Source organism: Cryptomeria japonica, chromosome 7 (assembly GCF_030272615.1).
Source record: "Cryptomeria japonica chromosome 7, Sugi_1.0, whole genome shotgun sequence".
In the NCBI taxonomy this organism is placed as follows: Eukaryota; Viridiplantae; Streptophyta; class Pinopsida; order Cupressales; family Cupressaceae; genus Cryptomeria; species Cryptomeria japonica.
The window spans coordinates 725,035,224-725,107,312 of NC_081411.1; positions in this window are offsets into that span (position 1 = coordinate 725,035,224).

The following is a 72,089-nucleotide window of genomic DNA, read 5'->3' on the forward strand; positions in this document are numbered from 1 at the left end:
CTCAAGCTCCTTTCTGAGCTTTATTATTTCTGCTTCTAGCTCTTGATGCTCCTTTTCTTTCTTTATCAAGTCAAGGGTTGTAGCTTCACTGATCCTCTTAGTTTCTTCTAGATGTAGCTTTAAGTCATATATGATTTGGCCGGATTCTTCTAGCGACTACTTCAAGAGATCTTGTTCATCTACTACAATAAGATTGACTCTCTTAAGTTCTCTTCTTGTTTTACTTTGTTCTTCAAGTGCACTGATAAGTTCACTTTCCAAATCCACTTCAGCCTCAACATCGTCTTCTTCCTCATCTTTAATAGCAGGTCTATCAAATGCCATGAAAAGATTTACTCTTCTGTGGTTCTCATGGTTATCATCTTCTGATGTATCCTCATCATCTGTTGTGTCATCCGCAATGGTATATAAACTATTTTGGTTCTAGTAGTCTCTTCTTCCCTGCTGATGGTCATTTCTTTCTTTGTCTTTGTCGATAGATCTTCTGAACTCTCTTGACTCATCTCCATCGGTTTCTTTGTGAGGGCATCTTGCAGTGAAGTGTCCTGCCTTCCCACAGTTGAAACACTTAAGTGGCAGCTTTCCTTTGTACTAGCTTGATCCCCTTCTGAGCTTCCTGACAAATTTTCCTACTTCAACATCAGAGTCTTCACTTGATTCTTTAAGAGTAACAACTTCCTTCCCCTTTTTGGTGGTATTGAAAGCAACTTCTTTTCTTGAGGAAGTCTCGCCAGTTGTTCTCATCTCATAGGTTGTCAAGGAACCAAATAGTTCATCTATAGTAAAAGTCTTCAAATCCTTGGCTTCTTCTATGGCTGACACTTTAGTATCATATTTGGGAGTAAGAGATCTAAGTATCTTTTTGACAAGAATTTCATCTATGATATCTTCACCAAGTCCTATAATAGCATTCACAATCTCATCAAATCTATGAAGGTATTCTATGATTTTTTCATCATCTTTCATTTTAATGCTTTCATGTTGGCTCCTTAGAGTTTGCAGCTTGGCCTCCTTGACCTTGGCATCTCCCTCAAATAATCTTTGCAACTTTTCCCATGTTTCCTTTGCTGAAACACAATTCATAACCTTGAGGAATTGATTATCAGACAGTCCACTCAATATGGCATGTTTAGCCTTTGCATTATTTTCATACTCCTTCTTTGCATCTGGATCAGTGGGAGGAGTATTAGGAACAACATACCCATTCTTGACTGACATCCATACATCAAAGCCAAGAGATGAAATGTATGTCTCCATTGTTTTGCTCCACAAGGCATAGTTAGATCCATCAAACAAAGGGGCTTTTGAGGATGCAGACTCACTTCTTGCCATTGTGCTCAAAGTCTAGAATCTACCCAAGGTTTAAAGATAACTGAGAACTTAGGCTCTAATACCAATTGTTGAACACAAAGTACCACTAAGAGGGGGGGTGAATCAGTGGTTCTTAGGTCTATTCTTTTTCTGATCTAACCTAAGAATATCAATTATGTACTTAATCACATAGACAGTCAAACCGGTAATATAAGAGCGAAATGCAAAGTGACCATGCACACACAACCAACTCACAACACCAGATTTATGAGGAAAACCCAATATGGGGAAAACCTTGGTGAGAAAAGCTACTAAAGTCTATTGCTCCAATCCAGCCTCATAGTAAAACAAAGTTACAAAGTTTAGGGAACCAACCCCTTCACTTTTAGGGAACCAACCCAAGGAGCACCAACCCCTACACCAAGCTCCAATTTGGGAATGTATATTGAAATACTATTTGAGTATAATTTTGGCTTCTTATTGCAAATGAATTCTACATCTCTTGAATCAATTAACTTTCTATTATCTTTCTCTCCTTCTCACACACAGTATCTCAATACACTATGTCACACTGGGATGTTGCCTACTCTACCACGCCTTACTGATAAGGCTCAATTGCTTGAATACAAAACTACCTGTAGAGTCCTTAGACTGGTCTACCTACTTACTCACACTATAACTTGATCAAAACCTCTTCTCAAGTTTTTCTTCTTCCAACTCCTCTCAACACTACTTTCTTTACTGCAACATCATAATTTTCTATTCATTGCTTCAATTTCTTATAAGATGATTTCCAGCCAAAACAATTCAAAATCCAGGTAGTTAGGGTTTCTTCACCATCCTCGAGGCAAATCAAATCTAGTCAGATCTTGCAGGATCTGATCTCTTTGAAGTCCATTGGTTCATCTCTATCATTTCCATGCTTTTTAAGACATGTTTTCCAGACAGGGGAAACATGATCCTTTATATAGATTTACATTTGTCAAATTGCTATTAATGCTTCTGCTATTTCCTTCTTGAGGTATTATTTCAATATGATCTTCTTGCTTTGAACTAGGCACCAACAACTCCCCTGATCTTCCTCTGTCATTTATTCTTCCTCAAGCTGCAATCAGTCTGATGCAATCTCTTGATTTGCGGTTCCTTCATTAATGGTGAATATCTATTTCATCGACCTTGTGGATGAAGCTTCACCAACCACACCCTACTTGCCACCTCAGATTCACACTAATAAAGACATGACTTTCCAATGTTCAGTCCGTTCAACAAACACATATCAGTAAAACCCTTTGCCAGTAGAATGTTCTTCACCTGTTGACCGGTATAGCATCCTGTACCAGTTGTACATCTTAACATTTTGCCTCTTCATCATTATCCTGGCAGCCATCTACCATGCCCAATCTCCACCAGTTGACATCAATGATAACTAAGTGCCAAAATTCCAACATGATGTGGATTGTTCTCAAAGATACACAACAAGATGAGGATGATTGAGGGATGGATGATGAATTAAGTATGGCTAAATTTTGGCATAATAAGGGTGTGATGGATTATTTCTTGGCTCAACTTGACATAATAAAAATATGAATAAGATGAATGAATTGTGAAAAGAGGAGACTCCAATTTATAGATTTGATGGGATTAGAATGGATGGTCATGATTGAAAGGAGATGGAGGGATAGGATTGAATGAAGGTGAGGTAGATTAGAGAGGACAAGTGGGAGATCCAAGATATCTTAACATAAAGACATTTCTTGTGTCCACACTTCTCAAGTATATGGGAAATAGATCCAGAAGTACACTACAAAGAGGAGAGAGGAATTAAAAATTCCTTGAGAAGGACAAAGGGACTTAAAAATTCATAGAAAAGGAGGAGCATTGGAAGAATAAAGGATAAAAGGAATTAAAAATTCCTTGGGAAGAGAGGGCATGGGGAGACTCAAGGAATTTAAAATTCCTTGGATAGATAAAAGTGGGTGGCATTTAAGGTTGGGAGATGAGATGAGAAAGCCATTTATGACAAGAATTTGACCATCTCCTAATCATGGTGATTAGGAGTGTGTAAATGATTAGTGAAAGGATAAGGTGGGATAATGAGGGATTTCAGAGATAAAGTAGGTGAGTTAGGAGGATTGGACATGAGGTGAGAGAATGAATAGATGGATATAAAATTGAGGAAAATGATGATCATAATTAGGCCTGATTAATTAGGCTAAATGATGATGATTAGGAAGAAGATTTGTAGTAATTAGAATATTAGTTAATTAATTAAGATTAATTAACTAATTAATCATGTTTAGAAGGGAATATTGACTATAGTTGAGAATTGAATGAACTTTGGAAGAACTGGATATAATTAATTTAAGAAATTAATTATATGGCTATAGTGACAAAATTAATTAAAACATACTTCAATTAATTTTGAGAAGAATGAGGATTAACACATATGATTAATTATGCAATATTAATTTAATTAATTTTAGATGTCTACATTTTGACCCTCTTTTATATGGTGGAAAGGACTGATGATGGGTAAAAGAAGAAAAGGGATGCCCCAACATGGAAATGCAGGTAAGGGATGCCCTCTTGAGAATTTAATTGAGAAATTTGAAATTTGCAAGAAAATTATTGAAAAAGAAGAAACAAGGGGAAAAGTAGGGAAAAAAGAGGAAAAAAAAGTAGAATAAGAGAAATCGATGGAGAAAGTGGGGAAAGACATGGAGAATGAGTGATGTAAGGGTGAAAGAAGGGCATATATAGGCCACACAGGGACCATAAAAGGGTGATTTTTACACACCCATCTTTAGAGGATCCCACCAATAGAGTGAGAAAAGATGGTGCAGATCCCATGATATGAGAGACACAATGAGTGAGTCTATCTGTACCAATGATTGTTCAGGCCACCACTATGTACCCATGTGCCACTTTTGATTTTATTAGGTAGGCATTAATTAGGGTTATTAATTAGGTATAAACATGTTGGGGTGTACACACTAATCGCTTGTTCGATGTCTACACCTAGAGATGGATGTCTTCACGATGGGGCATCGTCCGTAGAGACGGTGGGGCACATGCACTGGGGGCTGATTACGAATTAGTATTGTATTATGTAATGAAAGGGGAAGGGGTAAAAGACTGGGAAATGCTATCCATACCCTATAAAACAATGTAGGTGGCATAGATTCAACATCTTTGCTAGGGGAAACACTATCTCCGTGGGAAGGGGCATGAATGAGAAAAATGATGGGTGAAAAAGGACAAGGGGAATCTGGGGGGTGCCCAAGCCATTCAAAGGGGGAAATGGTGTTTTCTTGAAGGTAGGCATATGTTTCTTGATACCAAGGAGAATTGGGACCAACAAGGACACATACCATGTTGGACTTAGGGACAACGTATGTTGGGACCAGAATGTGCTCAACTAGGAACTCACATTTTCTGGCATATGTAAGAGAGAACCTATAGTAGCCATGACATCAATAGATTTGTTGTTTCTGCGGGAGATCTGCTCGAACTGAATGGAAGAGAATTTTTTTTTAAGTTATCTCACCATGCGATGATAAGGAAATAACTTGTCATCTTTTATTTCATACTCATCATTGACTTGTTTAATGATAAGCTGGGAGTCTCCATATACATGCAAGTTAGTGATCTTCCATTGAATAGCTAGGATGAGAACAATAATGAGTGATTTGTACTTTGCAATGTTATTTGTGCACGTGAAGGCTACCTTGTAATACTTGGGTATGCAATCTCCTTGTGGAGTGACTAACAAAATGCATGCCCTTGATCCATGTCGCATGTAAGAGCCATCAACATAGAGCTACCACTTGGTAGAATGGGTGATTTTCATGATATCATTGTTGGTATTTTGGTATGGTTTTGTCATTGATGTCAACACCTACTATCACTTATCAACTCTGGCACTTTGAAGAATTGGCAATGTTCACTGGCAAGCAAGTGACTTATGCACAGTCACCGGTATCTGGTACATCAGCAGGATATAATGTTCACCAGCACCTAGAATGGCATGGAAAACACCTAGTTATGTCGAAGACATCATTTGGACACTTTGTCTTGAAGATTTGTTCATTGGCATATTCGTATTTGCATATTTGCTGTTACCAACAAATAGGTCCAGATCATTCACTGACAGGCTTATCTATTCCAGATTAGCACGACACACTATGGAGATGTTTTATTAATGTTGTAATTGCATTGAGCCAACATGTTGAATCTATTATTGCATCGAATATTGTTTTATTTGTAAAATGATTTTATTGTAATGCCCTTTAGAGCCGACCTGCTAAAATTGGTCTTAGGTTATGATATAAATGTAAGATCTTATTTGTAAGATCAGTGTGGAATGCAAAAAAGGAATTGTGTGAAGGTATATGCAAGAATAAGCAGAGCTATACATGCAGACATCATTTGAAGGTTGAAGAAAGGTTTTGTGAAGACAATCCAAATTACACCAGTACTGAATCTAGCATAGTAAGATGCTATTTTGAGCAGTACATCCTTATTGGATTTAACCATCCAATTGTAGTCAGTGTGACTCCTATTGTGTTTGAGCAGTGAGCTCTAGGTGCTTGGCCTTTTTGCATGTGTAGACCCCATCTGTATACACATACTATCTGCAGTAGTATCATCTGATTGTGAGTAAGGTTTCCCACAGTGGTTTTTTCCCTTATAGGGTTTCCACATACAAAAATTTGTGTTATGTGTTGTGGATGTTATTGTCTTTCTATTTCATGTATTAATCTTTACCGGTACTATAATTAACTAATAAAACTGTCTACTAGCATACAAGTTTGGTTCATCGGTATTAAACATTAAAGTTAGTTAAGTTGTTTTGGTTTTAATTTATTTGACAACTGATTCATCCCCCCCCTCTCAGTTGTCCCTGGGACCTAACAGGAACCATCTATGAATTTGGCAATAAATGGGTAGTCACCTTGTAGAGGGGCATCAACTAGTTGATTAGTGATGACTTTTCCTTTTATTGCTTTCTGACCTACATACTTAATTTAGAATTCACTTAGCAACACAACCCATTTAGCAGTCCTTCCTGTAAGAGCGGATTTTGAGAGGAGGCACTTGGGAGGGTCAATCATTGCAATGAGCTTAGTCTTGTGACTAAGCATGTAGTGGTAGAGTTTTTGAGTACTAAAGACCACCACAAGACATGCTCATTCAATTGGAGTATAATTAAGCTCATACCTGATTAGTCTATGACTGATATAGTATATAGCACACTCTTTCCCTTGTTCATCAACTTGCACTAATAATTCCCCTAGGTCCATAGATGTAGAATAAATGTACAAGAGAAGGGGATATCCTAGAATAAGAGGCAATAACATAGGTGGGGAAGCTAAGTATTTGTTGGTTCCTTCAAAGTTTTCTAGAAACTTAGGGATAGTGGAGAAAATTAAAATTGTGTCTTGATAAGAATTTGAATACCCTTTGTCGGGCATGTTATTTTTCACAAGTGACCTTTCCTCTTGGTCACCCATAGCTTAAATTGTCGATTTGTGGGTTCTACTTCATTCCAAAATTGACCTCATGAAGTCCTAAATAGGTTATTACCTAGTAATTTGTTTCTTTCCATGGCCTAACCTTGTCCCATTGCATCCAAAAAAGTGCATGACACCATAATGCTTACTTTGTGGTCAAAACTATGTTTTATGTGCCATGTCAATTCTCTCATGATGATTCTCATCCTCTTTAACATTGTTATGTGGGTATCTAGAAGAAAAGGAACATATAATATAGTGATCCCATAGTCCCTTGAAGTAACAACTCATTGACATGAGCACTTTGTGAGTAGTCGAGAGAGGAGATAGAAGAAGTGGCCAAAAGAATATGCGACCCTGCATTACCATGATGATTATGCAAGGTTAGCCAAATACTTTGGAAGTGAATGTGGTTAACTATGAGATAAAGTATGGGTGGTCCCCATTAGGGGATGTGCTATTAGACATCATGCACCACTGAGAGGGGGGTGAATCAATGGCTCTCAAACTTTTCCCTTTAACTATCCTATGTGAGTATACCGGTTAACAGATCTAACTGAATGCAGAATTATTGGCTAGATGGGAGAATAATACAAATGCACTCACACATAAAGGGGACATCACATAACACTAGCATATATAAGGAAAACCCAAGATGGGAAAAACCTCAGTGAGAAATGCTGCTAGAGACTACTACTTCAATCCAACCTCACAATGAATCTCTGATTACAATGTTTAGGGAACCAACCCAAGGAGCACCAAACCCTAATTTAGAGCACCAACCCAATGAGCTACAACCCCTGATTTAGGGCACCAACCCAAGGAGTACCAACCCCTAATTTTAGGGCCCCAACCCAAGGAGATACAACCCTTGCACTGAGCTGCAACTCAGTGAATACAAAATTATGTTTTTAAAACAAAGTTATCTTCATGTTACAAATGGATTTTGTAACTCTTCTCCCAATCTCTCTACTGAATCTTCTATCTAGTTCATTTTTGGTTCTCTGCTAACCCTCACACTATTGCAACCTTACTCTCTATTGCACTCTTGCCGGTTCAACCTCTTTTCCTTCTCTATCGGTTCTGCTATCTACCGGTTCTACACTTTACCAGTTCTCTCTTCTCTCTGCTACACCACTGCTCTCCACCGGTACTACACTCTGTTAGTTCTATGCCTTCCTTCTCTGTAGTCATCTACACTTCTTCTCTGCTAGTCTAGAATCTATCGATTCACTCCTCTATCAGACTCAATGGCTGACTACTGGTTGCTTCATTGATGCCGATTGAACGCTTCAACTTTGTTCTTACTCACACTCAGTCTCTTCTTCTTCTTCTTGATGAGCTCTTGACTGATTTCACTCCTTTAGAAACAATACTCCCTCATCCAGTGGCAACCTTCAATGATTTTGGCTTGCATATTTATAACTTGGTTTTCCTATCAAAAGCCAACTCAAATTTTAGGCGGTTATGGTTTCCTCATCAACCTCAAGACAAACCAAATCCAATAAGATCTCATCCGATCTGATCACCTAGATTGATGAACTATAACTCATCAATCAACCCCACCATCTTTGTTCTTTCTAGCACATGACTTCTATTTTTAGCATCCTTCCCTTAACCTGTTAATTAATTTCCTAGTTGACCACCAAGAATGGTTTTGCGATTTCCTTCTCCTTCCTCAATCTACACAACCTGTCTGTGTTGAATCTCTGTTGTCTGTTTGACCTTGATCTGTAAACCTCTTCTTTACATCCTGGGAATCTCTCAGTCGACATAAATGTCACCTTGTCACCATCTACCTTGCCACCTGACACTTCATCAACTCAACACACTGACCTGTACATGCATGCCACTTCATCTCCATGTTGAAACTGTTTCGGAATCCACCTTTTCTTAAACATTTGTGTTGGTATGGATTGGATCACTGATGAACTCCATTATCGGGTTCCTCTACAAGGTTACTATCCATGTCAGTTAAACCATTAACTGTTCTATCATTATCCTTGCACCTTTCTTCTCTTCCAGTGGAACACTCAACCGATCAACACCCTTTCTAACCTACCTTATGCATACCTTCATCAGATGGGAGTATTCTACATCTGCACCTTATCCATATTACCGATGGTCATACATACCAGTAAAGTATTATGAATTGACTATATGTAATCCATGTTTTAAAACTGAACTTAAGAAATCATGTTTGAACTTTGTTGGTTAATTCCTACAGCCATGCCAATTTATTCCTGCAGCCAAATGATTTGTCCCTGTGATATGCGGATTATTTAGGATAAGGTCATATGTGAGTTAATGAATGTATTAATTGAGTAAGATACATATGCATGTCCTTGTATGTTGTTTTTGTTTTAGTGTAGATAATAATTGATGCTGTGGTGGATGATTTTCTTTTGCGCCTAAAGACTAGAGAATCATGTTCAAATAACTAGAAGTCAAATTGAAGGGGATTCAAGCAAGCACAATGTATGGAATAATCGAAGAAGTTATACTTCACCATGGGAGTTTAACTCTGGTGCATATTGAATTCACAAAATATCGCTTTGGCATGCAAAGACTATTCTTTAGATTTAGACCCATGGTTCCTGCAGCCAAGCTCTCAGTTATCTCCTTCATCTGACAATTATCTGCCTCTTCTTCTGGGCGTAACTTGAGTTGTCCATTGTAGTTGATCTTTTCTTTATAATAAGCTCTTCCTTCTTTCTTAGAGTTAGACAAGATGAAAAGGAATTGAGTAGAGTTTTGACAAGAATTCTGAATTTTCTCTTTTAGAATATGTAATCATTTTCAGGAAGAAATGAATAAGAATATGTTGTTCTGATCTATTAATAGTACTTTTCTGGGAGTTTGATATCACTCATCCAAGGGGGCCCACTTAGTGAGTGATCCTATGTTTATGATCATTGAAGTTAGTTTTTACTTAGTTGTAGTATAAGTTCATGATTGGATTGTTCCTGTAGCCACTGGAAATAGATCCATTGACTATTCCTGCAACCAAGACAGAACGGTGTGATTTCTGTTATTTTCATTAGATCATTTCAGCAGTGTTTTGTGAAGCTTTCATGTAGCCTTTTATGATTTCCATTGCTGCCTTTCCTTTCTGCATAATGTTAGTTACTGTAGTAATGCAGAATAATCATTTAAGCAGCATAGTGGATATATATTGCAGACCCATTTCAAGTTTTACATTCCTGGATTGATAACTAAATGAACACTAGCCATGAAAATAGTAAACTCTCCCATATGAATGTCCAAACTTTGGATTGAGATTTCAATTAGAGGTATTATTATTATCATTATAGTTGGGGTAGAAATTTTTGGTACCGTTGCCGGGGATGGTGTCAAGCTAAGAACCTTATATGAATATTTTAGTTTCTAGTTAATTATTTGAAATTTCATGAATCTGCATGCATAATAGAAGAAGAGATGCCATAGGTAGTTTTCTGCCCACTCATACTACTCATGTAGAAGATAATTTTGCAGATATAGACCCTTTTGCTGAATTGTATCAAGTCCCATAGAATTTGAATCACCTTGAGTCTGAATTTCTAGAAGGTAGTCTTCAGTTCCTTTTTGGTCCACAAGAAGAAGAATTTCCTATAGTAACAACCCCCACAAGTCCAGTGCAAGGGAACCCACCTCTTGTTGGGAATAATCCACCACCACCACCTGGTCCAACATTTGAGTTTCCCATCTCTAACCAGCATGATAATGCTAACCTCAAGAACATTCCAACATCTTCACTTCCTAAATTTTATGGGTTGGTGACAAAGGATCGAGATACATTTTTGTTTGAGTTTGATGTTCTCTGTAGGAGTTTTGACTATACTACAGATGCCTATAGACTCAAATTTTTTCCAACCACTTTAAAGGGGTCATCCTTGAGATGGTTTATGAGCTTGGGTAGTATCACAATCAACACATGGGATGACATGAAATGATTGTTTCTTGCAAAATAAAAAGATTATTGTAGAGGTATTGATCGTCATGGGGATGATATCTTTAGAATGACACAAATTGAAGATGAGAGCCTTGAGGATTATCTGGAAAGGTTTTTGTTTAGTGTCAAGAAGTCCAAGCATAGTACTCTGAATGAAGATTCCCTCAAATTGATATTCTTGAGGGGTATTAGTGATGAATGCACCAATTCCTTAGATCTTATGGGAGGAGGTGACATTACACAATCTACTTGGGCTGAAATAGGACAAATTTGCAAGAAGTATTCCAGATCTACTTCTAAGAAGAATAGGAGATTTAAGCCAGGGGCATCATCATCAGCATCTGGAACTGGAGTTTCTAGATTGGAACTTAGCCATCTATTAAAAGATTTCAAGGAGGACATTATAAACAATATGGCTACTCAGTTGGATGCATTGGCAGCTAAGAAGAAGCATGATGAAGCTGATGCATTTCTTGTAGAATTCTGTCACCATTGTAAGCAGCGGAAGAAAGATTGCAGATGTAAGATGGTTGCAAATGTTGAAGTACCTAATTTCAAACCAATTCAAGGTGATGATGAACAAGTCTTCTATGTTTCTCAAAGAAGACCAAATTTTCAAAGACAAGGTATGCCACCTGATCCACTTTCCTTTTCTGGTTATAGTGGTAATTCTTATGCACCAAATAACCAATGGTAACTACAATATTCTCAAAATTTTGGTAACTATCCACATTGGTATGGATCACAAGGCCAAGGATAGCAATTTACTAATCAATTTCCCCAATGGCAATAGCCACAGGGAAACTGGTATCCACCTCAGGGTCTAGGGAACCAACTTCAAGGGAATTGGCAACCTACCTCTCAATGGAGGTGAAACCCATCATGGTCATCCCAATCTTCTGGATATCAGCCCCCTACTTAGTAGCCACAACCTCCTACTTTAATGCCTCCTCTTGTAGCTACAGCTACACCTCCTAAGCCAACGCAGCTGCCTACTCAACCGTTGCCTAATCCAAATATCAAATCTCAGCAACAACAACAAGCTTATTCAGCTGATGCTAATCAATACCCAGCCTATTCTTTATCACTAGATGATATTCACCTTCGATCTGGGATAACTCTACCCAATCCCTCTCATCCAGTTATTACTGAGGTACAAGAAGAGTAGCCAATCTCTGATCCTAAAGATGTAATACCTTAGAATCAAATATTACCACCATTTCCCCATAGACTAGAAGACAAAGAAGTTTCCACTGAACAACAGCAAAGCTTTGATATTCTTGATCAACTGAAGAACATTTGTGTTAAAATTCCATTGTTGCAAGCAATAAAGGATGTTCCTATATATGGTAAGGCATTGAGAGAAGCATGCCTAAAGAAGCCTAGTAGAAATAAAAAAGGATCCACAAACAGTTCATGTTATGGGTCAATCGGCTGATATTATGCTAGGAAAAATTGCTATTCCAAAGTATTCTGGTCTAGGTAGTCCTGTTGTGAGTATAGTCATTAATGCCAGTCAAATAAAAAATGTTTTAGGTGATCTAGGGGCAGCCATTAATGTAATGACAAGGGAAGTAATGAAACATCTAGAGATAGATAGTTTAAGGGCTACACCCACAGTTCTCCAACTTACTGATGGCTTTGCAGTAAGACCTGATGGTATCATAGAAGATATAGTAGTTATTCTAGATTCCTAGGAATATCCTGCAAACTTTATGATTTTATCTCCAAAAGCAACATTGGGGGGATATCCAGTCATTTTGGGAAGACCATGGCTTAAAACAGCTCATGCATATATTGGGTGTAGATCAAGGGACATGACTATTTCAGATGGTAGTTCCACAAAAATATTAGCCTTGTATTGCCCAGTACAACCTCAGCTTGAGTAGCAGTAGGCTATTTGGCCTATTTTGGGAGAGGAATCTGAAGAAATTGACTCTATTAATCACATTATGATGATTAATTGAGTGCCACTCATGCAGTTATATGATGAAGAATCAATTCTTTATAAGGTCCTGATAAATGAATTAATAAAAGACCAAGAATTGTAGAAATTAGTTTTGAATATTGCAGGTTTGGACTTTCCTGTAGCTACTGATATCTTGCATACCTTATTGCCATAGGAATTGTCTTATTCTCATTTTTCTAATATAAATTAGATTGATCTTACTATCAAGATAGAGGTGGAATTGAATAAATATTTGAACATCAATAAGAATATAATAGACACTCAAAAGAATAGCCTAGTAGACTTGCTGAAACTCCATAGAAATGCTTTTGCATGGGATTACAAGGATATGAATGGAATTGATCCAGCGATTTGTACTCATCACATTTACATAAAGGATGAGTGTTGCCCCCTCAAACAACCTCAAAGAAGAGTCAACCCTACCTTGAAGGAGATAGTTAAAGAAGAATTGCAAAAATTGTTTAAAGCTGGGTTTATCTATCCTATCTCTGACAGTCAATGGGTATCACCTTTGGTGATAGTTCCTAAAAAGGGAGGCAAATGGAGAGTATGTGTTGATTATAGAGCCTTGAACTTAACCACAAGGAAGGATCATTTTCCACTGCCATTTGTGGATCAGGTATTGGATTCTCTTGCTAGTAAGAGATATTTTTCATTCCTGGATGGATTTAGTGGCTATAATCAGATACAAATAGCTCCTAAGGATCAGGAGAAAACAACATTTACTTGCGCATGGGGCACTTATGCATATTATGTTCTTCCTTTTGGGTTGTGTAATGCTCCAGCCACTTTTCAAAGGGCAGTGATTAGTATTTTTTATGATATTTCTCAAGATGTTAGGGAAATTTACATGGATGAATTTACAACTTATGGCTCTGAATTTGATCAAGTATTAGGTAATTTGAAGAAAGTTTTGTAGTGGTGTGAAGACTACAACTTATCTCTAAACAGTGAGAAGTGTTTCATTATGATGGAAGAAGGAATAGTCCTTGGTCATCATATAACTGTACAAGGCATACAAGTGGATCCAGCAAAGATTGATGTTATTTAGCATATTAATGACCCTGTGTAGTAGAAAGATGTGAGAAGTTTTCTTGGCCATGCTGGATACTATAGAAGGTTTATCAAAGATTTTAGCAAAATTGCAAGTCCCTTATATTCACTGCTTACTAAAGATGCAGAATTTAAATGGACCTCAGCATGCAATGAAGCTTTTTTAAAGCTTAAGCATGATTTGACTCAAGCCCTAGTTCTAAAAGGACCTAATTGGTCTCTACCATTCCAAATCCATACTAATGCATCTGATTATGCCATAGGAGTAGTGCTAGGACAAAAAGTTGACAAGTTGGAAAATGCAATATATTATATCAGCAAGAATTTGCAGGGACCTGAATTGAATTATACAGTTACTGAAAAGGAAATGCTAGTTGTCATATATTCCCTTAACAAGTTTAGACACTATATTATAGGGTATCCCATATTTGTGAATATAGATCATACTTCAATTAGATATCTCATGAATAAGCCATCAATCACTGGTAGACTGGCTCACTGGTTATTGTTGATGCAAGAATTTGATATCATAGTTTTTGATAAGCCAGAGAAGTCTAATGTTGTTGCAGATTATCTTTCACGTCTTCAATTGCAGGAAGATTCTACAATGATAGATGACACTTTTCCAGATGAGAATTTGTTTCTCATACAGGCTCATACTCCATGGTATGCTGATATTGCCAACTATTTAGTTGCAGCTAAGATGCCAATTTCTTTTTCTCATAAGGAAAGAACGTTGCTAGTTGAATTTTTTTTTAACTTTTCATGGATTGCTGATTGTCTATTTTATACTGGACCTGGCCAAGTCATGCAAAGATGTGTTAGAGAAGATGAAACATATGACATCCTACATGCATGTCATGATGAGCCATGTGGAGGTCATTTTGGTGCCAAAAAGACAGCATTGAAAATACTCAATACCGGATACTATTGGCCTACATTACACAAGGGTGCAACTCAGTACACAAGGAAATGTGACAGATGTCAGTGAATGAGTAGACCTACAAAATTTGATGAGATGCCACTATATCCTCAAATATCTGTTACACCATTTGACAAGTGGGGATTAGATTTTGTTGGCCCCATTGATCCACCTTCTAATGGAAAATCTTATATCTTGGTATGTACAGACTATGTGACAAAATGGGTGGAAGCTAGAGCTATGCAACATGCAAGAGATAATAACGTGGCTGAGTTTCTCTATGAAGAAATATTTACAAGGTATGGAGTACCAAGGGAAATTGTCCCAGATCAGGGACCTCAATTTACATCAACATTGATAAAAGCTTTGGTCAATGAATATAATATAAGACACAATAAATCTACTCCATATTATCCATAGTTTAATGGACAAGTAGAAGTTACCAATAGAGAGCTTGAGGCCATTCTTACAAAAACAGTGTCTATCCACAATAAAGATTGGTCTCATTGACTTTCAGAGGCAATTTGGGCATATAGAACAACATGGAAAACACCAATTGGATTCACACCTTTTGAGATGGTTTATGGCAAAATAGAAATGATGCCTATTGAATTTGAGCATAAAACCTTGAGAACAACTCTACAACTAAATATGAGATTGTCTGAAGCATAGAAGGAATGCATTCAGTAGTTAAATGCTCTTGATGAATGGAGGAAGATAGTTGTTCAACAGATATAATTGATTCAAAACCAAAGAGCAAGATGGCATGATAAATATATCAGAGAAAAGAAATTCAAAGTTGGTGACTGGGCACTCCTGTATGATTCCAGATATAAGGATGCTATGGGAAAACTCCAAACAAGGTGGTTAGGTCCTTATGAGGTAGAAGAAGTTTTTCAGAATGGAGCAATCCATTTGTCCACAATAGATCTTGTTCGATTTAAACTCTTAGTGAATGGACACCGACTATGACTTTATCACAAGCCAACTACTAGAGAAGAGTTCCTACAACTGTTTGCTCCCCAAAGTGAAATAAAAGTTCCTACAGCAAATGGCAAGGTTCCTGCAGCAACTGCCAATGATTCGGTATCAATTCATGAACTTCCTGTTGCACTTGAGCATATTGATAAAAATGATGTTCCTGCAGCCTCTACAGTGAACATATTCACCATATCATAATAAAATATTTCCATGGGAATATTGTTCTCTATACATAAAGTTCCATCCACTACATTCCATTCCACTTTCTTACCTATCACTTCATTTCATTTCGCCATCATTTTCGCCCAATTGCAGGTATGTGTATATTGTACTTTATTTTAATTATACATTTATTAGTTCATTATGATTTTTATCCTATTTAAATCCACTCCAAACCTAAAATCTTGTCAGCCTATGTGGACACGTGCTAGGTTAAGTTTGGGGGGGTACTTTATGGTCCTTTTTCCAATAAGATTTATTATCAATTTTTTGATATCCTGAATTGATTTCCTAACTGACATTACTTATGATGATTATTATTTCACGCAAGTGAATAATAAGGTCTACTACCAAAATTAAGATATGTAGATTTTACTTTTTTGTGAAACTGTCAAACATTTTGGTGAAGTTGCAGAAGTATTAGAGTAAAAGATGGGTGGTGATCTAATTTGCCATGAGCCAATGGTCCATGAAGGGTTGCTGCAGGATGTTGTCTGTGAGCATTATTTCCAAAACCACGGCTGGTTGGATTATTTCTTGAAAATCAGGGATTACAATGATGAAATAGCTACAGAATTTATGCATTCCTTTGATGAAGGAGAAGCTATAGTTAAAGGGTTGAGGGTAATTTCTACGGAGCAGTGAATTGCAGAGGTCACGGGGTTGTTGTAGGAAGCAGAATGGTGCAGGACACCTAGGCATGATTTTTCCATTTAAGTTTTCTTAGTTTGCATGATGTAATAAGGATGATAGTCCTTCATCCATAGGTGTGTTTTTATCCTCTTTGTGTGGTCAAGGAACTCTAAGGTCATTCTATAAATCTTGAGTTAACCTTAGTCAACTAGGATCCTTCTAGGTCCAATAGGACATTTTCTCATATTGATGAGTTTTGGCATTAGGAGGTAGATTTATGATGTTTTGTATTCATTTTAGACATTTTGGAACCATTTAGAAGTTTGAAATCATTTAGGAGTCCTAGAATGCAAAAATGCAAAAAAAATGCAAAAGTTGCACTTGACAACTTTTTGCAACTTTGACAACTTTTTCAAAAAATGGTTAAATGTTAGTTCCAACGGTTCCCAACCACCTTGGTTCAGTTGAAACTATTAGGAGAATCCTATTTAGGCTTTGATTTTGACTTCCAAAGGGTTGGAAGGTGAATTGGATGCAAAATTTCATCAAAATTTTGATAAAAATACAGTTTTATGAGCAATCACGTGTTTGTATGGATTTGTACAAATTGGAAAGTCAAATATAGGGCCATGATTGAATATTCATGTGAAGTAAATTTCATTTGAATCTAATTTGAGTGAATTTGGTATTGTATTGAGAGAGTTATTGATTTTTTTCTAAAAACCACTGTAAAACCTAGGGTTTTAGGGTTTTTCTACTAAATGGACAATATCTTGCAATTCCAGAGGTAATAATTCAAGCCCCTTTGGAATTTGCAAGGTATAATGATTTATTTTAATATCCCAAATGCTCTGGATATGGTGAATTCATTTTTATGGTGTGGGTGCAAGCCATAGGCTAAATATCTTCATGTATTTAGCCTGCCAATTGGGGTATGAAGTGTGCAGATCGGTAGAAGGACCAAGGGGTTGGTGAAAACTAATAAAAAAGAATGAAATAAAGTTGAATAGACCTCTCAAGACTCTTTCCTAGCCCTGTGTACCCATCACCAAGCGTTTGTTTGTGTTCCAAGCCTAAATTGGCCAATTAGGCCTATGAACTGAGTAAGGGTTTGGTCGTGCAAGAGTGGGGTGAGGCTCTGCCCTCTTGGGGGTTGTTCAACCTTAGGAAGAAGGTTCCAAATCAATAAAAATAGTACCACATCCTTTGTGGAATTTTTTTTGTATTAACCAGTTCCTTGCTGACAGGCCTAATAGCCTAGTAGGTCTAAAAGGTGAAGTTGGCATTGTAAGGTTTGGGGAAGCAAACTAGTGATTGATTCTTAGTTGTTTAGGGTCCTTGAAGGTGTCCCTATTGCTATTTTGGATCAGAGGATAGATTTGTGTCAATTGCCCTATTTGAGTCTCATTAGGGGATTGAGTCTCTGAAGCAACTTTTGTGTCTAAGTTGATTAACCCATAAGGGATTGGGTTTGGCTTTGTATAGGTCTGAGGGTTGTGTGAGGGTGGTCCTTCAAATTCTTATCAATAGTGGATTAGGTTGACTAGGTTGGAAGAGTCACCTTTTGAGTCTAGTAGACTGTGAGCTGATTGTGATACTTCTTGCAGTGCTCTCTGCATAAAGTGGTATCAGAGTGCTACTAAGATCCCTGGAGGTGGAAAGATGTCAAAAAATGAAGGTAATGATGGGGATGAATTCCCTCAAACATTACCAATAAGGAATTAGCCAAAATGCTCAAGGAGCACCTTGCAAAGAGCAAGAAGATCGAGATGGGGTTGGAGAGACTCAAGAAGAGACAAGAAGGAAGAAGGGGGGAAGAGGAGTGTGAGGAAGAAGATGAGAAGATACCTGTATCTCGGTTGGAGAGGTTGAACATACAAGTAGACCAAAGACATTTCTTGGAGGCTCTTGAAAGAGTAGGAAGAAAGGACAACAAACCAGATGTTCCAAAGTTCATGGGAAAGATGAATGTGGAAGAATGCATGGATTGGGTGGAAGCCCTTGAAAACTACTTTGAATGTGATGATACACCTGAGAGTTCAAAGGTGAAGATAGAAAAAACAAAGATGAAAGGTCCACCATTGAGTTGATGGAACTTCTTGCAGAATGAGAGGGTTGAGAACAACAAGGCACCTATCACCACATGGAAGAGGATGTTGGCTGAGATAAAGAAGCAATTTGTACTAGAAGACTATGAAGTTTCCCTCCATAACAAGCTACATAACCTAAAACAAAAAGATATGGATGTAAGTACCTATACAGAGGAATTTCAAAAACTTACCTTGAAAACTAAAATATCTGAAACTAAAAATTAGAAGTTGGCTAGGTACTTGAATGGATTGAAATATAGTATTCAAGATGAATTAATTTTGTTTAATCCTTAATCAGTCCATAAGTGTCATCAAATGGCTTTGAAAATAGAAGAAAAACAAAGAAAGAGAGTTGAACAAAGCAATAGGGGTGGCAGAGGTAATTAGAATTTTAGAGGAAGGGGAAGATTTTAGGGCAAAAGTTCATCATCAAGACCACAAGGTGAGGGCAGCCAGCAAGATGCTGAGAAAGATTCAAGTCATAGAGGAAATCCTAGAGGTGGAAGAGGAAATGGAAGGGGTATATTTGGAGGTAGAGGTCCTAATGTATTCACTAAGAGATGTTTCTCATGTAACCAAGTAGGCCACCAATCATTTAGGTGTCCTGAGAAAGCAAGCAGTAGTTCAGGCCAGCAAGGAGAAAGGAGAGTGCAACTAGCCCAAGATGATGACCATCAAAGTACCACCTCATATCACACCACCTCATCAAGACTTGCTGATCTAGTAAGTGGAGAATGTATTATGTTCAATAGAACACTTTTGACACCAATCAATAAGGAGCCTCCACAAAGAAAGTCCTTGTTTTGACCCAAATGTTTGGTGAATGGTAAAGTATGCAAGGTAATAGTTGATTCTTTTTGTACTGAGAACTTGGCTTCTATTGAGATGATTGAGAAGTTAGGATTAAAGAAAATACCTCATCTTAACCCTATAAATTATCATGGTTGAATAAGGAGCTGCAAACACTAGTTGATGAACAATGTTGGGTCAGTTTTTCAATTGGTGACTATGAAGACAAACTTTTGTGTGAAGTAGTGACTATCGATGATTGCCATATTCCTCTAGGGAGACCTTGGCAATATGACACTAGTGCTCAACATGATGGCAAGAGGAATGTGTATCACATTAAGAAGAATGGTGAAAATTTCACAATGACTTCCTTATCGGATGATGGTAAGGAAAAGACCTCAACTAGTAGTGTGATGTTGGTTGGAGAGAAGTAGTTCATGAAAGGCCTAAGGGAAGAGAAGACACTTTGTTTTTCTATTGTGGTGAAGCCTAAGGACAACATACCTAGGAAAGAAAAAAACCAGAACTTGTTGAAGAGTGTAGGCCCTAAGGAGGTTGCTGATTTGTTGGATCAGTATAAAGGAATTGTGGCAGATGGTACCAATGATACCTTGCCCCATGAAAGGATGATAAGTCATTGTATAGATCTGATTCTAGGAGCCACCTTGCCTAATAAGGCTGCTTATAAACTCACCCCTAAACAAAATGCAGAAATAGCAAGGCAGAATCAAGAATTGTTGGAGAAGGGTTTCATAAGGAAATGTGTTAGTCCCTGTGCTGTACCAGCAGTCCTTGCATCTAAGAAAGAGGGAACTTGGAGATTATGCATTTACTCTAGAGTAATCAATAAGATAACCATTAGATACCGGTTTCCTATGCCTAGATTGGAAGATCTCATGGATTGTTTAGGAGGGGCTAAGTACTACTCAAAAATTGACCTCAAAAGTGGATACCATCAGATAAGGATCAGACAGGGAGATGAATGGAAAACAACTTTCAAGACCAATGAAGGTTTGTTTGAGTGGGTTGTAATGCCTTTTGGGTTGTCTAATGCTCCTAGCACTTTTATGCACTTGATGAATGAAGTCCTAGAACCTTTCATTAACAAGTTTGTTGTAGTATATATGGATGATATTTTGGTGTTTAGCAGCAGCAACGAGGAGCACCTCAAACACCTAGACGTGGTCCTCAAGAAACTCCATGAAGAGCAACTAAAAATCGACCTTGAGAAGTGTTCATTCATGCAAGAAGAGTTGGTTTTCCTAGGATTTGTTATCTCAAAAGGAAATTTGAAAATGGACCCATCCAAAGTTGAAGCCATCCTTAATTGGCAAGCACCTAAGAATGCAACTGAGGTAAAAAGTTTTCATGGCTTATGTAGTTTCTATAGAAAGTTCATTAGAAACTTTAGTGGAATTTGTGATCCACTCATAGATACCATAAAAGGTGGAAGGAAATGTGTGTTTGTATAGACCAATGAATCTGGTAGGTCATTTGAGAGGTTGAAAAAGAAGATTGCAGAACTCCCTATCCTTGTACTTCTCGATTTTCATAAAGTCTTTGTGGTAGAATGTGATGCTAGCAATAGGGCTATTGGAGGAGTCCTAAGCCAAGAAGGGAGACTAGTGGCCTTCTTTAGTGAAAAGTTGAATGAGGCTAAATAAAAGTACTCCACCTATGACCTTGAACTCTATGCTATGGTCCAAGCCTTGAGAAAATGGAGGCACTACCTACTTCCTAAGGAGTTTATTATTTTTACAGACAATCATGCTTTGAGTTTTCTAAATAGGCAGGAGAAACTTCATCATAGACATGTTAAATGGATGGAATTCTTGCAATCCTATACTTTTACCATAAAACATAAGAAAGGTGTTGCTAATAAGGTTGTCGATGCTCTAAGAAGGAGGAGTTTGACCATCCAAGAAATTCAATTTGAAAGTGCAGGTATACACACAATAAAGGACATGTATGCTATAGATGATGATTTCAAGGATATCTACAAGGTATGTGTTGATATGACAACAAGGTATCATATTGAATTTTCTAAGTTTTTGGTGCAAGATGGATTCTTGTTCAAAGGAAGCTTGCTTTGTGTGCCTAAGGGGTCAATAAGGGAGAACATAATCAAGGAAAAGCATTGTGGGACTCTAGCTAATCACTTTGGGGTAGATAAGACATTAGAATTGGTTAGAGGATTTAATTTTTGGCCTAGACTTCAAACTGATGTAAGAAGGTTTGTGGAGACTTGTCTTGTTTGTCAAAAGGCCAAGGGCCAAACATCTAATGCACGGCTCTATACTCCTTTCCCTATCCCTTCAGAGCCATGGGATTCAGTAAGTATGGACTTTGTGCTTGGTCTTCCAAGAACCAAATCTGGTTATGACAGTGTGTATGTGGTTGTGGACAGATTTTCCAAGATGGCTCACTTAATCCCTTGCAAGACCACTCATGATGCTTCACATGTTGCAGCTTTATTATTTAAAGAGGTAGTTAGACTCCATGGATTACCTATGTAAATCATATCAGATAGTGATCCTAAGTTTATAGGTCACTTTTGGAGGACCCTATGGAAAAAGCTTGGCACCAATATTGCCTTATCTTTAGCATGTCATCCCCAATTAAATGGACATAATGAGGTCATAAATAGGTCCCTTGGAAACTTCTTGAGATGCCTAACACAAGAATATGATTCAAGTTGGGATTCTATCTTGGCACAAGCTAAATTTTATTATAATGATTCAATTAAGGGAGTACAGGTATGACACCTTTTCAAGTTGTTTATGTTGTGCACCCTAGAGGGATAATGGAACTCAGAGATGTTAGTCATTTGGAGAAGAAGAGTGCTTTGGCTAAAGATTTTGCAAAGGTAATGAAGGATGTCCATGATCAAGTAAGGAACCGGCTGCAACATACCACAGAAAAGTGTAAGGCAGCAACAAATAAGAAAAGAAGAGATTTGAAATTCAAGGTGGGTGATCTATTGATGGTACATATGAGAAAGGAGAGGTTACCTAAGGAGAAATATACCAAGTTGTTGATGAAGAAGCTTTGTCCTTGCAAGATCCTCAAGAAGTGTGGCAACAATGCCTACAAAGTGGACTTACCTTCTTCTATTGGTTTGTCACCTATTTTTAATGTTGCAGACCTGTATCCTTATAAAGGATCTATAGATGATGTTTTTGTTGTAGGTGAATCAGATATCTAGCAAGATGAGTCACTCAGGGAGATATCACAGGCATCCATGTTAGAGATTGAGAGCATCCTTGACAAGCGGGTGATCAAAAACACAAGGAGGAAGGTGTATTATGAGTACTTGGTCAAATGGAAACACCAACCCCTAGAGGAAACCACATGGATGACTAAGGAGGCCACTAAAAAGGCAGGGTTCCAGTTTGAGTCCATTCCCACTCAAGGGACTTGAGTTCTTTTGAACTTGTGGAGTATGGTGCAAGGCACCTAGGCATGATTTTTCCATTTAAGTTTTCTTAGTTTGCATGATGTAATAAGGATGATAGTCCTTCATCCATAGGTGTGTTTTGATCCTCTCTGTGTGGTCAAGGAACTCTAAGGTCATTCTATAAACCTTGAGTTAACCTTATTCCACTAGGATCCTTCTAGGTCCAATAGGACATTTTCTCATATTGATGAGTTTTGGCATTAGGAGGTAGATTTCTGATGTTTTGTAGTCATTTTAGACATTTCAAAACCATTTAGAAGTTTGAAATCATTTAGGAGTCCTAGAATGCAAAAATGCAAAAAAAATGCAAAAGTTGCACTTGACAACTTTTTGCAACTTTGACAACTTTTTCAAAAAATGGTTAGATGTTAGTTCCAATGGTTCCCAACCACCTTGGTTTGGTTGAACCTATTAGGAGAAGCCTATTTAGGCCTTGATTTCATCTTCCAAAGGTTGGAAGGTGAATTGGATGCAAAATTTCATCAAAATTCTGATAAAAATACAGTTTTCTGAGCAATCACATGTTTGTATGGATTTGTACGTATTGGAAAGTCAAATACAGGGCCATGATTGAATATTCATGTGAAGTACCTTTCATTTGAATCTAATTTGAGTGAATTTGGTATTGTAGTGAGAGAGTTATTGAATTTTTTCTAAAAACTTCTGTAAACCCTAGGGTTTTGGGGATATTGTGCTAAATGGACAATATCTTGCAATTCCAGAGGTAATAATTCAAGACCCTTTGTAATTTGGAAGGTATAATGATGTATTTTAATATCCCAAATGCTCAAGATCTGGTGAATTAAATTTTATGGTGTGGGTGCAAGCCATAGGCTAAATATCTTCATGTATTTAGCCTGCCAATTGGGGTATGAAGTGTGCAGGTTGGTAGAAGGACCAAGGGGTTGGTGAAAACTAATAAAAAAGCATGAAATCAAGTTGAATAGACCTCTCAAGCCTCTGTCCTAGCCCTGTGTACCCATCACCAAGCGTTTGTTTGTGTTCCAAGCCTAAATTGGCCAATTAGGCCTATGAACCAAGTAAGGGTTTGGTATTGCAGGAGTGGGGTGAGGCTCTACCCTCTTGGGGGTTGTTCAACCTTAGGAAGAAGGTTCCAAATCAATAAAAATAGTACCACATCCTTTGTGGAATTTTTTTTGTATTAACCGGTTCCTTGCTGACAGGCCTAATAGCCTAGTAGGTCTAAAAGGTGAAGTTGGCATTGTAAGGTTTGGGGAAGCAAACTAGTGATTGATTCTTAGTTGTTTAGGGTCCTTGAAGGTGTCCCTACTGCTGTTTTGGATTAGAGGACAGATTTCTGTCATTTGCCCTATTTGAGTCTCATTAGGGGATTGAATCTCGAAAGCAACTTTTGTGTCTAAGTTGATTAACCCATAAGGGATTGGGTTCGGCCTTGTATATGTCTAAGGGTTGTGTGAGGGTGGTCCTTCACATCCTTATCAAGAGTGGGAAAGGTTGACTAGGTTGGAAGAGTCATCTTTTGAGTCTGGTAGACTGTGAGCCCATTGTGATACTTCTTGCAGTGCTCTCTACATCAAGTGGTATCAGAGTGCTAATAAGATCCCTGGAGGTGGAAAGATGTCAAAAAATGAAGGTAATGATGGGGATGAATTCTCTCAAACACTACCAATAAGGAATTAGCCAAAATGCTCAAGGAGAACCTTGCAAAGAGCAAGAAGATGGAGATGGAGTTGGAGAGACTCAAGAAGAGACAAGAAGGGAGAAGAGAGGAAGAGGAGTGTGAGGAAGAAGAGGAGAAGATACCTGTATCTCAGTTGGAGAGGTTGAACATACCAGTAGACCAAAGACATTTGGCTCTTGAAAGAGCAGGAAGAAAGGATAGCAAACCAGATGTTCCAAAGTTCATGGGAAAGATGAATGTGGAAGAATGCATGGATTGGGTGGAAGCCCTTGAAAACTACTTTGAATGTGATGATACACCTGAGAGTTCAAAGGTGAAGATAGACAAATCAAAGATGAAAGGTCCAGCATTGAGTTGGTGGAACTTCCTACAGAATGAGAGGGTTGAGAACAACAAGGCACCTATCACCACAGGGAAGAGGATGTTGGCTGAGATAAAGAAGCAATTTGTACTAGAAGACTATGAAGTTTCCCTCCATAATAAGCTACATAACCTGAAACAAAAAGATATTAATGTAAGTACCTATACAGAGGAATTTCAAAAACTTACCTTGAAAACTAAAATATCTGAAACTGAAAATTAGAAGCTGGCTAGGTACTTGAATGGATTGAAATATAGTATTCAAGATGAATTAAGTTTGTTTAATCTTGAATCAGTCCATAAGTGTCATCAAATGGCTTTGAAAATAGAAGAAAAACAAAGAAAGAGAGTTGAACAAAGCAATAGGGGTGGCAGAGGTAATTAGAACTTTAGAGGAAGGGGCAGATTTTAGGGCAGAAGTTCATCATCAAGACCACAAGGTGAGGGTAGCTAGCAAGATGCTGAGAAAGATTCAAGTCATAGAGGCAATCCTAGAGGTGGAAGAGGAAATGGAAGGGGTAGATTTGGAGGTAGAGGCCCTAATGTATTCATTGGGAGATGTTTCTCATGTAACCAAGTAGGCCACCAATCATTTAGGTGTCTTGAGAAAGCAAGCTGTAGTTCAGGCCAACAAGGAGAAAGGAGAGTGCAACTAGCCCAAGATGATGACCATCAAAGTACCATCTCATATCACACCACCTCATCAAGACTTGCTGATCCAGTAAGTGGAGAATGTATTGTGTTCAATAGAACACTTTTGACACCAATCAATAAGGAGCCTCCACAAAGAAAGTCCTTGTTCTGAACCAAATGTTTGGTGAATGGTAAAGTATGCAAGGTAATAGTTGATTCTTTTTGTACTGAGAACTTGGCTTCTACTGAGATGATTGAGAAGTTAGGATTAAAGAAAATACCTCATCCTAACCCTATAAAGTATCATGGTTGAATAAGGAGCTGCAAACACTAGTTGATGAACAATGTTGGGTCAGTTTTTCAATTGGTGACTATGAAGACAATGTTTTGTGTGAAGTAGTGACTATGGATGCTTGCCATGTTCTTCTAGGGAGACCTTGGCAATATGACACTAGTGCTCAACATGATGGCAAGAGTAATGTGTATCACATTAAGAAGAATGATGAAAATTTCACAATGACTTTCTTACTGGATGATGGTAAGGAAAAGACCTCAACTAGTAGTGTGATGCTAGTTAGAGAGAAGGAGTTCATGAAAGGCCTAAGGGAAGAGAAGACACTTTTTTTTTCTCTTGTGGTGAAGCCTAAGGACAACATACCTAGGAAAGAAAAAAATCAGAACTTGTTGAAGAATATAGGCCCCAAGGAGGTTGCTGATTTGTTGGATCAGTATAAAAGAATTATTGTAGATGGTACCAATGATACCTTGCCCCATGAAAGGATGATAAGTCATTGTATAGATCTGATTCTAGGAGCCACCTTTCCTAATAAGGCTACTTATAAACTCACCCCTAAACAAAATGCAGAAATAGCAAGGCAGATTCAAGAATTGTTGGAGAAGGGTTTCATAAGGAAAAGTGTTAGTCCCTGTGCTGTACCAGTAGTCCTTGCACCTAAGAAGGAGGGAACTTGGAGATTATGCATTGACTCTAGAGAAATCAATAAGATAACCATCAGATACTAGTTTCCTATGCCTAGATTGGAAGATCTCATGGATTGTTTCGGAGGGGCTAAGTACTACTCAAAAATTGACCTCAAAAGTGGATACCATCAGATAAGGATCAGATAGGGAGATGAATGGAAAACAACTTTCAAGACCAATGAAGGTTTGTTTGAGTGGGTTGTAATGCCTTTTGGGTTGTCTAATGCTCCTAGCACTTTTATGCGCTTGATGAATGAAGTCCTAGAACCTTTCATTAACAAGTTTGTTGTAGTATATATGGATGATATTTTGGTGTTTAGCAGCAGCAAGGAGGAGCACCTCAAACACCTAGACGTGGTCCTCAAGAAACTCCATGAAGAGAAACTGAAAATAAACCTTGAGAAGTGTTCATTCATGCAAGAAGAGTTGGTTTTCCTAGGATTTGTTATCACAAAAGGAAATTTGAAAATGGATCCATCCAAAGTTGAAGCCATCCTTAATTGGCAAGCACCTACCATTGCAACTGAGGTAAAAAAATTTCATGGCTTATGTAGTTTCTATAGAAAGTTCATTAGAAACTTTAGTGGAATTTGTGCTCTACTCATAGATACCATAAAAGGTGGAAGGAAATGTGTGTTTGTATGGACCAATGAAGATAGTATGTCATTTGAGAGGTTGAAAAAGAAGATTGCAGAACTTCCTATCCTTGTACTTCCTAATTTTCATAAAGTCTTTGTGGTAGAATGTGATGCTAGCAATAGGGCTATTGGAGGAGTCCTAAGCCAAGAAGGGAGGCCAGTAGCCTTCTTTAGTGAAAAGTTGAATGAGGCTAAATAAAAGTACTCCACCTATGACCTTGAACTCTATGCTATGGTCCAAGCCTTGAGAAAATGGAGGCACTACCTACTTCCTAAGGAGTTTATTGTTTTTACAGACAATCATGCTTTGAGTTTTCTAAATAGGCAGGAGAAACTTCATCATAGACATGTTAAATGGATGGAATTCTTGCAATCCTATACTTTTACCATAAAACATAAGAAAGGTGTTGCTAATAAGGTTGCCGATGCTCTAAGCAAGAGGAGTTTGACCATCGAAGAAATTCAATTTGAAAGTGCAGGTATACACACAATAAAGGACATGTATGCTACGGATGATGATTTCAAGGATATCTACAAGATATGTGTTGATATGACAGCAAGATATCATACTGAATTTTTTGAGTTTTTGGTGCAAGATGGATTCTTGTTCAAAGGAAGCTTTCTTTGTGTGCCTAAGGGGTCAATAAGGGAGAACATAATCAAGGAAAAGCATTGTGGGAGTCTAGTCGGTCACTTTGGGGTAGATAAGACATTGGAATTGGTTAGAAGATATAATTTTTGGCCTGGACTTCAAACTGATGTAAGAAGGTTTGTGGTGACTTATCTTGTTTTTGAAAAAGCCAAGGGCCAAACATCTAATGTAGGGCTCTATACTCCTTTGCCTATCCCTTCAAAGCCATGGGATTCAGTAAGTATGGACTTTGTGCTTGGTCTTCCAAGAACCAAATTTGTTTCTGACAGTGTGTATGTGGTTGTGAACAAATTTTCCAAGATGGCTCACTTTATCCCTTGCAAGACCACTCATGATGCTTCACATGTTGCAACTTTATTATTTAAAGAGGTAGTTAGACTCCATGGATTACCTATGTCAATCATATCGGATAGGGATCCTAAGTTTATAGGTCACTTTTGGAGGACCCTATGGAAAAAGATTGGCACCAATGTTACCTTATCTTCAGCATATCATCCCCAATCAGATGGACAAAATGAGGTCATAAATAGGTCACTCGGAAACCTCTTGAGATGCCTAACACAAGAATATGATTCAAGTTGGGATTCTATCTTGGCACAAGCTAAATTTTATTATAATGATTCCATTAAGGGAGTACAGGTATGACACCTTTTCAAGTTGTTTATGTTGTGCACCCTAGAGGGATAATGGAACTTAGAGATGTTAGTTATTTGGAGAAGAAGAGTGCTTTGGCTAAAGATTTTGCAAAGGTAATGAAGGATGTGCATGATCAAGTAAGGAACCGGCTACAACATACGACAGAAAAGTATAAGGCAGCAACAGATAAGAAAAGAAGAGATTTGAAATTCAAGGTGGGTGATCTATTGATGGTACATATGAGAAAGGAGAGGTTACCTAAGGAGAAATATACCAAGTTGTTGATGAAGAAGCTTTGTCCTTGCAAGATCCTCAAGAAGTGTGGCAACAATGCCTACAAAGTGGACTTACCTTCTTCTATTCCTTTGTCATCTATTTTTAATGTTGCAGACTTTTATCCTTATAAAGGATCTATAGATGATGTTTTTGTTGCAAGTGAATTAAATGTCCAGCAAGATGAGTCACTCAAGGAGATATCACAACCATCCATGTTAGATATTGAGAGCATCCTTGACAAGTGGGTGATCAAACACACAAGGAGGAAGGTGTATTATGAGTACTTGGTCAAATGGAAACACCAAACCCTAGAGGAAGCCACACGGATGACTAAGGAGGCCACTAAAAAGGCAGGGTTTCAGTTTGAGTCCATTCCCACTCAAGGGACTTGAGTTCTTTTGAACTTGTGGAGTATGGTGCAGGGCACCTAGGCATGATTTTTCAATTTAAGTTTTCTCAGTTTGCATGATGTAATAAGGATGATATTCCTTTATCCATAGGTGTGTTTTGATCATCTTTGTGTGGTAAAGGAACTCTAAGGCCATTCTATAAACCTTGAGTTAACGTTAGTCCACTAAGATCCTTCTAGGTCCAATAGGACATTTTCTCATATTGATGAGTTTTGGCATTAGGAGGTAGATTTCTGATGTTTTGTAGTCATTTTAGACATTTTGGAACCATTTAGAAGTTTGAAATCATTTAGGAGTCCTAGAATGCAAAAATGCAAAAAGAATGCAAAAAAAATGCAAAAGTTGCACTTGACAACTTTTTGCAATTTTGACAACTTTTTCAAAAAATGGTTAAATGTTAGTTCCAATAGTTCCAAACCACCTTGGTTCAATTGAAACTATTTGGAGAAGCCTATTTAGGCCTTGATTTTGACTTCCAATGGTTGGAAGGCGAATTGGATGCAAAATTTCATCAAAATTCTGATAAAAATATAGTTTTCTAAGCAATCACATGTTCGTATGGATTTGTACAGATTGGAAAGTCAGATACAGGGCCATGATTGAATAGTCATATGAAGTACCTTTCATTTGAATCTAATTTGAGTGAATTTGGTTTTTTATTGAGAGAGTTATTGAATTTTTTCTAAAAACTATTGTAAACCCTAGGGTTTTGGGGTTTTTCTGCTAAATGGACAATATCTTGCAATTCCAAAGGCAATAATTCAAGCCCCTTTGGAATTTTCAAGGTATAATGATGTATTTTAATATCCCAAATTCTCAGGATCTGGTGAATTCATTTTTATGGTGTGGGTGCAAGCCATAGGCTAAATATCTTCATGTATTTAGCTTGCCAATTGGGGTATGAAGTGTGTAGATCAATAGAAGGACCAAGGGGTTGGTGAAAACTGATAAAAAAGCATGAAATAAAGTTGAATAGACCTCTCAAGACTCTATCCTAGCTTTGTGTACCCATCACCAAGCGTTTGTTTGTGTTCCAAGCCTAAATTGGCCAATTAGGCCTGTGAACCGAGTAAGGGTTTGGTAGTGTAGGAGTGGGGTGAGGCTCTACCCTCTTGGGGGTTGTTCAAACTTAGGAAGGAGGTTCCAAATCAGTAAAAATAGTACCACATCCTTTGTGGAATTTTTTTTGTATTAACTGGTTCCTTGTTGACAGGCCTAGTAGCCTAGTAGGTCTAAAAGGTGAAGTTGGCGTTGTAAGGTTTGGGGAAGAAAACTAGTGATTGATTCTTAGTTGTTTAGGGTCCTTGAAGGTGTCCCTACTATTTCTTTGGATCAGAGGATAGATTTGTGTCATTTGCCCTATTTGATTCTCATAAGGGGATTGAGTCTTTGAAGCAACTTTTGTGTCTAAGTTGATTAACCCATAAGGGATTGGGTTTGGCCTTGTATAGGTCTAAGGGTTGTGTGAGGGCGGTCCTTCACATCCTTATCAAGAGTAGGTATAGTTGAATAGGTTGGAAGAGTCACCTTTTGAGTCTGGTAGACTGTGAGCCCATTGTGATACTTCCTATAGTGCTCTCTGCATCAGAGAATTCTTTCCAGAATCAAAAGACGCAAGGAGTTCTAGGGCATAGTTCACAATTTCCACTGACAGACCCTTAATGGTGGATAGACAAGAGACTAGAAGGGTTTCTTTACCAGCACATTGGCCTCAGGTAGCTTTGTATGTTATGAAATATATTACATGTGAAGGGTGGTATTCGAATCTGCATTCACCTTATTTTAAGTTACTTAGTCATCTGCATCATGGCCGGCAAGTTAATGTCCCAAATTTCTTGTACCATCTCATTTCTATAAGTGCTAAGGAGACTCAAAAATATGGAAATCACTCTTTTAGCCATCATGGACTAGTTAAGTTGCTTGTACAACGGTCCCTGAGAGATGTTTCACAAATGGAATGGGGTGTGTTTGAGGATATTTTGCAGTTTTGGGTTGATGAAGCCCCTATTGCGAATAATCCGCTGGCTCAAGAAGAGATTGTTGCAGAAGATCTTTCTGGTGAAGATGAGGGTTTTCTGGTTGCTGAAGGACCCACAATTATTATGGAAGAAAATATTGAAGCAGAGTCAATCAAAGAACAACCCTCTATGTCTCTTCAAAGAGATTCACCTGTTTTACAAAGGGAAGGAAAAGAATTGGAAAAGGATGAATCAGATGAAGAATTTGTTATCTGGCCGCAGGAAATGCAGATTCCTCTTGCAACCAAGAGGCATCGAACAAAAACAAAAACTCCTACAACCGTTTCAAAAGTGTATGTAAGAAGAACAAGAAGGAGGACACCGAAGACCCAACCTATGAGTAATCCAGCAGAGGTTATTGTAGTAGAAACTTCAAAACAAGAAGATGATGTATAGAAAGATATGCAAGAAAACCCTGTGGAAGAGGAAATTCAAGAAAAGCTTGTGGAAGAGGAAATTCAAGAAAACCCTATAGAAGAAGAAATCGAAGAAGAAATTTAGGAAGAAGTTGTAATTGATAAGCTAGTAAATCTTGCTTCTATGGCATTGCAATGTGAAGAGATTGTTGAAGATGTTCTACAACAACTTGAAGAAAATGTGAAAGATATGTCAACTTAGAATGAGGGGTTTGTTGAAGAAATCCCACGGTCTAAGGTAGGACCTATTAGACCTCCTTCATCCCTAAGTAGTTTATCAATTACTTTAACATTTTTTAGGCAATGGGAAATAGAGAAGGATAGGTTGCAGGGGATAATTAATAAGCAACAAAAAGAGATTGAAAAGAAAGATAATAGAATTAAGGAATTAGAAGCTAAGGTAGAAGAGATTTATGGTATGGTTCCTGAGATGATGCAGTGTAGGGCACCCCCAAGAATTTATGCAGTACATTTGACAGAGCAATATCTGAATTTCAGACTAAACTGCATTGTTAGGGACCTTAATCCATCATTGGAAACACCTGAGGAATTCTATCATGCTTATCAAACCTCTCCACATGCTGTAAGGAATTTGTTATGTGAATTATATTTACATAACTATGTTGTACCTCAAGATAGAGAATGGAATCCTTTATTGTATATTAGGGATATCCATCTCAGAGCTTTAATGTCATGGATCCAAAATGAGATGATCATAGGACCACAAGCCAGGGAGTTCAAAAAATTAGAGCTTGACTATCCATTACCATTGAGAAGGGAATTAGAAGCACCCAGGGTTCTATATTATGATTGGAAAAATTTGCTAATAAGAGATGATGTTAGTAAGATAGTACTTCCAATGAGAGAGGAAGTCTATCAAGTGTATGAGCATTTGGTTCAAACCCACTGGAATCATCTACCAAATCATTTAAAACTAGGAGAACCTTACTCATTACAAAATTTTCATGCAGCCATACAAAGAGCCTCCAGATACATACAACTAGGTAGGGAAAAAGCCAATAACTGGTTGCCATTGATCTTTCAGCCTCCAATCCTTATGTGGCCACGTTTGGCATGCCAACCAACAAAACATAATTATGATGCAGTTGTAGAAGAAACAACTAGATGGTCCAGGTTGGAGAAAATGAAACGATTTTATTGGAATTTGCCTTCCAAGGGAACTGGATAGGACATTGTTGTTGATTTCAGAGTTTCAGCAAAAATTAGAAATTTTCCTTTTGCTACAAGAGCAACAAACCCTTAAAGTTGGGGGGCATGATAAGTCGATGCTTTGACATGTTTTTTATCATGACTCTTAGGTTTTTTGGTATCTTTTGGGTTGCATTGTGATAGTAAAGTATTGTGAATTGACTATATGTAATCCATGTTTTAAAATTGATCTCAAGAAATCATGTTTGAACTTTATCGGTTAATTCTTGTAGCCATGCCAATTTATTTCTGCAGCCAAATGATTTGTCCCTATGATATGTGGATTATTCAGGATAAGGTCATATGTGAGTTAATGAATGTATTAATTGAGTAAGATACATATGCATGTCCTTGTATGTTGTTTTTGTTTTAGTGCAGATAATAATTGATGCTGTAGTGGATGATTTTCTTTTGTGCCTAAGGATTGGAGAATCATGTTCAGATAACTGGAGGTCAAACTGTAGGGGATTTGAGCAAGCGCAATGTATGGCATAATCGGAGCAGCTATACTTCACCATGGAAGTTTAACTTTGGTGCATATTGAATTCACAAAATATCGCTTTGGCATGCAAAGACTATGGTTTGGTTTCAAATCCACAGTTTTTGCAGCCAAGCTCTTAGTTATCTCCTTCATCTGACTATTATCCACCTCTTCTTCTGGTTGTAACTTGAGTTGTCCATTGTAGTTGATCTTTTATTTATAATAAGCTCTTCCTTATTTCTTAGAGTTAGACAAGATGAAAAGGAATTGAGCAGAGTTTTGACAAGCATTCTGAATTTTCTCTTTTAGAATATGTAATCATTTTCAGGAAGAAATGAATAAGAATATGTTGTTCTAATCTATTAATAGTACTTTGCTGGGAGTTTGATATCACTCATCCAAGGGGGCCCACTTGGTGAGTGATCCTATGTTTATGATCATTGAAGTTAGTTTTTACTTAGTTGCAGTAGAAGTTCATGACTGGATTGTTCCTGTAGCCATTGGAAATAGATCCGTTGACTGTTCCTGTAGCCAAGACAGAATGGTGTGATTTCTGTTATTTTCATTAGATCATTTCAGCAGTGTTTTGTGAAGCTTTCATGTAGCCTTTTATGATTTCCATTGCTTCCTTTCCTTTCTGCATAATGTTAGTTACTGCAGTAATGTAGAATAATCATTTAAGGAGCTTAGTGCATATATATTGCAGACCCATTTCAAGTTTTACATTCCTGGATTGACAACTAAATGAACACCAGCCATGAAAATAGTAAACTCTCCCATATGAATCTCCAAACTTTGGATTGAGATTTCAATTAGAGGTATTATTATTATCATTATAGTTGGGGTAGATAGAATACTCAACTGATCAACACCCTTTCTAACTTTCCTTATGCATACCTTCATCAGATGGGAGTATTCTACATCTGCACCTTATCCATATTACTGATGGTCATACATACTAGTAAACATCTTGATGACACCATGTCATCAACTTTCAACTGAATCCATCTTCAATCTGACCATTATCCTTTGTCTGTAGCTGCTCAACCTTGCCTTCTTCTTCATCAGCGTTGACCATGTCTCAACCGGTTTGTCAAAATGACAAACCCATCACTTCTTTACTTGTCCCGAAAACTCATCATGCCTTCTCTGTCGGTCTATTTCATATCCCTGATTTCATGCACTTGAGGCATCTTTGTGATTCACCAGTTGATCCGGTGTGAGCCTTCAATCACCTACCTTTAACTCTTCTATTTTATCTCATAGAAATATGATGCACACTTTGCATAATAGGAGATGAGCTCCACTTACCAGTGGTAGTGGATCCTTGTCATCTCACATCCTACAATGCACTCATGTGACTTCCCTATTTGTGTAGCATATCTTCAAATAGGCACATGTGATCCGATGTGGGCACATTCATTGTTAGTCATCTCTTAACATGGTGACTGCATCATTGTCATCCTGCTTGTACACTGGTCATATGCTTGCTAGTTGGCAACTACTCACTATCAACACAACTCTTACCAATTGACACCCTTTCCTTACCAGTGATAGAGTGTATTGGTAACTTTTCCATTTCATCAACACAAGTCAAACACTAACTTGTGTACCGGTGACTCCAGTGGTCATTCATCTGAATGAAATTCTCTTCCTTACTAGTGACCTGCAACACTAGTTGACATTAATAACTGCACATCAACTATGCTCCCATACCGGTTGACATTAATGACAACACAATGCCAACACGTGCCACCTGTAAAGATTATAAACAGGGTCCATTTTGAATATCCTATTTGTCTAAAGGATCACAACAAATTAACAGTCACCATATAGTGTCATGTGGATAAAGAAATACCGGTGTGGATCAATTAGGGGTTGTTTGGGGTTGCTCACTAGAGGAGGTGGATTGACAGATGCAACCTGGTAATCGGTAAGTTCCCAATAAAGAGGTCTCGATAGTCAAGGTGAGCCCAAATTATTAGCTATGCTATCAAAATTTGCAATAATGCCCAAAAAATATCATGAGGGATATGATAGCCATCGAGTCACGAACAAATGTTATAAAATTTGGATCATTGTGATTAGTTCACACAAGTTTCTTGGTGTAGAAGAGTAGAAAAGACTAATTTGCATAAATCAACACAATGTGTAGATCATACTGAATGTGTGAACCTGACAACTAGCTATCACCATTGAGTGTTTTAGTCAATGCGTTCAATTAGAATAGCATGACAATGTTATATATGTAGAATTAGTATTACTAGAGTATGCCCTAAAGGAAGCAAGAAGAAGCTTATGAATAATATAGTCATGTCTTGGCCTAGGAAAATATGTATGAAATGGACCATGTTGCATAAAATATGTGGGAGTTTTGAAGAGATGCACATTAAGAGTCTATTATGTAGTCGAAGGGGTATTGAAAGCACACATGGTTGCCAGAGAGGAACAAGAAGCTCAAAGTGCACTTGCAAGACTACTTTGCAGCTTGCAAATAATTCTGATCTCCCTAGTAGCTGAATTTTTCCTTTGGAAGTAGAGATCTATGGAGACAACAAGGGGTGAAGACACATGAGATACATTTTTGAAGCCCAACAATTATGCTAATTGAAAATTCTCAAAGGTGTCCCCTACCAGGATGAACAACAAAAATCCTACATCCTGGTTTTTGCTGTATCAATAACCACCCATGGTGAGTGTTGATTTTTCTCATAGGATGGTCAACTTTTGTGGAAGCACTCTGATCTAAGCATGAAGGATTTCACATATAACCATCCAGGCAATTGTACTTTAGGACAAATAAGAGGCAATCGAGTTCACTAGGTCATGTTTTCACAAATGGGCTAATTAGGTAAAAGCAATTGGAAACATGTAAATATCCCAAAGCTTATAGCATTCCTTTCTATTATGAAAGGAATACCAAGGCTGTAGTTAAGATATTCTAAATTTTTGTATTCTAGGTGGGCAGAAGTAGGACTATGCTAGTCTAGTGTTTCAAGTAGTCTCATAATGAAGGAGAGTTCTCTTTCGATGTTGTAATATTCAATTAGCAATGGGCATAATGTCTTATATGTTGCAAAACTATGTCTTTTTGTATCTTCAAAATTCATATGAATTATATTAAGGATATTTAGGTTCATCTTGGTATTTTTCTATCAATGTGTGATTATGTTTATGGGTTTCCTTCAAGGAGGGAATTAAATTTTGTTTGCATATTACAATGAATTTTGGAACTACATAATGGATTAATAATAATGGTTGATGCAATAAATAGATGGAGTTATGCTAATGTTAGACATTAGTACTCTAAAAAATCCCTAATTAGAATCCATTTGCAATATGGGTTTGTTCTTTGAATTTGTGGTTGTGACTCTATTCCCTTGGATATGCATTAGATTGCAAATACGGCTTTAGAATTAGTTTCAGAAGCATTTATTGATAATTAGTTCTTTTTTTTGTCTTCCTTTATAAGGTGTTAAAGGGAATATTTTAGCATGCATGCTTAGTATTCCCTCATATCTTTTGATCAACGCATGTATTATTTTCTCAGTCGAGCGTCAGATCTTGTGGGATTAGGGGTATGTATAGGGCAATCGTGAAATATCCCCCTATAGATGAGAAACATCTTCCAATTGTGAGCTTGCATGATAATAACAAATTTAAAAACATATAGAGTATGCAAGCTTGAGATAGGAATACCCTCTTGAGTTAGGTAGATCTTGAAGTGAAGAAGGCTTGATATGTCTTGTTATGTTGTTTTTTTCTTGTCTTCAACTTGTTGATAATACAAATTGAATGATGTAGGTTTTATTCCCTATCTTACGACTTTCCTTTTCCTTAGGGTTGGAGATAGCAAGAAAAATCCTTCACAAAAACGAGCTAAGGAAGATACAATGATTAAAATAGCATGTTCTAGATGTTGAGTCTCTTTTTGGAAAATTGTATCTCTGAAAATATAGGACATTAATGAAGATATGACCATAAATGATCTCATATTAGCATTCTTTTGGTTTTATGGTTTATTAATCAAGGATGATTGAAATTGTCTCTATGAACTTCTCATAGATGTGTGATGTATTGGTTGGGTTTTCTTCAAGGGAGAAATTAAATGCTAACTATATATTATAGTAGTGTTAGGAATACTGTGTGATGTGATAAGTATAATTTATGTAAATGACAATACGATACATTTGTAAGGCACATGGATCTTGAATTGTGTCTGCAATTTATATGCATTTATTAGATTTGTGACTCTGTTCCCATGAATAATGCATTGGTCTTGAAGTATGCATATTCAATAACCATTTCGAATTAACCTCACATTTTTTTTATTTGTTGAGTTGTTTATGTTTTCATTAGAAAGTTTTAGTCTCAAGCATAAATTTCATATGTGAATAGAAGAATAGGGTCAATTCTGAATAAATCCTTTGTGTTCTATTTCAATACTGCTGAGAGTCATTTGTCATAAAGTAATATTGGTTTAATTGGTATATAAATTGTAAGTATTGTTAAAGGTCTACTTGCCTATGTCTTGCAGAGCTCAAATAGTAGGAGTACTATTCATCTTGTCGATGATCCTTGTCAATTGGCCAATGATCTTAGGTTCTTGTTGAAAGAAGAAGGCCAATTCTTAGAGAAATTTGAGGAATCATTTGGAAGAACCAACAAAAATGTTAAACCATGATACAAAGTCTTTGATGACAAATTGCTAAATCCAATGAAAGAAGAGTCCAGAAGTTGAAGAATCTTTGAAGCATATTTCAAATCCTGAGGTTTTAGAATTGGAAATATTTTATTGCAGAAAATCTGGAGAGATAGTGTATGAATTTGTTGTTATAATAAAACCTAGAATGAAGTGAATATTTTAGTGGCTTCGAGATGCTGAAAGTTTTCCTCTGCAAGAGAGGTGGAAACTTTGAGTGAAGAACTTCATGGAAGCATGTAAAGAAGTTCTAGATCTAACATACTTTCAGTTAGAGAAAGAGAATATGGCAACTACTACAAATTTTCTAGGTACTCTCATAATTGTTAAAAAGGTGATGTTACATTTGATAGTTATGAGATTATAAGATGTTAAATGTTCCCTTCAAGTGATTTTAGTAGAAGAATAGGAAGAAATAGTTAGTAGTCCTTTGGGGCTTCTCATGTGTCTGATTGAATTCACTACGTGAGGAGAAGTAGATCAATTTTATTTGTCCATGCTCATTAAAGGAAATCCTTGAAGTAGTCATTGGTGAGGAGGGACCTCAAGGAGATCAGTCCAAACTAGTCAGCAAGAGTAAACACAATAGAAACACATAGATATGATGGAGGCAATGCAGAACAAATAGTTTTATTGCATGAAATTCAATTACATCCAACTGGTAACAACTGGGTTACAACATACTAGCACACAGGCTTTGTAGAATAGGTCACACCAGGACCTTGAATCAAAAGATCTATCTTCTAGGAATAGTCTATCTATCTGATACTTCTTGATCTTCTAATTGATTACATTCTAAAGCATGATTACAAATATATATATCAATCCAAAGGATCCGGTCGGCTCAAAAATGATCAAAACCTGAAGAACAAGACCTAACATGCAAAATGAACAAGGTTGGCCTCCACCAAGAGATTCCTCCAAAAACTCCAAAGGATGAAATGTAGAAGGTAGGCTGCATGCTAAGAAACATCGAGATCAACATCCAAGGCTATGCAAGCTTCAAAATGGGTTTTGGTAGATCACCAGAATAGGTCTTAGGCAATCGGTAACAAGAAACTATCATGGAAACCGGTAGTGATATTTTGCTGAAAAGTGATCCAAAAGAGATGTGGTTTGAAAGCAAGAAAGATGATCAAGTCTTCAAGTAGAATCCAACTCCACAAGATCTAGTGAGGCAAAACTAGGACACACAAAAAGGAAAAATGAAACTGCAAACATAAAACAAAACATAAAAGAAAATATTTTTGGTTGATGCAAGATTGTTGTGAACTGGGGATGCTCCTGCATCAGACATCTGGGGTTAACAAGATATTATTTGTACTGACTTTTTTGGGTACTATGCCCAATTATACTGTCCAAAATCTCTTCAATCTGATCTGGTTCCTTCTAGGGCAATTGTTTCTCAAGGTCTGCAACAAGGTCCTCACTGAATTCTGGTTCATGGTACTCATGAAGATCTACAATCTTGAATATAGGTGAAATACTTAGACTATCTAGTAGCCCTACTTCATATGCATTTCCAGAAATGATCTTTCTCAAAATCTTACAGGGTCTGAACTTCTTCATTTGCAACTTATTATAAGTTCCAACCAAGAATCTCTCTTTTCTCAAGTATACCATCACTTCATCACCAACTTCAAATTCCTTATGTCTCCTCTTCTCATCTGGCTTCTCCTTATATTTTCTATTCATGTCTTCCAAATACTATTTAGCTTGAATATGCAATGCTGCCATGTGATCTAGAAAATCATCTGCTTCTAAACTCTTCCAGTCTTCATTGCTAATGTCTCTCAATTCTTCTATTCCTCTATGATGCACTCCGGTAACAATCTCAAAAGGTATTTTTCTAGTACTTCTATTCACTAAATTGTCTTAGGCAAAATCTACTTGTGCAAGGATCAAATCCCAACTTCTGGTTTTATCTCCCACTAAACATATCAACAAGCTACCCAAACTTTGGTTAACTACTTCGGTCTGCCCATCAGTCTGTGGATGAAAAGTAGAACTGAACTTCAAATTTGTCTTCATCTTCTTCCAAAGTATTCTCCAAAAATAGCCAACAAACTTAGTGTCTCTATTTGAAACTATGCTCTTAGGTAATCCATGTAGTCTCACCACTTCCTTGAAAAATAGGCCTGCTACATGCAAAGCATTTGATGTCTTCTTACAAGGTATGAAATGAGCCATATTTGAAAATCTATCCACTACCACAAATATAGAATCATTCCCTCTTAGTGTCTTAGGCAATCCAAGTACAAAATCCATGCTTATATCCTCACAAAGTCTTACTGGTACTATCAAAGGTTTATACAATCCCACATTCTGACTACTACCTTTTACAATTTGACAAACTCCATAACTCTGCACATATCTCTTAACATCCTTGTGAATCTGGGGCCAAAAGTACTTCTCACTCACTAATGCAACTATTTTATCAATGCCAAAATGTCCAAATAAACCTCCATTATGATTCTCTTTTATCAAGTTCTCTCTCATGGAACTCTTAGGTATGCATAACTAAACTCCCTTGAATAACATCCCATCCTAAATGAAATAATCCAACCAATTGCTTTTATCAACCATAACCATCTCTCTACATGTTTTCCAAGGTTCTATAAAATCTGGGTCTTCATCATATAAGGTCTTAAAATATTCAAAACTTAATACTGTCACTCTCATCTCTGTTAGCAAATTCCTTCTCCTACTCAATGCATCAATAACTTTGTTAGATTTCTTGCTTCTATGATTCAACATAAAGGTGTAACTCTAAAAGAATTCTACCCATCTCATATGTCTCTGATTCAACTTACTCTGATTGTTCGAATACTACAAAGCTTGATGATCTGTATACAACACAAACTCCTTAGGCAACAAGTAGTGTCTCCATTTCTTCAAGGCTTGAACTATGGCATAAAATTCCTGATCATACACTAAATATCTCTTCCATGCATCATTCAGTTTGTCATTGAAATATGCTACTGCTCTCCCTTCTTGACTCAAAACTTCTCCTATTGTTGTTTTACTTGCATCACAATCCACTTGAAATACCTTATTGGAATCCGGTAAAGCTAACATAGGCTTCTTAGTCACTTTCTACTTCAACAATTCAAAAATTTTATTTTCTCTAGTGGTCCACTTGAATTCCTTCCTATCTAGTCTCATGGTCTTAGTTATAGGGTTACAAACTCAACAAAAGTTTCTAATAAACTTCTGATAAAAACTAGCCAATCCATGAAATGATCTTACCTCTCCAATACTTTTTAGTGTAGCCACTCAACAATGGCTTTCACTTTCTCAGGGTCCATCTTCAAACCATTCTCAGAAATCACAAGCCCAAATAGACTAACTCATCCTTCATGAAAGTACACTTTTTGATATTGATCACCAACTTCTCTTCTCTCAGCCTCTGCAAAACTTGTCTTAGCTACAACAAATGCTCCTCTTTTGTCTTACTAAAAATCAGAATGTCATCCAAATACACAATAAAAAAATTACCCAAGAATTTCTTTAATACCTCATTCATCAGCCTCATGAAAGTACTCGGTGCATTAGTCAATCCAAAAGGCATCACCAACCATTCATATAGTCCTTCATTTGTCTTAAATGTTGTCTTCAACTCATCAACTTCTCTGATCCTGATATGATGATATCCACTCTTCAAATCTATCTTTGTAAAGTATTTTTCTCCACTCAAAAAGTCCATTATGTCTTCCATCCTAGGCAAAGGAAATCGGTATTTCATTGTGATATTATTTATTGCTCTTGAATCGGTACACATCCTCCATTCTCCATTCTTCTTAGGTGATAATACAACTAGTACTCCACAAGGGCTCAGACTCTCCCTGATCAAACCTTTCTTTAATAGCTCCTACACTTGTCTATTTAGTTCTCCATTGTTTACCAATGTCAACTAGTGTGCAACTTTGTTAGGCAAACTAGCTTTGGGAACCAAGTCCATGCAATGACTAATACTTCTAATAGGTGGCAATCCATCAAGTACATTGTCTGAAATAATGTCCTTATATTCTTTTAGTGAATCTCTTATCTCTATTAGGTGTTCTCCTTCTGGTTCTAGTCTCTCTGTCTTCTTAGGAATTAAAGAAAAACACACATTCTCATGCCTCAGTCCATCCATGAATTTCCTTCCACCTACTAAACAGATTCTAGCATTTGTACAAACTTCACTCTTCAAAGGTTCCCCCAAAGGTAACAAGGTTTTCTTTATCCCATTGGCCACAATAGTGTATGTATTCTTCCTCCCATCATGTATTACCTGTCTATCAAACTGCCAAGGTCTTCCCATCAAAAGATGACAAATATCCATAGGCATAATATCACACAAAACTTCATCATGATAATTCCCAATTTTCAATTTTACCAAACACTGTTCACTTACTAACAACTTATGTTCATCCTGAATCCATGCTATTTGATAAGGCTTAGGGTGTTTCAATATCTCCAATTTCAACTTATTCACCATCTCTTTTGAAACAAGATTATCAATAACAACTTTACAACACTTACTAGATACCTTACTTTTGGTCTTGAACATGTTCTTCCTCTGCAAGGGTTCTTCATCTCCTTCGGTATGACACAAAGCTCTCCTCATTATCAATAGTTCTCCATCTTCCAGTTTATTATCTGATCCAGTGGGGTTTTCTTCCACCATTTCTACTCTTTTAGTATATTTTATCTTCTTACATTCAAATACATGTTTTCCTTCTCCTCCACACTTAAAGCAAGTTCCTCTAAATGTCCTCTTGTCTTGTCTTCCAAAGTTCTCATTTTGGTAACCATCTGGTTCTCTCCTTTGGTAGAAATAAATATCATCATTCTAGTATGAATTGCCTTCCTTGCTCACTTCCTTGGCCTTGTTCTGATCTATACTGGTTCCTCTTCCTCCTTGAAATCTTCCTCTAGTAAACCTTCCACCTCTACCTTTGTGTCTCTGCTCATGTCTTTTTTTCACTTTCTCTTTAGCCTCTTCAACACTCTCCAATTTGATCAGACTGAGTTCATCTTGTATAGACATCCACAATCCATTCAAATATCTTGCAATTTGTTCAACTTCATCATCAACATGTTCAGATTTGATGTTCAACTTGTAAAATGCTTCGGTGTACTCCTTCACACTAGATTCCTTCTGTCTCAAATTTTGCAACTTTCGGAACAAATCTACTTGAAAATTCACTGGGACAAACTTTGATTTTAACTTAGCAATCATCCTATCCCATGTCTTAATCTTTTCTCTACCTCTTCTTTTCCTATCAACTTGCAAGTGCTCCCACCAAAGAGATGCATGACCTTTCAACCGGGTACAGACATATTTTACTTTCCTCTCTTCTACAGAATTTTCAAAATCAAAATACTTCTCCATCTCTGAGATCGAATCCATCAATTCATCTTAATCTAACTTCCCATCATATTTTGATGGGGTAAAATGAGGTTTAGTGTTCGCCCTACTCAAAACCCTTAAAAACCTTTCTTCATCCAGATCAACTTTTGGTAGGTGTTGGAATTATGCCTCTAATTCACTTGACCTTTGTTCATACTGATTGGGTTAACTCTGGCCGATAAAACAGTGTGAAGAAAATATGTGAACTCTATCGGTATATCCTTTTTCGATGAAATCGACATATCAGAGCTCAGAGTAGTAGGTTTGAAGTCATCCTGATGACCTGACAAAGTCATCTTCGGTCATCGGGGTAGCATCAGCTATCGGATGGATGAAAGGATAAAATACTTGTAGTTTAGATCCTGATCCAATGGTCATCACTTTATCTCTATGGAAAGATGCACATATGTTATTTCCTATGAATTGGTGACCATGGTGGGGCCCAACATAAGTGAGTGGTCCAGGTGAGATAAGGGTCGTGCAGATCCAAGATGATCGAACGATGATCAAGGTTGATCCATAATGGTGGTCATTATGTCATGATGGGAAATTTCTTATTAGTATATTCCTTGCGACATGGAAACCAAGTGGTGGGACCTAGTAGGAGAGTGGTTAAGGTGAGTTAAAGGTCGAGCAGATCAAAATGATCGGATGGTGACCACAGAAGATCTGATGGTGGTCGCTAGATCGCGATGGGAAATTGTTCGTGAGACTTTCCATTATGACCCAGTGATAAAGAAGAATTCCAGGTGGATAGTGAGGCCATGCTAAGATGTCAGAGTAGGGACACGAAATCAATCAGGGGGTGCCATGTGGTAGAGCATAGAGAGAAAGATCAGATGTTCAGGATAGCTGATTGTTTGTCTTCCCAATACCTGATGGAGTCAACTTGTCTGAGCTGGGGTTTTTTGAGTATGAACCATTTCTATTCCTAGATGCATGTGGGATAATTGTTTTCTCATGAATGTAGACTAATGTAGATAGTTAGATGTCTAACCAATTGGTGCAAAATGATAGTTGAATGGTCAACATGAAAATATATATGAAGCCAAGAGGAGACTCAAACATGGTTGTTGTTCTAATAGTAAGTCGTATACTGTGGTGTGTGACCAAAGTGATTAGAGTGAGCATCTGTGTTGTGATAACAGACTTTATTGTAAAGTTTCTTTGCTGAGAATAAAGTGATCTTGTTGTCAGTGGTGGGTTTTTTCTCGAAAGGGTTTCCCATGTAAATTCATGGTGTTTATCTCTGTGTATGTTTGAATTCTGACATTGTCTCTATTTTGTATATTCTAATCTTAGTATTTTGTAAAGTTATAAAACACCTTAGTCTTGTTTCCCCTGCAAATTGACCTTAGGGAAGCATTTTTATGCATTGTGCTTTCCTTACAAGTGGTATCAAAGCCTAGCCAGTTATGTTATCCTTGTGGGTAGGGTTGGTTTTTTGTGTTAATTTGTCAGTGGGAGTTTTTTGTGGCTCCAATTTTGAGTTATGGAAACTTAAAATTGAGGACCTACTGGGTGACAAAGATATTTGGATTATAGTGAGTGGATAGAAACCTTCGGGCACATGGAAAGAATATTGGGATATAACAGATTAGAAAACCAGAGGACTCATAAGACTAAGCCTTGCAGACTTAGTTTTGTTGAACGTACATGAGGAGAAGACTGCAAGTGATTTGTGGAAGAAGTTAGGAGACATCTATCAGGCCAAAACCTTGGTGAATAAACTCTTCCTTAGGAAGAAGTTATATTCTATGAAAATGGATGTAGGAAAACCCTTGGTAGATCATTTGAATGTGTTTAACATGGTTCTCACTCAATTGACATTAGTCGGTGTGGCTATTCAAGAAGAAGAACGTTGTATGTTGTTGCTATGCTCATTGCCAGATTGTTGTGAACATTTGGTGATGGCCATTGGTAGTACTACAATCCAGTTCAAGATGGATACTATGGTCAATACTCTTTTGTCAGAAGAAATGAGAAAGAAGTCTTTTGAGATGAAAAAAGATGCACTCTTTGTTTGAGGCAAACCAAAGGACAAAGACAAGAAGAAAGGGAAGAATTTTAAGTCCAAGTCTCAAGAGAGGTCCAAGTCTCCTGGAAAGAAGTCTAAGGTAAAATGTTGGAACTATGGACAAAAGGGTCATATTCAAAAAGACTACAAAGAGGAGAAGAGGAGAAAGAACTCTTTTGATAATGAATCTTCTCACAGTGATGCAGACGCCTTTGTAGCAGCTCTGGCAGTGCCTGCTTCCGACAATGTGTGGTTGATTGACTTAGGGGTATCTTTCCATATGACATCTCAAAAGGAGTGGTTCTCAAAGTATGAACTATATGCTGGTGGGAAGGTGTACCTAGAAAGTGACTCAACACTGGAGATTTTTGGGAGAGGAAGAATTAAAATCCAATTTCCTAATGGGAGAATAAAGGGAATAAATGGAGTTCTACACATACCAGGTTTAGCAAGAAACCTACTTTCTGTAAGAAAGCTGAATGATGCTAGAGTCCAGGTAACATTTGTGTCTGGTGGTTGTAAGATGACTAGAGGGTCTATTAGTTTGGCTAAGGGTGAACGGATTGGTACATTGTACAAGTTAAATGCTAAACCTGTGTGTTATAATATAGTCACTAAGAAATTTGATAGAACTACCAAGTTGACATATGATGTAAATTCTATGGAAGCTAAACTTCCTACAGAAAAGACAATGCTCTGGCATTATAGGCTTGGTCACATTGGTGAAAAAGGTTTGAAAACTTTAAAGAGTAAAAATCTAGTAGGACTTATTGATTGTAATCTTGTGTTTGATTTCTGTGAACATTGCATATACGGAAAACAAAACCATGTTCAATTTTATTCGTCCTCATAAATCTTCTGACATTATGGACTATGTGCATTCTGATGTGTTTGGTCCAGTGGATGTACCTTCTTTGTCTATATCAAAGTACTATGTATCCTTTGTTGATGATTATTTGAGAAGGACATTTGTTTACTTTATGAATAGTAAGTCAGAAGTGTTCAGTTAGTTTAAGGAATTTAAAAACTTGGTTGAAAATCAGACTGGAAGGAGAATTAAATGTTTAAGAACTGATAACGGTGGTGAGTATTGCAATACATATTTTGACATGTACTATGTAGACCATGGAATTAAAAGACAAAGAACTATGCCTTATACTCCACAATAAAATGGAGTTGCTAAAAGGTTGAATTGGTCTCTGATGGAGAAAACAAGAAGCATGTTGAGTAGTGATGGATTGGAATAAAAGTTTTAGGCAGACACAGTTACTTCAACATGTTACCTATTGAATCGGTCACCTACATCAGTGTTAGAAGACAAGACACCTATGGAAGCATGGTTTGGTAAGAAAAATTCTCTAAGACACATTCATGTGTTTGGTTACGAGGCATATGCACATGTGCCTGATGTTAAAAGATCTAAATTGGATAAAAAAGTAGTCACATGTATTATCATTGGATATGGAGTTGGAGTTAAAGGATACAAGATTTCAAATCCCGAGACTGGAAAGGTTGTGTACAACATAAGTGTCATCTTCTGAGAGCTAAAACCTATTTCTATAGATAAACCAATAGAGAAGGAAAAAGAGAAGGATGTGGTTGAATTTCCACTAGGAGAAGATGTGACAACTCTAGATGTACCTGAAGATGAGAATGAAGAGAGTTCAAGTAGCTTTGAAATTTTAGAAGAAGAACAAAATGAAGCCGCACCACAAGTATTAAGAATATCCACATGAGAGAGGTGACAACCTGATAGGTTTACCCTAGATAGGTATAATTTTTCAATGTTGAATGTAAATTGTGCCTATGCTTTACTTGCTGATACTTATGAGCCTAGGACTGTAAAAGAAGCCATGGATATGTCAGATTTAGATTCTTGGTTGGAAGCCATGAATGATGAAATGAAATCTTTGGGCAAGAATGGAACATGGAATCTAGTATCCTTGCCTAAAGGCAGAAAGTTGGTGGGCTATAAATGGGTTTTCAAAAGGAAGTATGGTCCAGATAGCAACATTGACAAGTACAAGGCCAGATTGGTCGTGAAGGGGTATTCTCAAAAGGAAGGTATTGACTATGGATAAATTTTCTCTCCTGTAGCCAAGCCGACATCAATTATATTTCTTTTGTTACTTGCAGCTGCATATGATTAGGAAGTCGAGCAAATGGATGTGAAAGCAACATATCTTCATGGGGACCTTGAAGAAGAAATCTATATGTCCTAGCTTGAGCACTATGTGAAAAAGGGTAAAGAACATTTGGTATGTAAACTAAAGAAGTCTCTTTATGGTATAAAAAATATGATACATTTGTGTTGTTCTTGGGATTTGTGAGATCGAAAGATGATCATTATGTGTACTACAAGGTTGAAGATGATAAGATCCTTATTATTGCTTTGTATGTTGACGCCATGTTGTTCCTTGGAAATAACAAAGGTATGATCTTAGACTTGAAGTCCCAATTATCCTTGAAGTTTGAAATGAAAGATTTGGGGTCAGAAAACTACATTCTAGGAATGGAAATCAAGAGGGACAGGTCTAAGAGAAAACTTTGGCTCAACCAGAGAAAGTACATCACTAGTATTCTTGATAAGTTTAATATGTTTGACTATAAACAACTAGTTGTTCCTATTTTGTAGGGAACCAAACTATTTGTGCATGACAGTCCAAAATCTACAGAGGAGATAGATGACATAAAGAGTATACCTTATGCAAGTGCTATTGGTAGCTTGATGTATGCAATAGTTTTTACAAGGCCAAACATTGCCCAGCCAATGGGAGTATTAAGCATATTTATGTCAAACCCAAGAAGACCGCATTGGGATGTTGTAAACAGAGTTTTTAGATATCCAAAGGGTACTTCAAACTTTGCATTATGTTATCATATTAATCTGAATGATTCAAAGAGAACTCTTAGCATTTGTGGTTATGCAAATTCTGATTGGGTAGGGGATGTTGACAACAGAAGATCCACCAGTGGATATGTTTTTGTTTTGAATGGTGGAGCAATAAGTTGGATGAGAAAATGATAGTCTGTAGTCGCTTTGTCCACTACAGAGGTAGAGTACATGGCAGCCACACATTCTTGTAAAGAAGCTGTTTGGCTTAGGCATTTGAGTACAGATATTGGTTTTGATGCAGGGTAGATTGAAGTGCAAAGTGATAGTTAGAGTGCTATATGTTTAGTGAATAATCCTACATACCATGCCAGGTCTAAACATATATATGTGCAATTCTATTTTGTGCATGACATGGTAGAAGATGGAAAGGTTAATCTGAACAAGGTAGACACTTAGGAAAATGTTGCAGATGTGTTAACAAAACCGGTGAGCACTCACAAGTTCAGATGGTGTTCTAACTCGATGGGTCTCAATACCCATCCCTCTCTATAATGTTTGGAAAGTGCCCAAGTAGTCCATTGAATTCCTCATCAAGTGGGAGTTTGTTGGAATTATGCCTCTAATTCACTTGATCTTTGTTCATACTGATCGGGTTAACTCTGGCCGATGAAATAGTTTGAAGAAAAAATGTGAACTCTATTTGTATATCCTTTGCCGATGAACTCAACATATCGGAGCTCGGAGTAGCAGGTTTGAAGTCATCCTGATGACCTGACAAAGTCATCTTCGGTCATCGGGGTAGCATCAACTATCGGATGGATGAAAGGATAAAATACTTGCAATTTAGATCCTGATCCAATGGTCATCGCTTTATCTCTATGGAAAGAAGCACATATGTTATTTCCTATGAATTGGTGACCATGGTGGGGCCCGACATAAGTGAGCGGTCCAAGTGAGATAAGGGTCGTGGAGATCAAAGATGATCAAACGATTATCAAGTTTGATCCAATAGTGGTCATTATGTCGTGATGGGAAATTGCTCATGAGTATATTCCTCATGACATGGTGACCAAGTGGTGGGACCTGACAGGAGAGCAGCTAAGGTGAATTAAAGGTTGAGTAGATCAAAATGATCGGACAATGATCATAGAAGATCTGACGGTGGTCACTAGATTGCGATGGGAAATTGCTTGTGAGACTTTCCATCATGACCCAGTGACAAAGAAGAATCTCGAGCAGATAGTGAGGCCATGCTAAGATTTCAAAGCAGGGAATCGAAATCAATCAGGGGGTGCCACATGGGGGAGCGCAGAGAGAAAGATTGGATGTTTAGGATAGCTGATTGTTTGTCTTCCCGATACTTGATGGAGTCGACTTGTCTGAGCCAAGGTTTTTTGAATATGAACCATTTTGATTCTTGGATACATGTGGGATAATTGTTTTCTCATGAATGTAGACCGACACAGATAGTTAGGTGTCTAACCAATTGGTGCAAACTGATAGTTGAACGGTTGACATGAAAATGTATATGAAGCCAAGAGGAGACTCAAACATGGCTATTGTTCTGATGATAAGTCATATACTATGGTGTGTAACCGAAGTGATCAGAGTGAACATCTGTACTATGATAACAAACTTTATTGTAAAGTTTCTTTGCTAAGAATAAAGAGATCTTGTTGTCGATTGTGGTTTATTTCCAAAAGGGTTTCCTACGTAAATTCATGGTGTTTATCTCTATGTATGTTTGAATTATGACATTGTCTATGTTTTGTATATGCTAATCTTAGTATTCTATAAAGTTATAAAACACACTAGTCTTGTTTCCCTTGCAAATTGACATTAGGGAATCATTTTTCCGCACTGTGCTTTCCTTACAATAGGTTCACTTGTTCTGCTGAGACTTCCTCTCCTTCATTTTTGCTTACATCCTCAATATGTCGGCCTCTTCTCTAGGTTGTATGCATGGCTTGTAACTGGGTTTCTATTCCTCACAACATCTCCATCACAATAGGGTCTACATTCCCACGTGGTCCACCATTCCTAGTTCCTCTTCGCACCACTGGTTCACACTAGTCCTCTATAGTTGTAGGTCAGATCTGCAATCCACCACCCTACAACAAAATTGCAAGACATGTAACCCCTAAAATGAACTTCTCTCTGATACCACTTGAAGTAGTCACCGGTGAGGAGAGAGCTCAAGGAGATTAGTCCAAATCGGTCAGCAAGAGTAAACACAATGGAAAAACATAGATATGATGGAGGCAATGCAGAATAGATAGTTTTATTGCATGAAATTCAATTACATCTAGCTGATAACAACTAGGTTACAACATACCGACACATAGGCCTGGTAGATTAGGTCACACCGGGACCTTGAATTGAAAGATCTATCTTCTAGGAACATTCTATCTATCTGATACTTCTTGATCTTCTAATTGATTACATTCTAAAGCATGATTACAAATATATATATCAATCCAAAGGTTCGGGTTGGCCCAAAAAGGATCAAAACCTGAAGAACAAGACCTAACATACAAAATGAACAAGGTTGGCCTCTGCCAAGAGATTCCTCTAGAAAATCCAAAGGATGAAACGTAGAAGGTTGGCCACATGCCAAGAAACATCAAGATCAACATCCAAGGCTCCACAATATTTGAAATGGGTTCTGGTAGATCACCAAATAGGTCTCAGGCAACTGGTAACAAAGGAACAACTAGTAACAAGAAATTGTCATGGAAACTGGTAGTGATATCTTGCTGAAAAGTGATCCAAAAGAGATGCGGTTTGAAAGAAAGAAAGATGAACAAGTCTTCAATTAGAATCCAACTCCACAAGATCCGGTGAGCCAAAACTAAGAAACATAGAAAGGAAAACTAAAACTACAAACAAAAAACAAAACATAAAAGAAAATGTTTTTGGTTGATGCAAGATTGTTGTGAACTGGGGATGCTCCTACATCACTTAACTGCTAGTGTCATATGTAATGGGACTTTAAGATTTTTTATTATAGGAAGGAGCTTGTAGGGGTATAATTGTTATGATGTATCATAAATATAGTCATTCTTATATTGGTCTTGATGCAACCATGTTGTGTAATAAGCTTCAGTTATATAATAGAATAAATTTTAGCATTGAAAGATATAGAGCCCTTGATTTTGATGGTATTGTTGGATACCTAGACCCTATCTTACTTGAAGTGAGAGACAAGTTTCCCAGATTCAATGGTATAAAAGGAGAATCAACTGAAAAACATATAAAAAAATTCATTAAGTTGATAGAAAACTATGAAGTTGATCACGAGGGCATCATTATGAGATTATTTGTGCAATCTTTGACGGGTGAATCTAGAGAGTGGTTTTCAAATATTTTCCCATAAACAATCAACTCTTGGAAGGAGTTTGAGTCAAAATTTAATGAATAATTCAGTGAGTGGGTCAATGAGTCTACCTTTCTCACTAATTTCTTTGACATCCATATCAGTGAAGATGAGTTGGTGTCAACTTTTAATCTCAGATTTATGAAGACCTTGAGAATTATTTATGAGGGTTTAATGCCAAATGATGCTCAATCCTTATGCATTTATTTAGGTGTATTTGATTCTCATATGAGCTATACATTGAGAATGGAGGATCCAACAAATTTCTATCAAGCACTGGAGATTGCCATGAATATAAAACAGGTTCCAAAGTTTGGGATTATTAGGGGATTCAAGCCTAGAACTACGAAGTATCAAGAGGAGTCTTATGCAGTTGATCAACATAGTTTAGGAACTGAAAATGTTGTTCCAAGAGATAATCAATTTATTGTCGTAGTTTTCACACTGTCCCACAACATTGATTACACTATCCTTACAAAGGTTTTGAGCCAAAAATTGATACAATGAACTTTGTATGCTTGAAAGATGGTTAGATGTCAATTAAGAGCAAATATCAAGCATACCAATGAAACATTATATGTAAGGATCTAATTAAAAAAAAAGTTAAATACACAATCCCTCCAAGATGTTCCATTATTCTCTATCTCGTAGGATTCCTCAAGTCATGGTTGTTCTCAGATCATTGAACAACAAACCTTTGGAATGATAACTCCAAGAATGAGTGATATGTGATAAAAATGATCTCTATGTAAAGCAACTAAGATCTATATGATAATAACAAATCTTGCTAAGATGAAGATTTAGGTTATGATAATGAAACTAAACATGATATGCTAACATGATATATGATGAACTAATGATAAAAATGCTCCTAAATGTTAAAGATTATGATTAAAACAAAGAGAGGAAAAGCTAAGATTTGATGGCTTTGATATACTATAACCTGGATGCATTAAACTTGTGATCCTTGTTTATGAAAGAATGAGACCTATTTATAGAAGAAATGGGCAATTGGATGGTCAAGATTGAATAATCTTAACAAGGGTTAGGATTGCTTGAGAATTTGGTGATCCTCAATCCATGTTTATAATTTCCACCAATTAAATGGTGAAATTGTAAACATGAGAAGGCTTGAGAGGAAAGAGAAGAGGCATTAAATGCCTACAAAGACATGGTGGTTACCCTAGGGGGTTTGGTTAGGGTTATGTTAATGGATAAAACTTTTATCCAAAGGATAAACTCGTGTGCAAGGGTTAAAGGGATAACCATGGTAAAAGAAATGAATGCTTGAAGAGACCCATGGGTCAAAGGAATGGTTGAGTTAGAGAGAATGATCTAACCAAGGGTTAAGGTTGAGTTAACCATTAATGGTTATGTAAGAGCCTTACAAGTTTTGGAAGACTTTGGAGGTTATTTTGTTGAAGAAATAAAGATTTTAATGCTTTATGAAGACTTTGCATATTTTTGAGAAGTGAGTCCTTCTTAAGGAATGTGTAAATGATTAGAAGGGGATTAAGCTAAATTAGAAGTGATTAGAAGAATCTAGAAAAAAGGATTAGTGGCTAAGTGGATTTGTAGGAGAATGCAAGTGGGAGGGATTTTTAGGATTTAATTGGAATAAAATTAATTTATTTCAATTTATTGGTGCAACTTGCATTTGATAGATTTAAATGAATATTGATTTATTTAAATGTGAAAAGGAGTTTTAGTTAAACGTAAATTTAATTAAATGTGAAAGGGAAATTTAATTAAATAAAAAATAATTTATTTAATTAAAAGCTAGAATTTGGCTAAATGAATTAAATCAAATAAGTTGAATAATATATTTAATCAATATAGGAAGGGGGTGAATTAATTAAATATTAATTTAGTTAATAGAAGAATTGTTAGTGAATTAACTAAACAATAAATATTTATTTAATTTGGTGATCAGATTTATGTGTCTACATTTTGCCCCTCTTTGAAGTGATGCATGTCCACACGTTGATTCAAACAAAAATCGCTTGATGATACTAATAAAGTTTTTGATTTGCCCTAGATACTGATCATTGAATAAATAGTGTGAGTATTCCTCCTTAGGAGATTAATTGAGAAATATTTTACGATTTTTGATTATTTTGGAATTTTTCAATTTTTTTCAAATTTTTTGGATTTTTGAAATTTTTTGAAATTGATCTCCCGATAAAAATTATTTGGTTTGTGAAAATACGGGGTGTGCAAAAAACATATCCATGCCCCACATGTCCATCCATGTGGCATGCCCCACTTACATCACTACTAGCTATATAAACCCTTGGGGCTCACTTTCCAGCTCACTTGCACATTTGTCATTTGGTGATTAGAGCTTGTGGAGAGAAAAGGAGAGCTTGGAGAAAATGGTGCCACCATATGCCACCCATAGATTCAAGAGAGTTTTCCGATTTGAGAGGCCAATAGCTTATGGACCTACGGTGAGTTAATTTTAAACCTCCCTTATTTGATTTTGTGTGATTTTTGAATGGTTTTATTGATTTTTTTATGTTTATCTGTAGTTTTGCGTGCCTAGGGCTTTTTTCGTAATTTTAGTGCATTTGATTTTTGAATTAGTGCTTCAATTTTTTCATTAGCATATGCATTCCTTAGTACATTTGATTAGGTTTTTAGCACATATGAATTTTCTTGTGACACATATGATTTGTAGGGTTTCTTGTTTGGGCTTCTTTTGTTGTAGTGCATTTGATTATTGATTTGGCACTTTTAAATGTCATTTTGGCGCATATGACATATGATGTGGTGTATTTGATAAATATTTTAGTACTTTTGCTAGAATGTTTTAGTGCCTGTGGTAAATGATTTAGCACATTTAGGACAAAGAGCAATTTTTTTGATGAATTTTCAATGTTGAAGTGATAAAAATGTTATTTCTCTATTTTTTTTTATGTTTTCTATTGGATTTGATGATTGATAGAATTGAATTGATTAGATAATTGATGTATGTCCAAAATTTTCAAACTCAAGATTTGAATAGGATAGGATTGTTTGATTGCATGATAGATAAGTGTTTATGATAGAAACTCCAAATTTGATAGTTTGTGTGATTGATCAGAGTTTTTGATAGAAACTCCAAATTGTGATGGTTGCGTGATGTCTTCACTGATAGGATGGGTCAGATTAACCTCCTGATTGATAAGAGTTTATGATAGAAACTCCAAGTTTTATGACGACATGACTTGTGTCACTAATAGGCTAGGTTTGATGAACCTTGTGATGGATAAGAGTATATGATAAAAACTCCTAGTTGGATGATTGTGTAACTCAAGTCATTAATAGAATAGGCTTGATTAAGCTTTTGTTTGATAAGAGTTTATGATAGAAACTCCCAGTTTGATGATTGCGTGACTCACATCACTGATAGGATAGGTTTGATTAACCTTTTGTTTGATAAGAGTTTATAATAGAAACTCCTAGTTTGATGATTGTGTGACTTGCGTTACTAATAAATTCTCAAAGAGATTGATTAAGAGCTCATGTAAGTGGATAGGATAACTTGATTGAATGATTGATGAATTTGATTAAATGACAAAGAGGTTGACATTTTGTTGCTATCATGTTGGAGGAGTATCTTGGTGTTTTTATGTCTTGGGAGAAATACCCGAAGACTTTTTCCATGAGAGGAGACCTTACTAATGCTAATAGGGCTATCATTGATTCTTGCGGGTTATCTCACATTATTTTCATGCCTGATTATAGGACGAATAGATATTTGTTGACCGCCTTGGTAGAGAGGTGGCATAGTGACCACAATGCCTTCCATTCACCCACTAGAGAGATTACGGTGACTACAGAGGATGTATATAGGATTATGTGGATCCCGATCATAGGAGAGTTGGTATTGAAAAACACAAATGGACACTAAGAGGGGGGTGAATCAGTGTATTTTAAATTTTTTAACTAAGTGTGCAAGGATTGAAATTGCAAATTAATTAAGAACATAGACATACACACTAATCAAACCACAACATAAAATATACAAGGAAAACCCAATGTGGGAAAAACCTCTGTAAGAATAGCTGCTGGAGTCTACTGCTCCAATCCAGCCTCACAAGTAAATAATAGTTTACAAAGTTTAGGGCACCAACCCAAGGAGCACCATCCCCTAATTTTATGAGCACCTACTTAAAGGAGCACCTACCCCTACTTTGAGAACCCACTCAGAGATTTACAGTAATTACCAAAGTTTACAATGTAGTGGTGGAACCTTGTTACAAAAGAGTTTTGTAACACTTACAAATTTCTCATATCATGATAATTAATTTCTCTACCTATGGAGGTTCTATTTCAGAATGCTCCAGAATAGAGCATTCTTCCCTACTTTGTATGGTTATCTTCTTCTCTCTTCCGTAACTTCACTCTCCAGAATGCTCTATTCTTTGTCAATCTATTTCTGTAGGTCTTATTTATTTCCTCACAACAACAACTCTCTCTCTCTCTCGCTCTCTCTCTCTCTTTAGCTCTCTGATGATACTGCAATCAACTAGTGGAGATATCTTTATTTCCACCTCTATTTTTGTCTCAACAACCACACCTACCAATGTCAAATATCATCACACCTGCTACCCAATTCAACTATGTACACATCAGAGATTACTTCTATTACAAACTTAAATATTTTATTCAAGTCAGCTCTCTTATAGATCTCTACTACTGGTGATTTTATTCTCTGTCTTCAATTTGTTCTCAGATCGACTGCCTAAATTACATGCATCCTGTCTGTCTTTAGATCATTCTCTGTACTTGGATTACTAAGTCTAGTAATCTTACTTTGCCCAAAATGATCTGGAATCCTTCCTTGAGGCACACAACCTGCCTGCAACTTGATCGCCATTAATGCATTTTCCATCCTCTGTCGACCTACCCTAAAAAGATTGACAACTATCTCCAACATTACCTACTTCTGCATATCTATTTTGTTCTTTGTTCCTTAGGGAGCCTCATGTCTTCATATTCTTCATCCAGATCAATTGCTTAAGGTCGGTCAGCTACCACACAAAACCCTTAAGCCTATCAACATGCACAAATGTTGTCAAACTCTTCTCATTGGATGTCTAGACTGCACTATCAGCTTCGGTCAACTATAGTCAACCTTTCACATGGACCTTTGTGTCTATCAGGCTGTCAACATGTCTACCAGATCATCTTGCATGATCTAACAATTCATATTATCTTGCCCCACGTGGCCACTTCTCTCTAGGTCTCCATGGTCTTACTTAACCTATGTGACCCTTTTTCTTTGGTCATACTTGTTGCAGGATAGCGGGAGGCATCATCTTTCTACCTTAAGTTATCCCATGAGTTCCTCTTTACATCCATCTACATGCACGGGATAGCGGGATCCTTCTCTTGCTTCACTATCTTGTCTTGTGCGACCATCACTCTTTGCTTTTGATAACATGGGACAACAAGAAGCAACTCTTGATTTTCCCTATGTTGCCTTGCAATGCCTCTAGTTACAATGCAAATAAGTCATAGGATAGTGGGAGGGGTTGTTATGCCTTGCTTGAAGTTATCTCACACAAATACCATGCACACACTTGTTTTGTGTGAGATAGAGGGGGACACATTTCCCTTTTCTCTTCACTGTTCCTTATCTCGCAGGCTTCTTTACCTCCTTGCTTGGTCATATAGGATAACATGATGCCTTTACTTTTATTTCCCTCACATGATATTTTGTTATCTCATGCAACTTTTGTTGATCACTTTTGACACCACGGGATAAGAGGGACCACCTTGTTCATCGAACTTAAGTTATCTCGCGCAAATAGAACATGACCTTTTCAACAACATGGGATAGTGAGTAGTGCCACTTTTGTGTTATCCTGTGAGGCATTCAACACTCATCCAACATGATGCATGATAAGGAGAGCACCATTTGCATTTCTTGGTGTTATCCCACAAGGTCTCTTCCTTGCATTCTAACACACCATAGAACCCATGGATACATGTGAACCAAACAACTGTTGCCACATGGAAATCATGACTTTCAACCCCAACTCAAGACTTGTTCATTGCTACCGATATATGGAGATGTTGAATCTAGTCAAAACCCCTGCAACATAACATGACATGTTATGCACAATTGCACAATATAAACTGCATGTTATGCATGACTACCATCTACTTCTCTGCAACCTCCCCTTGACATCATGACTACTACTTTCTATTCTACAACCATTTTACATCCCTTGACATCAATGATAATAATGCCAACAATCTCCCCCTTTGGCAATGATGTCAACACACTTGCAGCCTTCGCTCTGACAATTTTCTCCCCCTTTGACAACAATGGCAAAGGGTGAAACAATCAACTTTCAAATGTGCATGAATGCCCCCTTTGATTTTCTATAGCAATGAATAAAACTTCCAATTTTGATCATGACACATCTGTAATACTTAAAAAATTTCCTTTACAACTTCTTGACCTCTATTGCCTATAGTTAGATGAACCATTATTACAATATAAAGAGCACTGCCACTATTGGTTACTAAAATTCAAATAATCCCCTTGAGACTATACATTAGGTTCAAGGTGGAAAGTGTAGAAACAATATTCTCTCCCTGAACCATGGATCTCAAATCAATGCTTTAAGTGCATAACGAGGGTGAGACAATAACCAACTTTTGTCTCAAGTACTCAAAATTATCCTTGGGTAGTGGTTTAGTAAAGATATCAACTATTTTCTCACAAGTACAAACATATTCAACTTTCACTTCTTTCTCTGCAACCTTTTCCCCAAGGAAATGATATTTGATCATAATGTGGTTTGTCCTAAAGTGCATGATAGGGTTCTTTGATATATTGATTGCACTTGAGTTGTCACACATGATGGGAATAGGATCCAAAAACTCTACCTGAATGTCCTTGAGAGTTTGCTTCATCCACAAAAATTGTGAGCAACATGTAGCAGCAACAATATACTCTGCTTCAATAGTTGATAGTGAAATGGACTCTTGCTTCCTGCTATGCCATGAAACTAACCTATCTCCAAGGAAGAAAGCTCCACCACTAGTTCTCTTCCTATCATCTACACATCATTCCTAGTCTGCATCAATATAGGCTTGTAAACTGAAATCTCCTTTCTTTGGATACCATAAGACATAAGTAAGTATGCCTTGTAGATACTTGAATATTTTTCTCACTGCATTAACATGAGATTGCTTAGGGGTTTCTTGAAATATTTCAACCATGCATACAACTTGAACTATATTAGGCCTTGAAGTTGTAAGATACAATAGGCTTCCAATCATGGATCTGTACAAGGTCTGATCAACACTAGATGACACATTATCTTTTCTTAACTTGCATCCTATTACCATGGGGGTACTAACTGCTTTGCTATCTTCCATCTAAAATTTCTTCAACATGTCTTTATCATACTTGGTTTGAGAGATGGATATGCCTTTATTCTAGTGTGATATTTTCAAACCAAGAAAATATGACAACTCTCCAAGCATGGACATTTCAAACTCAGACTACAACTGATCAACAAATTCTTTGCCTAGAACATCTTTGTTTCCTCCAAAGATGATATCATCTACATATACCACTACTATGATCATGTGGTCTCCATCTACCTTGATATATAAATTTCTATCAACATTTCCTTTTCTGAAACCTTGTTGAAGGAGGTACTTATCTAGCCTAGGATACCATGCTCTAGGTGCCTACTTTAGACCTTATATTGCTTTCTTCAATCTGCAAACAAAGTTCTCATCTTCATGCAGCTAAAACCCTTCAAGTTGATCTGTGGACACTTGTTCTTCTAGATTGCCATTCAAGAATGTAGATTTGACATCCATTTGATATACTTGGTATCCTTTATGGGCTGAGAATGCCAAGAACATTCTAATTGCTTTAAGTATCACAACTGGTGCAAATGTCTCCTCAAATTCTATCCCTTCAACCTGAGCACATCCCTTGCACACAAGCCTTGCCTTGTTTCTGATGGACTTGAAAAGCACTGAGAGGGGGGGTGAATCAATGACACCAAAAATAAAACTACTTCAAACACTAATTGGTAGATGAACTTAACAAAACTTTTAAACACAATTTATACAATCCAAAATGATATAACAACATCCACCATAACACAAGTGTTTGTATGTGTAAACCCAAATAGGTAAAAACCATGGTGAGATGGAACTCACAAGTTAACTATCTATAGTAATAGATAACTGACCGGTTAGGGTCTACAAAGTGCTCTGCTAGGAGTGAATCTTGTTAGAGATCTCAAAGCTTGATTAGAAGCTTATACCCCGTGAAAGGTAGTACCCTATTAGGAGTAACCTCGGTGGAGGATTTCTAAATCCAAACTAATGGATCCCCCTGTTAGAGGATTTGAACATTGAATCTTGTTAGAGCTTACCCAGTTAGGGGATTTTAATTCTGTTGTGATTGTTAGGAAACAATAGGATTGGTTTGATCTATTTGAGTAGCACAATACTTGCTTGATCAGATCCTTCTAAACATATTCAACATTTCTCTTCTGCATACTGTGCAACTTAACTCTTTTGAATTTCGCACACAACATATCAATTTCACTCATATGAAATAATTCATTATGATGTTAATATATAGACATTTAGATTTCATGTTGGCCCAAAGAAATCATAACACAATTTCCTAGGTGCAGTGTATCTGGTCAAGTGATCATAACTCATCACAAAATTACTGCCAAAAATTGTTGGTGGGATAACTCATCACACAATCAATGAATATTGGTTGAAATAGTCAATACCAGTTGTAGTTAAACATATGAAATGTTATCCTTGAATCTCTTGATATAATCTCTACTTGATCTTCATGTTGATTCTGATTAATGTGTATCCACTAGTTGTCTTCTATGCATATATCGGTTGTCAAAAAGTACCAGTTAGAGATAAACCTCTTAGTATAACCTCTAGCATACCAGTTGTAGTATAAACAACTTGAAGTTATACTAGTAGACAATATAAACATATGTGTGTGCATGTGTTTCATCAATGACAACATATGATGAATTTATTACAATCATCATCAAGCCAACAATCTCCCCCTTTGGCATTGATGGCAACACTTAGAAAATTTTACAGTAATACCACTAAGTGTGCATACAACACAAAATTTACACATATACACATGCTCCCTCTTAATGCATACATTATACAAAATTTTCAAAAACACACATACATATTTCTACTCCCCCTTTGACAACAATGCCAAATTGAAAAAGTAATATATATATATATATATATATATATATATATATATATATATATATATATATATATATATATATATATATATATATATATATATATATATATATATATATATATATATATATATATATATATATATATATATATATATATATATATATATATATATATATATATATATATATATATATATATATATATATAGAAAATTTGCATCAAAGTGTTCAACATATACAATAACAACTTCAAAAACTGAATCAAGATTCATGCATAAGCTAGTCTCATGAAAATATCATTAAAGTTATTCTTCAACTGTGATATGGCATTTGTCCATGTCTCTAGCACGTTCTCAGTGTACTCTTTTGTAGACATAAGCTATGTATGGAATTCTTCCATTGAGTCTAGTGTACAGGTTTCTGGAGTTGCTAAGATAGCTTTTGTATTTGAGTAGGCTCTCTGTAGTATGTCCACTTGTGATGTGAGTAGAATCTTGAGTTCCTTGAGAGACTGGAGTCACTTTTCTTTCTCATGCTCATAAGTATCTAGCCTATTGTGCAAATCATCTATGAATTTGCTAAAAGAAAATATAGAGTCCTGAAGTGGGACATATGCATTGCATATCCTTTCTAGCTCTTGCTCTATTTTTGTTTGTCTTTTTGTGATATTAGAATAACAAAATGAAAAATTAGAGGTAGAAGCAATATATTTTCCTCTTGTTTCAATAGCTTTTCTCAACATATCTTTATTATGTGACAGAGCCATTTTTCCAGTATCAATGTCCTTTGCAAGTTTCTCCCCATACTTCTTCTTGTGACTTTTCTCAGCATAGGTTTGTGCTGCTTCTTCAAGTCAGATGTGTCAGCAACCAAATGACCAAGTTTTCTAATAGGGGATGTCAGATGTGTTGTAGACATTTCTGGTAGTAGACTAGATAGAATATCTACTACATTCTGAATTGTTTCAGCTTCAACCCTTTGATCTTTAAGTCTCTTCTTATGTGTCTATATTGCATAACACTTGCAATCTTCATCATTTCAGATGTGCTTATATTGTCAACATTGATGGCCCTAAAATGCCTAATGAATTATCATCATCCTCATCAGTCTGTGGAGTGACTAATGGCTTTGCTGGTTTAGAGGATGTAACCTTAATGATTGCTTTCTCTAGGTTTTTCTTTGTTTCCTTTTCAGAAGCCTGTGTGACAACAATTTCCATAGATTCCTTCTGAGTTTCTTGAAAAACCAATGGAGATTGGGGTTTCTCTAGTTGTTCAGGTTCTGGTGGATTGACCACTTTTAGTTGAGTTGCCGGTTTCTCAACTAATGTAACCTATATATCAGTGATTTTAGGAGGCTCCATATCTGGTGCAATGTTGTCTCCAGATAGATCAACTATATTCTGAACATCATCAACAACATGAATAATCATGTCATCCTTGACAAGATAGACCTCATCATCTTGTGCAATCTCTTATTCATCCATTTCTAGTCGATTGACAACATCATCCTCATTCTTAGAGGATTGGATGAGCTCTTCCATCTGTTTGATTTCAATAGACAAAAAAACAAGGTTTTTAATTACACCATTAACTCTAAAAACAATTTTTTTTTCAAAATACATTATTTTCTCTCACACAAACTAGAAAATAATAATGTTTTTGTATAAACTAAAGTATTTTGGTATCATATGAGAGAAAATAAAAATTATTATTGTTCAAAAATGAAATTATTATTGGAGGTAAGATGGACTATTTTGGATTGATTGCAGGCTGTAGAGAGAAATGAACAACATATTTTTCAAGAAATTGATTCAATCAGCCTTCACCAAATTGATTGATTCATCCTTCACCAAATTGATTTAATGCTCTTTTTGTAATGTAAATGAAGCCAAATCTCTAAAATGGGAGGAATGAAAGCTTTTTGCAAATGCATTTCACATTTTGAAAACAAAAACACCAAATTTCAACACCTTATACTAGCCAAAAACAATCAATATACTTGGTAAAAAGCTTCTTGGGGCATGGTATGGCTATAGGGCAACTATTTGTGGTTGGGAATAATAATAATACATAAAAAATATGATGAAAAATGATGCTTCAAAAGCAACAACCCCACTCCAAAAAAATGATTTTTAGTAGAGGCTCTTGTGTCCAAATCTGGACAATCTTTATATGAAAATGGAGGTTTTTGGGCTTTCCAGACACAACAATAAGGTCTATTTATCCTCAAAGTACCTCAAATTTGAGTTGTAATGTACAATCATTCTTTAAACGTCCATTTGCAACTTGAGTTTTTGATCTTTGATTTTGGTGAAACAAAAGCCATATTTGACTTTGTTGAGCCTTTTAGAAGCTATGAAACCATTGAAAAAGCTCTAGGATTACCAAAAAGCTGCAATCACCCAGATCTCATACAATGCATATGCAAAAAAAGAGGTTAGAAGATCTTTGTAAACCCTTTCTGATTCTCCAGATCATTGTAAAATGCAAGAGAAGAGAATATGAGATTTTACTAGATCAAACATGAAAATCTTATTAACCCTCAGAATCTCTCAACCTATGAATCTAATCTTTCAAAATATAGCTCTGATACCTTGTTATAATTTGAGAAATATATTACAACCCAAAATAGAATTTAAGGAGTTAGAATCAAATCGTAAATGCAAGAAATGAAACAACATAACAATGATACCAAGAGATTTGATATTAATGCTTGAATGGCACAATAGCATCAAGAGAGATCTATAGCTCCAACATATAGAAATACAAGATAGGTAGCATGTTTATATAGACTCAAGTGAGGGGTGGAGTTGGCAATATCGACCAATGAGGAGAGACTACCATAATGGTCTAAACATAGTAAAGGCACCTCCTCATAGCATGGCAACACCTCAATACCCACTTGACTTAAGTAAACATGCTTTAGTAACCTAAGCAAGCTTAATAAAAGGGCAGAAAAAACCTAAGACAAAAGGGAAAATAAAACCCAACTAGGAAATAGAAAACCCACTCTAAGAAATTAGGTAATTTAGTGGTTTTATTATCTTAATTTAACCCTCACACTAATTTCCACCATCACAAAATGATATCAAATAAAATAAATCTTACATTGTCTAAGAATTTCGCAAGTGAAGACATAGTTACAATGGGTCCTTCACGAGAAATTGTGCATTTTTGGCCATTATGAATCCACCTATATCGACAAAAACTCAATCAAGTTTTTATCATTATAAACATGAATGATATTTTGAAACTATAGTCAAAGAGAGATAGAGGGAGTGTGTTGCAACATCTATAGTGACCAAAACTCAATTGAGGTTTTGACACTATAGACAAAGAGAGAGGGAGAGTGTTGGAATGTCTATATTGACTAGAACCCAATCAGGGTTTTGATGAGAGAGGGAGAGAGAGAGAGAGAGGGGGGGTGAGAGAGAAAGAGATGGAGAGTGGGAGAGGGAGAGAGTGAGGGGTAGAGAGTGATAAAAAGATGGGAGGGAGAGAGAGGTTGAGTGAGAGAGAGATCAAGAGAGATACTAAGGTTAAGAGAGAGCTCAAGAGAGAGGGGTTGTGAGACAAAGAGAGAGAGAGGGGGAGATAGAGTGAGAGAGTGTGTGTGTGAGAGTCAAAGAGAGGGAGAGAGTGAGAGAGAGAGCACGAGAGAGAGAGAGAGCATGAGAGAGAGAGAGAAGGGAGAGGAGGGAGAGGAGGGAGAGATAGATATATAAATAGATATATGAATATATGTATTTAAATATATATGAATATATGTATGTTTACATATATCAATATAAATTAACATAACCTCATCAGGTTTTTAACAAATATAAAGCTTGATAAAGTTTTAAATAAATAGAAACCCAATCTAGTTATTGAAAAAATAAAATCCCAATTGGGTTTTTAAAATTATCATCACGAACATGTTACAACTTGTAATTAGCCTTGGATGGCAGGGCTAAGGCTTAGGGGCTTCATTTGCCTTCTTTTTATGTGTTTTCTTCTTCAAATCCGATTTCTCAACTTCCTCATCATAAATTTTACACATTATCAAGTGGGTATTTGTAAAATTTCCACCATAATTTCACACGTCTTTTGAGCTTTCTAAGCATATAACTTTTTAAAATTTGAACAACATTAACAATTTAATTTTTAATTTCTTTTAACAATGTCTCCATATTTCTTAGAGACATACATGGACCATTTTTTTAATAACTTTTGAAATACTTGTACAAATTTGAAAGAAATTATATATTATTGTTCTACACTTCATTTTTTATACTTAAAATAAAAATTAAATTTTGATTATTTTGGTGCTAGTTACGTGACACACACAAATAGGTACCTAGTTTTCAAGATGCATCCACTTCGAAAAATCACAAAAAAATACTCAACAAAAATTTACATAATATACACAACTTATAGTGCTCACTCTTAACTATCTTTATACCAAAGGGTTTTCCAGAATACTAAATGGAACTATAACTTTTATGATAGGCATGTCAGACACTATGTTATATTTTATTGAAAAAATAGGAACACTTTTGTGTGCATGAAATATTTGACCCCCTTAATCTTGATTTATGCACTACTTCTAGATTTGATTGTGTGAGTGTTTTTTCATTAATGTTTTGGATCACACTCCATTATCCATCATTAGGATGAGATAGAGATCATAAGGAGTAAAAATGATCTAAGTTATGAACCAACACCTACTTAAAAGAGCAAGCAAGGAGAGAGGAGAACCTAGATAGTACAAGAGTTAGGTGGAAAAAAAATAATAAACAAAGAGAAACATTTTAAAAACAAAGGAAATAAACATAAAGAAAGAAAAGCACAAGTAAAACTCTCAAAAAGACAACAAAGAAAGAAGACAAACAAGATAACAAAGAAATGAAAACCAAAAAAAAGAACTATGAAGAGAAACGAAAGAGAAAAAAAAACAAAAAAAATAGAGAGCAAAAAACCCAATAACCAAAGGGAGAATATATATGTGTGTGTGTGTGTGTGTGTGTGTGTGTGTGTGTGTGTGTGATCATGTATGTATGTATGTATGTATGTATGTATGCAAATATATATGTATACATATTATATCTATATATATATATATATATATATATATATATATATATATATATATATATATATGTACTATTAAATATCAAGTAGTCTTACATGAGCAAGCAACATTCTACACACTAATAGTTGGAATCCATCATATATAACAAATTACAAAATTGATCAATCTATTCATAGTCATAGGACAACTTATAAAATGATCATACTGATAAGAACATTCAAGAAGTATAAGATACTATAAGTCTATTATGCTAGATAAAGAGTCAACTATAGATAATATCTCCTTTAGGTTGGCTAGAATCTCCAATGTCATCCACCCAAACTGTCCAGCCTAATGCTCCCTCACAACATCTTAGCACCTTGCCCCACATCATTGGATCAACATATGGATGTATGACAACTTCTATCATGGGAATGTCTTGGATCTAGGGTTGTTGTCCTCTATTCTTGTTTAGTTCTCTCATGAACTCTGTCAGCCCTATCTCAAAAGGGGTTCTCTCAAGGGAGAATTTGGACCAGCTAAATCCATGTGAAGTTTAAGATGTGAGAATCATAGCTTCTCCTTCTTGAAGCCATCTTTCAAAATTATTGCTCCCAATCCTGATAACAACCATTACCTACACATTAAGATCATGAAGAATGAGTCTCCTGAGAGACCTAGTAAGATTCCTGCCATTGCCATTAAACATGTCATCGTTTCTATATTTCCAAATAAGACAAAGTATTTCAATAGATAAAGTAGACCAAAATTGATTAGCATCCTTATTGAGACCTTGGATATGAGCATAAGCAATCTCAAAAATATTTATATTACATCCAATATTCACCCCAAAAATCCTCCAGACCTCTTTTGCAAATAAACAATAAAAAAAAATGTGTCAAAGACTCAGGGACTCTGCAATAGGAGAAGACATTGTAATCACCATTAGGAGTGTGGATAGGGAGATTATGCAATAGTAGAAGCCAACAAAATAATCTTTTTCTAAGCACCACAGGTCTAAACTAGACAGCCTCAAAGATTTTATGCCACTGTGTAACATCAAGATTAACACTCCAGCAGGAGCTAGTATGAGAGAAAATGTCCAAATTATCAACAAGGAAGGCATATATAGTTTTGTCTTTTGAGTCAACAAGTGCAAAACCATCCGGCCATTTGAAGGAGCAACATATATAAGGGATAATAGAGAAAGGTTTGGGAAGATAGAGAGGGCTAGAGGTAGATCTAAACATGGTATAGGTCTTCTTGTGAGAGGGGGGAATATCAAATTTAGAAGCAAGCTCATTCCAACCAAGGAGATGCCCATTTTCCAAAATATTAGATAACAAAAGAATTCCTTTGCTTTCCCAAGATTTGGCTGAATCGCCCTACACTAGAGCCAATGACCTATCATTATATTTCAAACTCCACCAAATAGAACTCTCACCACATACACTCCCACCCTTCCAAACAAGACCTTTGCAAGAGATGAAACCTCTGACCACCTCCCATGCTTTCTAGATTGGCTTTAATACTAGTGAACCAACAAGTCTAAATTAGAAGTCTCCAACAATGATATCACATATGCTCAAACCCCTCCATTTAGGAGTCTATTTGGGTACAACCCTACTAATGTTGTGCCTTATCAAGAACTTCCATGGATCCTCTCCCATAAGGTCTTTAACAATCAATTTAGAAGCAAGTGCAACACCCTTCCATCTCAAATCCTTCATCCCAAGTCCTCCTCTTCTCTTATTTATAGTGCACCAATTCCATTTTACTGCATGTCTCTTCCTGCCCCCTTTCCCATCTGACTAGAGACACTCTCTGATTATCTTTTGAATGTAGCAAAACTAATAATTGTTGAAGAGCCATGAAGATGTATAATAAATATTATAAGATGAAAGTATTTTATGGTAGACCTAAGCTCTTCCAGCTATTGTAAGATAATGCTTATTCCATTTCCTCATTTTTTTATTATCAATTTTACATCTTACCCAATCCCACATGGCTTTCAAGTTGGGCTCTACAATTAAAGGTATACCAAGGTATCTAACCTAGTTAGGTCCTCCCCAATTGAAGGAAAATTTACTGAGCCAAATTGGGGGTTCTTCATCCCACCCCAAAAGAGTATATTTGGTCAATGATATTTTACTACTAGATGCTTCACAAAACAAATTTAGTTTGTTCATTAACGTAGTTATATTCTCTTCCTTTATTTTAATCAAGAGTGCAGTGTCATCTGCAAACTGAATGTTAGAAAGAGTATTCCCATTAGGAAACTTTATCCCATCCACTCCTGGGGAATTAGAGAGATCCCTTAAAATATATAATAAAGCATCAGTAGAAATGACATATAATCCAGGGATGAGGGGACAACCTTGTCTTATTGATCTAGACAAGTCAAACCTATCAGATTTCAAACCATTGATTTCTACACAAGCCTTAGCATCTTTCATCATTATGTTGACAAGTCTATAGAAGTGTTCTAGAAAGCCTAGGCACTCTAACATCATGTTAATAAATTTCCACTATACAAAATTTCCACTCTGGTGACCCTATTGGAGGCCCCATCCTCACCATCGATAGGCTTGGTATCCATCCTGAAGGGAGGGGTTGGAGAGACATCAACATGAAATTGCCTCTTAAGAAGGGATTTAAAGAACATCTGAAGGTTACAATCCTTGGAGGAGATTGTATTGAACTTGTCACTTCCCTCTATCTTGTTAGAAGTGGATACCTCCTCCCTAGAGATGGGGGTGGGAGACTTCAAGGGGCCACCACCATCACTGGTAGTGTCCCTTTTTTTGGGGGGGCGGAGGGGGGCTATCCCTTTAGCTTCTATTATATTTCCTTTTGATTTTATCCTAGGGTCCAAGATTTTTTGCACCCAGTCTCTAGTTTCATTCAATTTCTTAAATTTTTCTAGAATAATCTGCTGGCCATTTAGTTTCCTTGGTTTGGAAGGGGGGGGGATGAGGATCTGCTAACTTTTTTGATTTCCACACAGAGTGCTTTAGGCTTATCCATCATGAGGGTAGCAAGAGTATAATCAGTCGAATCCTTAGAAGGTTCAAAGATAGACTCAACAGTGGGAGATGACAACATCGAAATAGGGGAACTATCAAGGGATTTTGATGGGTTAGGGTTTGAGTTATCGCCGAACTTAGCATTAATAGTGGATTTTATTTTGATAATAGGGAAATTCCTTCTAATGTGCCCTTCCCTTGTGCAAATAAATCAAGAGTTCATACCACCGATATATTCAATGGGGCATGTGATGGTCTCATCAGGGAGTTCCACTTTGATTTCATCCAGAAATTCTTTGCTAGGTTCGAAAGAAATCAACATCCTTGCATTCATATAATGGAGGAGTAATGTCATAGCATCCATTTGTAACACATTTTCTAAGGGTTCGACCAAATTGGGCAAAATACCCCATAGATATGGGGGCACATTTTTAATAGTAATCCATCTAGGGAATGACCATGCCAAAATTGCCTCCACATGGCTGGTTGGGTCCCATGAGAGTGCTCGAAAGCAACCCGACCCATTATTCCAAAATTCTTTTTTTAAAACCTCTTTTTGACTGTTAGGGTTGTTAAAAAAGATTGAAAAAAAACCCTTTTGAATCATCCTACAGAAGGAGAAAGAAAAACCTATCTTCTTTTGCCAAATATTCTGAAACCAATTGTTCGAATAGTTCCTAGATGACAACCTACTCATATCCAGGGTTGACAGAAAGACAACCGAATTCCTAAGTCTAGTCATTTTTGTAGAAATAACACTTTCCATCTGAAAATTTAAAAAAACAAGGGAATTGGTAGCCGAAATCTTACCTCCTCCTCCCTCGTTGGCTCCATCTATTGTAGAATCCTCCTTAGGCAAGAATCTTGCACCTTCAACAAGAACCACCACATTAGCAACCACCTGCTTCAAGGTCTTGGGATTGTCTTCCTTGGAACCCTCCATAGACGCATTTGAAATACTGAGAAAATGTAGGTCCATGTCAAGGGAGGGAAACTTAGCATTGAATACGCATGAGCCCCAAAGGTCAGCCACCTCTCGACCGATCTGAGGCAAGCCTCACACAAGTGGCCGACCGAATGCAGATCTCTACACAATTAATTGCAGAGTGCTGAGCCCAGATCCCCTCTTGTTAAAATGATCCCATATACATACATACATACATACATACATACATACATACATAAATATATACATACATACATATGTATGTATGTATGCATATGTATATTTTTGTTATATATCTATGTATATGTATATGTATACACATATGTATATGTGAATATTATAAATATATATTTATCTTTAATTTTTTTGTATATATGTATGTATGTACATACATATATAAACACACACACACACACACACACACACACACACACACACACACATAGACACACACACACGCACACACACACATATATATATACATATAGGTAAAAGAACAATGTTATGTCATACTTTTATAAAGGAAGTGACCAACATAACTAAAAGTGTTTAATTTCGACTGCATAAAAGTGACATTTCTAAATTAAATTTCAAAATGATGTAAACTGATCAAATATAGAATTATTAATGAAATTTATGTCTTTTATTTTTTTTTTAAATTTGACATTTGTTTTATATATTCAAAGACAAATTTTTTATTGCTGAAAAATGCTGAAAATCAGGGGTTCTAGTTGGCATCACCAAACAAAATAAAAAATAAACTTTTTTTAAACTAATTTTATTTTTCCAAATAGAGGATATATATATGTAGTGTTAAAAAAAAATAAAATTTTGATGTATATTTTTCTTCTAATAATATTTTTAAGTACAATATAGCTGAATTGGGTAGTTTTCATTCGACGTCACCTTTTGTCTACTAAATTTATGATTATCAGAAAAAAAGTTATACCCTTTTGGAGAAGATTCTCTCATCTAGTGAAAAATATATTTTAATTTTTTTTAAATATTATTTAATATTTTTTTAATTTCTAATCACCTTCTTTTTGAACTTAAAAACCTACTCACAATGTTTAATTAATAAAAAAATTAAAATTAATCAAAATACTAAAAAAATTATGTCTAGATTCATGATTTCAAGCTCTACAAAATGGTATTTTTGATTTTTAATAAAAAAAAAATTTCGTAAAGAAAAATTGAGCAAACGTGAATTTTTTTAGAAATACAGATAAAATAGGTGATTTGGCTGCTACATCACCTGCCACATAAGGGAATCTGGCTGAACTTAGTCTGACCAGACTGAGTTCTGCCGAACTGTTTTGATTTTTTAAAAAAAAATTGAGCTCAAGTTCTCACAAAAAGTGCCTAAATGGCGCTAATAGTCCAACCGAACTGAGTTTGACCAAATTCAGTTTGACCAAATTCTTGACGCCATTTAGGCGCTACGCCACTGACACGAGGTGCCACGTGGTAAGGTAATAGTTCGTGTCAGAACCCTCCTTTATCACTTTTGGATTTAAAATACAACTCTATTATATTTTTGGATAAGTTATTTAAATGATTAAATGAATATTATAAAAGGATAAAATAATAAAACACACACACACACACATGGAAAATATACATTTTTCTTATTTATTTTTCCACATCCAATTATGGCACATGTTGTAGGAAGAATAAGAAGCTTCTAGAGAATTATCCACCACCTTGCATGTAACTCCTCCACTAAGTCTAATCAATTTGCATGAAGCCCAAAATTGGGAAAGAATCTCCTTTTTAATTAAATTTTCTAGATAGTGGAATGGAGGGAATTTTCTTATAAAATTATATGCAAGTTTCAAAGAGGGGAGTTGATTATGTTTTGAAGGAAATTTTCCAAGTTTTAGAAATAGATCTCTTTTGGTAGTCTCATTTTTTGTTGCAGGAATTTTAAGTTGTTGTTTAGGATTTCTCTCAAGTTGCAAGGAAGGATCATAAGGGTAGCTAGTGGATTCAACATCAAGCTTGATAAACCAGGTTCTCTCCTCATTGTTTATCTTTACATTTACTTATGAGGAATTCGTATTATCAATAGTTATAGATCTTCCTTTATATAAAGAAATTCTTTTATTTGATTTTAAATCTTTTATTTGAGGATAAATAGTAATGATGATGCTTTCATATAGTGCATGTAAAATATAGTTATTTAAATTATTTTATTTCCCTCAAGAAAATATGCACATGATCTTGCTTTTGTTTTTC